Consider the following 72,089-nt stretch of genomic DNA (forward strand, 5'->3'; position numbering starts at 1 on the left):
GTGAGCTCTGTCAGTGGATGTATTGCCCCCTTGTTCTAGAATCTCTGGGCAATTTTCTTTGATTATATCTTGTATCACCATGTCCAGTTTGGTGTTTATTTCTGGCTTATCTGGGAGTCCAATTATTCTTAAATTATCCCTTCTCCCCCTATTTTCCAGATCTATCACCTTGTCGGTGAGATATTTTATGTTCTCTTCTAATTTCTTGGTATTTTGGCTTTGCTTTATTGATTCTTGCTCTTTTACACGATCATTGTCTTCCAGCTGCCTGATTCTGGCCTTTAAAGCCTGGTTTTCTTTTACAGTTTGGTCAAACTGGTTTTGTAGATGCGTGAATTTCTTTTGCATTATTTCCAACTTTTCCTCCCAGAAGGCTTCCATCTTTTTGGTCATTTCTGATTCAAATTCTTCATAGGTTTGTGGAGAGTTTCCATTTCCTTTGGAAGGTTTTGGAGCATTTTCTTTTATATTATCTTCTGTCTGCTCTGTATTTTGTATTTTGGCTCCATAGAATGTGTCCAAAGTCGCCCCTTTCTTCTTATTTTTCTTGGTATTTTGGGGCTTCTGTGGTTCTGTGGAGTTTGCCATTTCTGAATGTGGAGGATTAGTTTTTCTTGTCTCTTTCTGGTGTTCAGGGGCTTTAGTCCTGGGCAGATAGTTCTATGAGCTTTCCCTGGGTTAAACTGAATATGCCTCACTGGAACTGGAATGGGAGGGTCGGACCACGAGGCCACACTCTCCCCCTGGCTCGATTTCCGGAAGTTGCCTTCAGAATCGCTGGCCGTGAGGCTGTTTCCTCGGCCTGCGGGGGGATGGGCTGCCGCTTCCCCAAGCTCCGAGAGCACAGACTTTCACTGAGACTTGGATAGCAGGATCCAGCCCGTGAGGCTGTCTTGCCCGCCCTGAGGGTTGCTGTTGTTTTGACCAGCTCTCTGCAGCGGAGGCCCCAGGCAGTAACTTTCCCCCGGACCGACCAGCTCTTTGCAGCGGAGGCCCCAGGCAGTAACTTTCACCCGGACCAACGGGCTCTCTGCAGCGGAAGCCCCAGGCAGTAACTTTCACCCGGACTGGGACTTGGGTAGAAGACCCTGAGGGTTGTTGTTCCTCAGACCCTGCTCTCTGAGCCTGGCGCGGCTGCCGCTTCTGGGAGCCTTGGACTCTGCGCTCCTACCCCTGAGGTCCGAGGGATCTCGGGTTCTGGCTTTTAAGGGGAGCCGTACCTTTTGAACCGGGTCCAGGTCCAGGAGGAGGGTTCCCAGGGTCTGTGCTGTTGATCGTTTTGAATTTCGGCGCCTTAGGAGCTTCTAGTTTGAGATCGGTCGGGAAGGGTTTTCCGGAGATCTGAACTTCAGCTTTCTCTAAGCCGCCATCTTAACCGGAAGTCCACCTTTGTTCTTAATTTCCCACTATGACCTTTCCATATTGGATAACCATGCACGCTATAGCTCATGGCTTCATTAAGTCTTTTCTATATGACTAGTCAGTGATCCAAGAGGAGACTTCATACCTAGGAAACCCTTCATCTATACTCACATTATCAGTCAGTCAACAAGCATTAATTAAGGTCCTCCTGTGTCCTGGGCACTGCTGCTGGTGGAAAGTAAGGCAGGGGGACAACTCCTTCTCCCAGGGAGTTCCCAGTCTAATGAAGGGGACAACAAGCAAACATTTTTGTACACACAACTACAGACTCAATGAAGTAAGGAGAATCTCAAAGGCAAGGTACTGAGCACAACACATGCTTGTTGATTTATTGACTGAAATTAAATTGACATTAGCAACAGGTTATTAAAATCCTCTTCCAGAAAATCAATTGAAATAATTGTCCTCGGGGGCTTTGACCCTGAAGCGCTGCTACATAATCATTAATAAATCTATTACTCTGATCATTAATTGTGGCTTCCCACGGACCCTAGTTTTCTTTTGGGGGGGTTGCATTTTTTATTTATTTCTTTTTACCCCATTTATTATCAGTCTCCCTCCACATTCCCTTTCCCACAAATGAACAATTAAAAAATCAAATTAAACCAAAACCCTCACAATAAATATACATAGTTCCATCACACAACTTCCCACACTGGTCCCTTCCAAAAAAAAATGTCTCATTCTGCATCTTGAGTCCATTTCCTCCTCTGGAGAGGTGGGTATCCTGCTTCACCCTCAGGGCTTCTGGCACAGAGTTTTCACAGGACACTGATCACAGTTTTCAGTCTATAAGTCTTTCAGAGTTGTCACTCAGTCAATAAACATTTATTGAGCTCTTGTGATATGCCAGGCACTGGGCTAAGTCCTGGGGAGACCAAAAAAAGGCAAAAATAGACCCAGCTATTGAGGAGCTTCCCAGCCTACTAGGAGAGAAAACATGCAAACAATGTAAGAACTATATATAATTTGGGTAATTTGCAGATAATCAACAGAGGGAAGGATTCCCCTCCTTAATCATTAAAGGAGTAAGTAGGATTTCAGCTGGGACTTGAAGGAAGTCAGGGAAACAGAGACAGAGATGAGGAGGGAAAGAATGACAGCAGGCATAGGGAGAAACAGAGAAAAGGTCTAGAAATGAAAGAATATCAAGTCCAGTGTCACTGGATTGCAGGGTACATGGCAGGGAACAGGCTGGAAGGTCCTAGAAGACTAAAAAAAGTTTGTTTCACAGTTTATGTTTCACAATGTGAGGTTCTGACGTGCTTTGAAAGCCAAACAGGGCATTTCATATTGAATCAGGAAGATGATGGGAAGCCATGGCAGTTTGTTGAGTATAGGGGTGAAATAGTACACATTTCTCTTTAGGAATAACATCCTTTTGAAAGCTGAGTGGAATGGAGAGAGCCTTGAGGCAGTCAGACCTGTCACCCATAGACTATTGAAATAGTCGAGGAATGAAATGATGAGGGTTTGGATCTGGGGGTGAGAATGTGTCAGATCAGGAAAGAGGTCATTTGTGAAAGATGTCACCAAAGTAAAATGGACAAGCCTTGGGGAGAACCAGAGCATAGAAGGGTAAAAGAGAGTGAGGAGTCTATTAGGACACCTCAATTATGAGCCCCAGGGACACTAAAGTAATCTCAAGGATGACAGTGGGCCCCTGGACAATCAATCATGTGGATGAGGGTAGCAGAAAGGGTCTGCAGGGAAAGACGTCTTCCTATACATCATTCTTGTTTGTTTCTTCTTCACTGAGAACTTCTCCTATCCTTTGGCACTGTCCATTTTGTTATTTCTTATAGCATCATAACATTCATAAGCTAAAAGTAGTTTAGCCATTCCCCAGGAAGGAGACAGTCCTTTAGTTTCCAAGATCTTTTCTACTATAGAAAGAGCAGCTACGAATTCTTTTCTCTCTATAAGACCCTAAATCTCTGGAAGCCTTCAGTTGATTCTGACCATGGACTGTGTGACCCCAACCCCAAGCCACAGTGATCGCTCCTCCACTCAGAGATCCTAGAGCATCTATGGAGCTTTGATTCATTCCCTTGCAATCTGATTTCTCTCAACTAATAAAAAGAGTTTGCTTTGAGAGAGCACTTTAAGTTTTATAAATCACTGAAATGTTCTCTCTGAGGCATGTGTTATTCTTATTTTCATCTTATAGATGGTGAAACTGAGGCAAACAGAGGTCAAGCGTTGTACTTGTCCATGGTCACAAAGGAAGAATCTGAGATAGGATGTGAACTCACATCTTCCTAAGCTGAACTTCAATGATTCAGTGAAATTCATTGTACCATTGACTCTGATTCTACAATTCTAATGATTCCAACCACACTCTCAGCTTCTTAAAGACTGAAGTTTCCCTACAGTATCAGAGATATAGTAGTTGCTGATGAGTCTTTCTTGCATTAGTTCTGAAGGCTCACTTCAAGATTCTTCCTAACACAGTCAGGGCAAAACTTAGAAGTGATGTATCAGGCCCCTGGACTGTAGTTTACTTAACTGGTGCCAATATTGGACACTTCTGGAGATTTCAGCCAGGAAGTGTCAGCTCCCTCCTCTTCACCATTTTAGTAACTTCCCAGGATAACAAAAATAATCAGCGAAAAAGCCAAGAATGGATTCAAGGTCTACCAATTTCTAGAGTTCATCGTTTTTTTCTTCTAGATAATGTGACTTCAACGAGGGGAAGGTCACAAAATGGAAGAAACTGGGTCTCTTCTCAAGAAGAACCAAGACTCCCTGATGCTAATTCAGTTTACTTCAGTTTTGAGAACATCTAGTTAGTGACCACTGAATATATAATGCAGAGTCTCCCCCTACAAGAGACTCCAAGGTTTCCTTTGGGGACTTCCTTTTCTCTGGATCGTTCCTTCTCCCAGAATAGGAGCAAGTCTTGTCTCCCACCACCTCATATGCTGACCATGTCCCTTGCAGACCTGGATCACAAGACTCAAAGAAAGAACAAGTTTATTTCTTATATTTCATTAACTCCGTCTCTCACTCCCCACAAAAACTATTCCATACTTTCATTCATCTTCTCCATCCTCCCACAAAGGAGAATGATGGAGACAGCTTGTACCAACTCCCTAAGGACAGTTGCTAAATTCTCAGTGTGAACCCGTACAGCTCAGAAATGAGGGAATACTAAAAATCAGGCAACAATGTATTGTTTTAGTGATTTTTAGACTTAACCGTCATTGATAAAAATATTAATCATGCAAATTAAACTCATACTTTTTTCTTTCAGAAAACTGGTTGTTAAACATTTACCAGCAGACCCTTACTTCTCTTCTATCAACTAAGGACTTTGCCTCTCACTTCAGTAAAAAAGTTGAAACCACTTACTTTGAACTCTCTTTTCTGTCTTTCTTTTCATCTCAAGACTTCTTGGGGGTGGGGGGGGGGCAGCTGGGTGGCTCAGTGGATTGAAAGCCAGGCCTAGAGATGGGAAGTCCTGGGTTCAAATCTGGCCTCAGACACTTCCCAGCTGTGTGACCCTGGGCAAGTCACTTGAACCCCATTGCCTAGCCCTTACCACTCTTCTGCCTTGGAGTCAATACACAGTATTGTATTGTATTACCTTCCAAGACGGAAGGTAAGGGTTTAAAAAAAAAAGACTTCTTGGGTATCCTTCCCTACTCTCAGCTTCATTCTCCCAGCATGTGATAAGGAGGTAGTCTTTTTCCTTGCCAAGGTCAACCCCTTCATATGTGCCCTTCATCTCATGCATTTCCTTTTCCCAACGCATTGCCCATCCTTGATCTCTCTATAAAACCCTTTCTCTCTAGGCTTTCCTTATATATTAATGTCTTCCCTACTGCCTTCAAACATACCCAAGCATCTCTCATTTTTAAAGACCCTAAAGAATAGGGTCTAACAGCCCCTCAAGCTTATATCCTGCATTTTTCACCCTTCATTTCCAAGAGAAACTTGGGGAGGAAAGATTGCCTCCTCTTCTTATCTCTGCATTCTCTCTTCTCCCTTAAGTCCTTTACTTGATACCATCTACTTTATAGCCTCACCCAACTGAAAATGTTCCATTTTTCCTTTGACTGATCCAATAGTCTTTTCTCAGTTCCTATTCTTCTTGTTCTGTTTGCTGCAAAGAAAACTTTGGACTACCCTCTCCTCCTGGAAACTCTCTGACTTTTAATGACCCTACTCTGTCTTAGTTCTCCTGTCTGCCTCAACACTTTTCAGTCTTTCTTAGATCAATTGTATCATACCCTCAAAAAATATTTTCCCTAGGCTTCCCTCCCTCCATCCCTCTTCCCCCCAACTCTCTCTTTGTCTCGTTCTGTCTCTCTCTCTCCCTCCCTCTCTCTCCCTTTTTCCTCTCGTTTCTCTGTCTCTCTGTGTCTGTCTGTCTGTCTGTCTGTCTCTCTCTCTCTCTGTGTTTCTCTCTCTCTCTCTTATCCTTCCTGTATCTCTGACTCCATGGGTACAACTATCATTTCTCTTCAGATGACTCCAGATCTCTATCCCTATTCCCAGTCTCTCTAATGACCTTCAGGTCTACTTCAATAACTGTCTATTTAGATATTTCAGACTGCGATGTCCCAGAGACATCATGATATCAATAAGATATTTAACGTCCTTGGGCATGAAAATTCAACTTCAAACATAATATGAAGGAGATATAGATAAACAGATTTTTCCAAAAAAATCTGGGGGGTTTAGTACATTATGAGCCCCTGTGAGTTAGCAGAGGTGAAGGGCAGACAATAAACCCTATTCCATCTTTCACTACATTAATTGGCACCCCGCTCCCATGAATGAGTAAATGGGGGCATTGTCCCACTTTTGCTTGCCCTTCTCATAGTTCATCTTGAATATTTTGTTCAGTTGGAGGAGTTATGATTAACTAAGGATATAGATAAGCTGGAGAAAGTCTGAAGAAGAGCACCCAGGATGGGGAAGGGTCATCATGATGCTCCTGATGCATATGGATCCATTAGGAGCTGAGGATGTTCTGTCTGAAGTAAGAAAGCATCAAGGAGACATTAGAATAGCACTTAAGTGTGAGTAGGTATGTCACAGGGAAAGGGAATTACATTTGTTCTGTTTGTCCCCAAAAGACAGAACCAGAAGGATGAGGTTGAAGTTCTGAAAAAACAAGTCTATATCACTTAAAACAGTCTAACTTCCTGGCAATGAGAGCTGTCCAGAAAGCCCCAGAGTCAATAGGCTGACTAGAGAGGAGGAAGGGGCTGAGCCACCACCTTGGAGATCTTCAACAAGAGCTTGGATGACCACTCATTAAACATGTTATAGTACATGAATTGGACTAGAAGCCGCTGAGATCCCGACAAACTTTTAAATTCTTTCATACTTTGAGATCCAAAACAGAACTCTTTCCCATTAATCCCATCAATCTCCCAAAGTTCCCTTTTCCTATCAGTCCCCCAAGTTCATAACCTTGGTATTATCCTCCATTCCTCACACTCTCTCACTCCACATGTCCAATCATTGCCAAATCTTGCCATATAGATCTCCACCATATCTCTTGTATCTAACCCCAACTCTTCACTCACAGAGCCTCCACCTTGGGTCATGAACTCATCGCCTCTCACTTTCATCATTTCAGTGGTCTCCTAACTGTTTGTCCCTGACTCCAGAGCACCCTCAATCCAGCAGCTGCCAAAGCGATTGTCCTTAAGATCATGTCTGGCCTGGTCATTCTCCTATTCAGTAACACCCAGGGACTCCCTATTGCCTTTACAATAATATATTAACTTCTCCAATTAGCTTTTCAGGTCCAGTACAATCTGGTCTAAATCTATCTTCTCCAACTCAAAGGATATTAATCCCCACCTTGAATGCTCCAAAATAAACTTTCCTTCTCTCTCTTCCTCACAACGTTTCATTTCCTATCTCTGCATTTCTACTGGTCATTCCCCACACTGAGAATGCACTCCTCCCTTCTGCCTCATAGAACTAACTCTTCCTTTCCTTTAAGACTCAACTCAAGTGCCATTTCTCCCTGATAGCTTCCTTTCTTGACTTCACACCTGCCGATGCCCTCCCTCCCTACCTCCTTCCCAACCTCCCTTATATTTTACTCTTTCATATTTGTTCTCTTTATGCCTTTTTCAATGTCTACGGAAGGATGGGGAGCCAATGTCTAAGTTAGTATGAATCATGTTCAAGTCTTTCTTCTCCTGGGAATGTCCCCTAACCTCTGAGCTCTAAGCATAACTCCTAGACTATAAATTGGAGAGAAGGTGTCTAAAGACAGCATCATTGGGGGGGTCACCTAGGGGCTCCCCATTTCAATGAAATCACAGGTCCAGTTGAGAATGTACCTATTCATTTTCATTTAGGTTTTCACACACCCACAAATACAAATATGAATACATATGTAGGTGCCTGGGTGTGTGTTTGTCCAAATATTTGCAGAAATACATATATATTTATATATACTGTATTCCTGTACATATTTGAATCCTGTGGGCCTAGCAGGGAGCAGTAAGCATGGGGGTTTCAATAAATGTTGCCATCTTATTTGTTTTCCTTGACAAGCCAATAAAATCCAAACCTGTCTCAGAACCCAAAGTTAAAACAACAACCCATCTCTGCTGGTCTGTATAATGAGCCATTTACCCAGTCTCTGGCAAAAGTTACTGCAGTATGTTTCTGGATTCTGATTGGCTAAAGTTTCTATAAACCCGCTCCAATGTTACCTAGCAACACTTTTCTTTCTTCCAACTCAAAGGGGGACCAGAGTGTGGGGGTAGAATGGACAATCATGGAGATTCATTGTTTATTCCAGGCCCCTGGTGTCCCCTACCCCAGCTGTAGAAGCACAGAATCAACCAAAGACGCTCACAGAGATTTCTCCTTTGTTCTATGATTCTGCCATCTTTATTCCTCACAGGTACAAGCCTAGCCTTTCAGAATTCTCCTTCAGGAGCACAGGCCCCAGACCCCATCAACCTCATCCACAAATTATGAACAACAACCTCATCTTGTTACTCAAAGATCCTGCCACATGTATACAATATATTTACACAGGGGAGTCTTAACCTGTCACCAAGAGATACATTTCAAGATGATGGCCTGTAAAATTAGATGAGGAAAAATTATGTCTTTATTTTCCCTAACCTCTAACTCTAATGGAGCATTTCCTCCAATTATCTAAATGCATTCTTCCGAGAATGGGTCCATAAGCTTCCCTCGATGGCCAAGGGATCCATGACACAAAAGAGGTTAAGAAATCCTTTATGGCACTTGATGATAGTAAGGTGAAATAATACATAGTCCCTATGGGGAAGGATATAGAAAGAATCAACACGAAATAAGTATGACTCTAGGGGATTTTGTTCAGCAAAAAGAAAATATTCAAGCAAAGTGCGGGGAGAAATCTGGGGAGGAATGGGCAACTTTTCTAGGATGAATAGCCAAAAGAGGATGGGAACTCAGTGTGGTGAGGGCAAAGCAAGTACATTAAGCATCTAGTCTCCATAGGGAGATTTAGCTGGGGTCTCCATAAACTTGGGATCTGGCTCTTTTGTTTTCTATCTTTGTCACTCTATCATCAAGCACAATTCTTAATAAATAGTAAGCCTTGAATAAATGTTGGGGGAAAGGACAGTTCCTTCTCACAAGGAGCTCCCAGTCTAATTGGGGAGGCAACAATCAAATAACTGTAAAAACAAGATTCAGATAGGATAAATTGGAGAGACTAAGCATTTAATAAATGCCTGTCAATTGATTGACTGAAATCAAATGAGATTAGCACCAAATTATGACTAAAATCCCCTTCTCCAAAGCATATTTTTGATATATGTTATTAGGAATATTGCCCCCCAAAAACCATGCTGCCTAATTATCAATAAAACTATTATTTATTCTAATTCTTCATGAGACTTGGAGAAGACTCTTCTTTTCTTTTTATGCATTTATTTATTCATCCATTTGCTTGTTTATTTTTCCACATTTCATATCAGTCCCCATTCACTTCCTTTTCCCCCTGAACAATTAAAAAATAAAATAAAAATCCTCACTTTAAATATACGTTGATCAGCAAAACAAATCCCCACATTGGCCACTTCCATTGTGCATTGTGCATTGTGCATCATGAGTCCATTTCTTCCTCCAGAGAGGTGAGCATCCTACTTCACCCTCAAGGCCCCTGGAGTCACGGTTTCACAGGACAATGATCAGAGTCCTAGCTCCTTAAGTCATTCAGAATTGTCATTCAGTCAGCTTATATTTACTAAGTTCCTACTATGTGCCAGGCACTGGACTCAATCCTAGGAATAGAATGATTTTTAAAATCCCTGCATGTGAGGAGATCACAGTCTGATGAGAGAGAAAATATGCAAACAAATATGTACAAAGAACATATGTGTGTATGTATAAAGGACAGCGTGGAGATAATCAACAGAGGGAAGGATTTCCCTTCTTAATCATTAAGGGAGATCTGGACAGGCTTCCTGGAGAAGGTGGGAGGTTATCTGGGACTTGTAGGAAGCTAACATGAGGAAGGAGATCATTTCTGTAGACATCTGGCTGGGGACAGCCAGAGAAAATTCCTAGAACTGACAGATGAGGTGTCCAATTTGAGGAACAACAAGGCCAATGTTGTTGGATTGTTGGGTATATGGGAAGAGTAGGCTGTAAGGTCAAGAAAGCAGGAAAGGTTGTTATTGGGTGAAAGGGCAAGGGAGGCAAGGCAAGGTTTTGAAGGGCTTTGAAGGCCAAGCAAAGGATTGCATATCGGACCCTGGAAGTGATAGGGAGCCAGTGAGGTTTGTTGAGTATGGGGATAACACAGTCAGAATTTTACTTTAGGAATACACATTTGACAGATGAGTGAAAGATAGAGTGGAGTGGGGAAAGACTTGAGGCAAGCAAAGCCATCCCAAACAGGCTAGTATATTAGTCAAGGCACCAGGGGAGAGCCAGAGAAAATTCCTAGAATTGACAGATGAGTCTCTGCTTTGAGGAAAAGAGAGACCCCTGTCACTGGATTATAGGGTTTATGGGGAGGGTAGAGTGTAAGATGGAAGAAGGCAGGAAAGACATTGGGGGGGGGGGAGTCAAGACTGGGTTATGGAAGGTCTTTGAAAGCCAAGCAAAGGACTTCATATTGGATCCTGGACGTGATAGGGAGCCACTGAAGTTTACAGAGTATGAGAACAGTCAGAATTTTGCTTTAGGAAGATCCCTTTGACAGATGAGTGGAAAAGGGAGAGACTTGAGGCAAGCAGAGCCATGTCAAGCAGACTTTTGTGATATTCAAGGCCTGAGGTGAGGAGGGTCTGAGCCTTGGTGGGGTTGAGGGGCTGTCAGAGGAGGGAAAGGAGTCATATATGAAAGAAGTTACAAAAGTACAATGGACTAGCCTTGAGGGGAGACAGAATAGAGAGATATGAGGAGTCCAGAATGATGCCTTGCTTGTGAGTACCAGGGACTCTGATGATGGAGACCTAAGTGACTTAGAAGATGAGTATGCTCTCTTCCACAATAATAAAGAAGATGGTGGTAGGGATGGTCTAGGAGGAAAGATGAGTTGTGTTTCTTTACAATGTTGTTGTCAATGTTTTGCTCTGTATCACTGAGGTCTTCCCATATTCTGACAACATCCATTTTGTCATTTCTGTAGGCACCATTATATTGTATTACATTCATATGCCATAAACTGTTAGGCATTCCCCAAGAGGGAGGCAGTCCTGTAGGGTCCAGGTTTTCTCCTACTAGGAAAAGAGCTGCTACAAAGAAATACTTTTGTCCATAGAAGACCCTAGACACCTCAGAGTTTTCTGTTCCTCTTGGTAAAGGACTGGGTCTCTCCAGTGTTATAAAGAAGAGTTTAATGGATGGAGACCAAAAACAAGGATCATTGGATCAAAGATTTCCATCTGGAAGCAATATTAACACCTACCTAGTCCAAACCTCCTCATTTCAACCCTGAGGAAGCCGAGACCCAGACAAAGGCAGGGTCAGTACATGGAGCATGGACCAGGAGGCAGGAAGACCTGATTTGACATCCCACCTCAGACCCTTTCTCTAGTGCTGGATCTTAGCCAAGTCACTTCACTTCTATAAGGCTCAGTTTCCCCATCTGTAATGTGAAGGAAATGGACGTGTGGAGCCCAAGTTCCCCAGCTCCAAATTTCTATTCCTATTATCTATGATTCTGAGATTTAGAACTTCCTCTTTCTCTCTCTGTCCCCCTGTGTCTAAACCAACTCTTCCACCTCATTAGATTAAGTCCTGCTCTTCAGGAATCCTCTAATAAGTCAGGCTCATTTCTACTTCCACTTTCCTCTGTGACTTCCCATGACACCCATTTCCTCCACTTCCAGCCCACAGTGGCCTCTCCTCTCCTCTGACGTCCTGAGGATCCAGAGGGCCTTGAATTCTTCTTCTTCCCACTTCCATGTCTCATCCCCTTCCAACAAATAATAAGAGCATTCAGAGATCACGCTAAGATTTGCAAAGCCCTTTATGGATATTTCCTTCTTTATTCTCCAAACAGCCCCCGACCTCTGTGCTCTCAGCATCTCTCCTAGACTGATTGGGGAGAGGGTGCGAATGCAGCATCTATTGATGGAGGGTAAAGCTAAGCATTCCCTATGTTGATGAAATCAATGGTGGCAGTGAGAATGCACCTATTAACTTGTCTTTCTTTAAGACAGATATATGGACATACTGACATGCAGGTGAATATATACACGCCCAAAGGCATACAGAGACACACATCCCTCTATGTGGATAGCTCTACCTCCACACACGTGTGTATGTATGTTTGTATGTATGTATGCATGTATGTGTGTGTGCAAACATGTATATGGTGTTGGGCGGGGCACCGAGCACCTTCCCCAGAAGCTTGGCCCTTTGCCCCAACAAGGCAACGAGAGCCAAACCCGCTTCAGAACCCACAGAGTTAACGACAAAAGCCCTTCTCTCCTGTTGTGGATAATGAGCCACTTACTCAGGCTCTGCAGAGAGCCGCTGCAGATCTTTCCTGGCCTCTCATTGGCCACTTCCCTCAACCTGCGCCAATGTTACCTAGCAACCCACTTGTTCCAACTCAAAGGGCACCCGCAGTGCGGGGGTGGAATGGACAAGCGCGGAGCTTCTTTGTCTGCTCGGGCCCCGGTCACCCCCGCCCCCGCCATGGCGGCTCAGAATGCGCCAAAGCCTCCCAGGCACGTTTCTCCTTTGTTCTGAAGTCCTGCCACCTTCTCACCTGGCAGGTACCAGGCGGGCCTTTCACAGCCGACCCCCCCCCATCCAGCAATTAGGGCTAAAGCCCACCTGCCTTTTACCCTTCCACAAATCCCCAGCAGCATCCCTGGGATGCGGGAAGTCGGGGGATGGGGAGGGGAGCCTGTTTTGGACACTAAAGAACCTGGCCATATATATATATATATATATGTATGCAATGCACTAGACCAGGAAGTCTTAACCTGTGGCCCATGGAAACAGTAGGGGTTTGGAGAGGTTGTAAAATTAGATGGAAAAGAATCACATCTTTATTTTCCATGACTTCTAAGTGAAATGTAGCATTTCCTGCTATTGTTTTAAATGCATTATTCTGTTAAGGGGCCCAGAGACTTCTCTGAGTGGCCAGGGGGTCCATGACACAAAACAGGTTAAGAATCCCAGCACTAGACTAAGTCTCGATGATACAAAACTGAAACAAGACATCGTCCCTGCTCTCAAAGGCTTCCTGGATAATTGAGAAAGGGTATCAAAAGCATGAACACAAATAACTTTGCTATAAGGGGAAATGTGTTCATTGTAAAGAAAAGGTCTAGGCCAGGTGCCATGAGAATTCTATGTGAGGAGGGACAGAGAAAAGGATAGGGCAACATTTGGGAGGAGGCAGAGATGCTCAAGAAGCAACTAGACAGGAGAGGTAAGATACATTTAGGGTCTTGCTCTTATATTCTGTCTTTGTAATTCCATCATCCAGTACATTTGTTGTTCAACTGTTCAATGGTGTCTGATTCTTCCTGATCCCATAGACCACAGCATGCCAGGAACTTGTTTCCTCCAGTACCTCCTGGAGTCTGTCCAATCTCATGTTCTTTATTTCCATGACACTCCCTACCCATCTCTCCACTCTCTGGCTTTCCCTTCCTTCCCAACATCAAGGTGGTTTCCAATGGGTCCTGCCTTCTCATTATGTGGCCACTAAATAGATTCATCTTCAGTGTTTCTCCTTCCAAAGAATAATCTGAATTCAGTTCTTTAAGTATTAACTGATTTGATCCCTTTGCTGACCAAGGCTTAAAAAGTCTTATGTAGTACTTCAGTTCAAAAGCATCAATTGGGAGGACCTCAACTTTCCTTATACTCCAACTTTGACAGCCCTTTTACTGCAGGAAAACCCCAAGTACCCAGTCCTTTGTCAGAAAGGTGATGTCTCTGCTTTTTACTAGGCTGCCCAGAATTGCCATCATTTTCCTTCCAAGTAGGAAGCATCTGTTTATTTCATGGTTGTAGTCAATGATCTTTTAGATTTAGCATATAAAATCTGATGGTTTCCATTCCTTCACCATCTATTTGCCAGGAAAAGATGGAACCAATTGCCATGATCTTAATTTTTTAATGTTAAGCTTCAAGCCAGCTTTTACTCTCTTGTCTTTCACCATTACCAAGAGGCTTCTTAATTCCTCTTCATTTGCTGCCATCAGGATGGCATTGTGTACATATTGTTGGTGGTGTTGATATTTCTCCCAGCAACCTTAATTCTGACTCTAGCTTGGTGCAGCCTGGCATTTCCCATGTCTCTGCATAAAAGTGAAATAAACAAAGTAATAATAAACAACTTTGTAGTATTATTTTCCTGATTTTAATTAATCAGTTGTTCCATGTTCAGTTCTAACTGTTGCTTCTGGACTCACATTCAGGTACTTCAGGAAACAAGTAAATTATCTCCTAATCCCATCTCTTTGAGAACTTGCTGAATTTTTTGTGATCCACACAGATAAAGGCTTTAATGTAGTCAAAGAAGCAAAAGTAAGTGTTTTCTGGAACTCCCTTGCTTTCTCCCTAATCCAGACAATGTTGGCAATTTGCCCTCTAGTTCCCCTGCCTCTTTGAAAACCAGCTGGACTTCTGGGAATTCTTGGTATACATACTGCTTGGTATACATACTGTTGGTAAACATACAAGTTTAGCTTGCAGAATCTTAAGCATAATCATGCTGGCTTATGAGATGAGGGCAATTGTTTGGTCATTTGAACATTCTTTGGCATTGCCCTTCCTTAGGATTGGGATGTAGACTGATCTTTTCCAATCTAGTGGCCACTGTTGAATTATACAAATTTGTTGGCATATTGAGTGTGGCACTTTCAGAGAATCATCTTTTAGGATTTTCAATAGCTCAGCTGGAATTCCATCATCTCCATTTGCCTTATTGTGACCAATGCTTCCTAAGCCCCACTTGACTTCCTTCATTCTCCAGGATGTCTGGCTCTAGATCATGCTTTTCACTGATGTTAAGATCTTTCTGGCCTAGTTCTGTATATTCTTGACACAATTCTTCTTAATCTCTTCTATTTATCTTTTTGTCATGCCCATTTTGGCCTGAAACTTACCATTGAAATCTCTACTTTTCTTAAAGACATCTCTTGTCTTTGACATTCTATTGTTTTCTTCTATTTCTTTACATTGCTCATTTAGGAAGACTTTCTTATCTCTCCTTGCCATTCACTAGAATTCTTCATTCAGAAGTTGGTTATATATTTCCCTATACTTTGACTATCATTTTCTTCATTTTTGAACCCATACCTTCCATCTTAGAATTGATACTGTGTATTGGTTTCAAGGCAGAAGAATGGTAAAGGTTAGGCAGGGTGTTAAATGACTTGCTCAGAGTCACACAGCTAGAGAGTATCTGAGGCCAGATATAAACCCAGCTCCTTCTGTCTTCAGGCCTGGCTCTCAATCCACTGAGACACCTAGATGCCACCTTTGCCTTTCATTTTCCTCCCTTCCTTACCTATTTGTAACACCACATCAAACAGCCATTTTAGTTTTTTCTTCCTCTTTTTCTTTGAAATGTTTTTTGTTGTTGCCTCTTATACAATACTCTAAACATCTCTCTTTAGTTATTCAGGCACTCTATCTGCCAAATCTAATTCTTTAAATCTACCCATTCCCTCTACTTTACATTCATAAGGAAAGTTTTTAGATCATACCTATATGGTCTGATGGTTTTCCCTACTTCTTCAATTTAAGTCAAAATTTTGCTAGAAGCAGCTCATGATCCAAACCATGGACAGCTCCAAGTCCTGCTTTAACTGACTGTAGAGAGCTTCTTCACCTTTAGTTGCAAAGTATAGGATCAATCTGGTTTCAATATTGACCATCTTGACATTGGTGGTGTCCAGATAGGAAACCCACTTGGAGGTTGTTGAAAACGAGTGTTTGCTCTGACCACCCAGCATCTTGGCAAAACTCTAATTGACTTTGCCCTGCTTCCTTTTAGCACTCCAAGACCAAACTTGCCTGTCATTCCAAGCATCTTTTGATTCCCTCCTTTTGCATTCCAGTACTCTATGATTGACATGGCATCATTTTTAATTTAGAAGATCTCATAGGTCTTCCTAAAATTTAGCAGTTTGGGATCTTTAGCATCAGTTGGAGCATAGATTTGAATTACTGTGATGTTGAAGGGTTTGCCTTGGATTTGAATGGATATTCTGGCATTTTTTAGATGATATTCCAGGACTGCTTTTCTCTCTCTTTTATTGATAATGAGGGCTACTCCATTTCTCCTAAAAGATTTTGACCCACATCAGAATATGTTGTGACCATCTGAATTCAAATCACCCTTTGGCATCCATTTAAGTTCACTGATACTCAAGATGTCAGTGTTTAAACTTCCCATGTCCTGTTTGACCATTGGATCATACATCTGACATTCCAGGTCAAAAACACTATATACTATTTTTAAACCCTTACCTTCAGTCTTAGAATCAACACTATGTATTAGTTCTAAGACAGAAGAGTGGTAAGGTCTAGGCAATGGGAGTCAAGTGACTTGCACAGGATCACACAGCTAGGAAGTGTCTGGGGCCAGATTTGAACCCAGGACCTCCCAACTCTGGACCTGGTTCTCAATCCACTGAGCCACCCAGCTTCCCCCTCAGGTTCCATATAGTATTGATCTTTGCAGTATCAGACTTTCTTTTTGTCATCAGGAAAATCTATCATTGATTGCTTCTCAGACTTTTGGCTAAGATCAAATGTAGTAGGATCTATCGTTGAGCTTCCTTTCTGGTATAGCCAAGCCATTTCATTCTTTCTGGAGCTACTAGTAGTGGTCCTCTGCTCTTCTTTAGTAATGTATTGGACACCTTCCCATCTGAGGGAAACTCATAGCTTCATTAAACTATACTGTACTATCACTAGATAGGCTGCATAGTTTCTTCTCTAGGACAAGTCCTTGATGCAAGAGAGGGCTTAGTACATAAATAATCACTTAATAGGTCACACAATCAATAAGTATTAATTAAGAGCCTACTATGTGCTTAGCCTTGCTACAGATAGAAAGAAAGACAAAAGGACAAGTTTCTTCCCTCAAGAGGATCCCAGTCTAATGGAGGAGACAAAAAGCAAATATCTCTTTACAAACAAGATGGAGGCTACATAGAGTAGGTAGAATCTCAAAGTGAAGAGAATAAGCACTTGTTGATGATGCCTGTTGATTTATTGACTGAAATTAAATTGACATTAGCAACAGGTTATCCCCTTTCAGAAAATCAATTAAAATAATTGTTCCTGTGGGATTTGACCCTTCTATCCTGATACACAACCATTAACGAAACTATGACACTAATCCCTCATCGTGGCTTAGAGAGTACCCTAGTTGAGTTTTTTGCATTCATTTATTTCTTTTACCATATCTAGTATCAGTCCTCCTGCACATCCCCTTTCCCAAAACAGACGGATTCAAAAATTAAACAAAATCAAAATCCTCAAAATATTCATAGATCTCCAACACAATTTCCCACCTGCGCCACTTCCAAAAACAGCTTCTGTCTATTCCGTTGACAATAATATGGAAGGTGGTAGCAGAGAAGGTCTAGGGGTAAAGATGAGTTCTCTTTATAATGTTGTCTTTGCTCTGTTCTCTATCACTGAGTTCTTCTCATGACTCCAAAAACTGTCCATTTTGTCATTTCTTGTGGCATCATATTGGCATCACATCACATTACCTTTGTATACCATAAGCTGTTTAGCCATTTCTCAGGAGAATGGCAACCCTCTAGTCTCTAGGACTTTTTCCTACTATAAAAAGAGCTGCTACAAATACTTTGTCCATGTAAGTCCCGAGATATCTGGAAGTTTTCAGGTTGTCTTAGTAAGGGACTATATATCTATCAGGTGTTGTCAAGGGCACTGGAATGGATGGAAGATAGGAGCAACAATTATAGGATCATAATTTCTATCTGGAAAGAATCTTAAATCCACTTCCTCCTCCAGAAAGGTGGGCATCCTGCTTTACCCCCAGCTCTGGCATCATAGTTTCATAGGACACTGATCACAATTCTAAGTCTTTCAGAGTTGTGACTCAGTCAATAAACATTTATTGAGCACCTACTATGTGCCAGGCACTGTGCTAAGTCTCAGAGAAACAAAGAAATAAGAAAAACAACCATATACTCTCAGCAATGCAAGGATTTGGGACAATTTGGAAAGACGTGATGGGGAAGGCTATCTACCTCTAGAGAAAGAACTGTTGGAATCATCTGTCCCATCAGGGTATCTTTGAGCACATGAGTGTGCTCTTACAGCCATGACCAATATGAAAGTGAGTTTTGCATAACAATAAAAAGGAGGATAAAAAAGAAAAGCAAGCATAGCTATTTAGACACTTTCAAGTCTAAGAGGAGAGAAAACATGCCAACAATTCTGTACAGATAAGAGAAAGAGGGAAAGTGAGGGACAGAGATAAATAGAGACAGAGATAAAGAAAGGAAGGGGGTGAGAGAAAGGATAACTTGGAGAGAATCAACAGAGGGAAGGATTTCCTTCTTGAATAGTTAGAGATTAGGAAAGTTTACCTGTGACTTGAAATCAGGGAGGCTAGGAGGCAGAGACAAGGAGGGAGAGAACTGGAATAAGCATGGGGGACAGCCAGAGAAAATTCCTAGAACTGAGAGATGAGGTGTCTTGTTTGAGGAACCAAAAAGCCAATGTTATTGGACTGAGTGTACATGGTCAGGAAAAAGGTAGAAGGTCTGAGAAGAATAAAGTTTGGTTTTTACAGGGGGAGTCAACATTATGTTATGTGTGAAGGGCTTTGAAAGCCAAGGAGGAGATTTCATATTTGATCCTGGAAACGATAGGGAGCCACTGCAGTTTATTGAGTATGGGGGAGACATAGTTATAATTTTGCTTTAAGGAATGTACTCTTGACAGCTAAGTGCAGGGTAGACTAGACGAGGGAGACTCTTGGGACTGGTAGAGCCCCACAGACTATGGCAATAGTCAAGGACTGAGATGATGAGGGCATACGCCTAGGAGTAGGAGGTGTCCGACTTGGGGAAAAGATGTTACAAAAGTAGAATGGACAAGCCTTGGTGAGAAACAGAATATAGGGAGAGTGAGGAGTCCAGGTTGATGCCTGGCTTGTAAGCCCCAGAGACAGTAAAGTTGGGAACCTGAATGAGCTGGAGGATGACAGGGGTTCCCTTGACAAAAAGAAAGAAGATGGCGGCAGGGAAGGTCATAGGGAAAGATGAACTCCCTTTCTGTACAATCTTATCATTGTTCTGCTCTGCCTCGATGTGGTCTTCCCACATCCTCTGACACTGTCCATTTTGTCATATCTTATGGCACCATAACACTCATAGACCATAAGCTGTTTAGCCATTCTCCATGCAGAGGGCAACCTGGTAGTTCCCAGGGGGGGTTTCCTACTATAAAAAGAGCTGCTACAAATACTTTTGTCCACATAAGACCTAAAATCCAGAAGCTTTCAGATTGTCCTGAGAATGGACTACTGCATGCCTCTCAAGTGTTGTCAAGGGGACTAGAATGGATGGAGGACAAGAGAAAAGATCATAGGATCATTATTCCCAACTGGTCCATCCCTGGCCCCCACCCCCACCCCCTGGTTTCAACCCTGAGGAAGCTGAAGCCTAGACAGAGGCAGCCAAGTGGGTCAATGCAAGAGTCAAAAAGCCATGCTCTGACATCTTACATCAGACACCTATAAATAAGTCACTTGAACTTCTCTGAGGCTCTGTTTCCCCAACTGTAAAAAGGAGTTTTTTAAAGTAAAAAATGGACTTGCTGACCTCTAAGCTTCCTGACAGCTCTGAATCCATGTCCATATTATCTGTGTTCCGAGGATTCAGAACTTCCTCCTTCTCTCTCTCCCCATAGAACTACAAACCAACTCTTCCAATGCATCAGAAGAAATCCTGCTCTTCAGGAATCTACAGATAAATCAGACTCATTCCTGTCCTCTGTTACTTTCCCAAGACCTAATTCAAGATGCATCTCCTCTATGAAGTGACCCCAGCCCACAGTGACTTAGGATGTCCTGATTGCCAAATAGGGAAAAAGTCAACTTTGAACCACATTTTTGGACTACACTATTGGGTTCAATACGACCCAAATTGGCACGTTGCTGTCCATACCTGTAGGTGAACTGGTTATAGTTTCACTTTTTCATAGGCACTAGTGTATTTTCTTTTTTAATAAAGGTGACTTCATTGTATGCAATTTGCAGAAGACCATTAGAATTTCTTGCTATTGTTTGCATTTTCATAACATAATTCATAGCAAGTTGATTTCAGAGTTCCTGTATAAGGGACATTATCATATTCTCTAACAAATGACAAATTGCTGACCCTAGCTTATCATTTCCTACATAAGTTCCCATGTTGGGTGCCTTTTAGATTTAACATGAACATGTAGAACTTTTCCTGGGGACTCTTGCCTTATGGGGTATAAACTTGGTCTAAATTGGCTGATTTGTTCCAGAAAAGAAAACTGTGTATTTTTCCAATATTATTTCATTTTATTACTCTTAAAGTTTACAAGGTTGCTGTGTGACCCTGGGCAAGTCCCTTTACCCCCATTGCTTGGCCCTTATCTCTCTTCTTCCTTGGAACTATTAATTCTAAGACAAAATGTAAGAGTTTAAAAAATTACAAGGCTGTAATAATGTATATATTGTTCTTATGCCTTTGCTTAATTTATTCTACAGCAGTTCATATCCTTCTTCTAAAGCTTTTATGAATTCTTCACATTTGTCTAATCTTTTAATTTAAATTAAACCTTTCATTTAACAGGTTATGGAACTCTTACCAAAGTTTATCCATATTTGTTGTCTGGGTGGGGGTTTCTTTCCAAAATATTTTATTTTTCCTCTATTGCAAAATACATGTTCCACTCTGAGGTCAAAGGATATGAACAAGCAGTTTTCAGATGAAGAAATCAAAGCCATCAATAATGATATGAAAAGATGTTCTATTCAAATCTGGTCTCAGACACTTCCCAGCTGTGTGACCCTGGGCAAGTCACTTGACCCCCATTGCCTAGCCCTTACCACTCTTCTGCCTTGGAGTCAATACACAGTATTGATTCCAAGACAGAAGGTAAGGGTTTTTAATTAAAAAAAAAAGATGTTCTAAATCCCTCTTGATTAGAGAATGCAAATTAAAACAAACGTACCACTTCACACTTATCAGGTTGGCCAATATGACAGTAAAGGAAAGTGATAAATATTGGAGGGGATATAGCAAAATTGGGACACATGCATGGTTGGTGGAGTTGTGAACTGATCCAAACACACTATAGGGCAATTTGGAACTATGACCAAAGGGCTATAAAATTGTGCATACCCTTTGATCCTGAAATACTACTAGTAGGTCTATATCCCAAGGAGAACAAAAAAGGGGGGAAAGGACCCACTTGTACAGAAGTATCTATAACAACCCTTTATGTGGTAACAAAGAATTGGAAATTGAGGGGATGTCCATCCTTTGGGGAATGGCTGAACAAATTGTGGACAATTCTGAAGGATCAATGACAGAGGATACTATCCACCTTCAGAGAAAGAACTGTTGAAGTTGAAATGCAGATCAAAGTAGACTATTTTTTACACTAGTTTATTTGTGCTTTTATTTGGGGGGTTTTGGTTTCATATGAGTATTCTCTTACAGCAATGGCCAATATCAAATGATGTTTTGCATAATAATACATGTGTAACCCAGATAAAATTACTTACCATCTCCAAGAGTAGAGAGTGAAGGAGATGATTTAGATCTTATAATTTTGGAACATGAATGTTGAAATTGTTATTACATGTAAATGGGGAAAATATTTTTAATTGCTACAAATAAAATTATTGTAAATTTTACAATTTTTGAAATATAGAAAAAATCATAAATCTTGTTAAATGCTTCTATTTCTTTATTCTTTTGTTCCAGTGTTCTTTCCAAAGCATCTGCCTTCAGCTACTTTTTATCTCTCCTTTACTCAGAAGTCCTAGAGCATCCATAAGATCTTGAATTGTTTTCTTGTTATCACTTGCTTGTCTTTTCTCCTCTCAACTAAAAATAAATTATTACTGACAGGTCATTTTAAGTTTTGCAAACAGCTTAATAAATATGTTAACATTTTCCCTCACACCAACTCTGGGAGGCAGGTGCTATTATCCTCATTTTATAGATGATGAAATTGAGGCAAACAGTAATTAAGTCATTTGGCTAAGATCATACAGATAGTAAATATCTAAGACAGGATTTGAACTCATGCCTTCCTGAACTCATATTCAGGGATCTATTCAATGTGTCACTGCCTCTGATTCTAAAATTCTAGTTATTCTAATGAGATTCTAAGTTAAGAAACAAAAATGACAAAAAATTTGCATCTTTCCTCTAGTTAGTGCCAGGTGTATAGTTGGTGCTGCCTGAATGGTTGTTGAATGAGTTCTCAGTGCTCAATTCCAATCTTTTCCAACAAAAGCCCCAAGTCATGACAAAATGTATTATTATTTGTGATTTATCAGGACCCTCATTACACAAGGGCCTCGATTGTGGTTTACTTAATTGGTACCCATAATGCACACTTTGGGAGATTTCCCCTAGCAAATGGCAGCCACAATCCTCCTCCCAATTTCAGTGACTTGCCCAAAGTCGAATAAATAGTCAGGGAAAAAGTCAACTGATTCCTTGAGTTCAGCACAGTTTAACCTCCTAGATCATGGGACTTCAGTGATGGGCAGAACAAACTGGAAAAAATGGGGATTCTCCTCCAGACTCCCTGATGAGAATTCAATTCACTTCAAATTTGAGGAAATGTATTTGGCAGTTATTGAGTACATAATGCAAGTGCTCCCCCTTAACAAGGAGGCCATGGTTTCCCTTGGGGACCTCTCATTTGCCTGGATCATTTTCTCCTTCCAGATAATCTAGAAAAGTCCTATCTGACCCCATCTCCTATGCTAACAGCAACTTCCCTTAATGGTACACAAGAGTCAAAGAAAGAACAAGTGTATTCATGTGTTTTATTGACTCTCTCTCTCATTCCCCAAAGAACCCACTCCATGCCTTCCCATATCTCCTGAATCCCCCACAATGGAGACTATTGGAGCCAGCTTGTACCAGCTCACTGGAAAGTTGTTAAGTGTTCAGTGTGAGCATGTGCACCTCAGAAATGGGGGAATGCGACAAATCAAGGACTTTTTTGCAATTGCTAAGCACCTACCCACACACCTCCCTCTCATCTCATTCTATCAGCTAAAGATTTTGACTCTTATTTTCGTTAGAAAAGTGAAGCTACTCACTATGAACTCCCTCTTCAGCCTTTCATTTCATCTCAAAACTCTTTGGCATCATCCCCTACTCTCTTCCCCCAACATCTGATGAGGAGGTAGTCTCTCTTTGCCAAAGCAGCCAACTCTTTCACCTCTGTCCTTCCTCCCATGTTTCTTTTTTTTTTCCAATTGATTGCCCATCACTTATCCTTTATCTCTCTACAAAATCCTTTCCCTCTATGCTCTCCTGATAGATTGATACCTTCCCTATTACTTTCAAACATGCCCAAGGACCCCTCATCTTTAAAGAAACTTCAGTAGGCCCTAATAGCCCCTCAAACTAACATCCTGTATCTCTCCTCCTTTTCTCAGGGAAACTCTTGGGGGGGGGGGAAGTTTGTCTCCTCTTCTTGTCTCTGCATCCTCTCTTCTCCCTTAGTCCTTCATCTGATGTCATCTCCTTTATAGCCTTACCCATCAACTGAAAATGTTTTATCCAAAAGCTACCAATGACTTTTTTGTTGACCAATCCAACAGTCTCTCCTTGGTCCTAATGCTTCTTGCCCTCTCTGTGGTATTTGACACTTTGGACTTCCCCTTCCTCCTAGAGATTCTCTCTGGGTTCAAATGACAATGCTCTCTCCTGGTTCTCCTGCCTACTCAGTCTTCTTAGCTACATCTTAGACTATATCATACTCTCTAAACACAAATGTTTCCTAGGTTCCTCTCTCTCCCTCTCTCTGTCTGTCTCTGTCTGTCTCTCTGTCTGTCTCTCTGTCTCTCTTTCTCTCTCTGTCTCTGTCTCTCTCTCTCTGTCTCTCTCTCTCTCTCTTCCTCTCTCTCTCTCTCCCTCTCTCTGTCTGTCTCTCTCTGTCTCTCTCTCTGTCTCTCTGTCTCTCTTTCTCTCTCTCTCTCTCTGTCTCTCTCTCTGTCTCTCTCTCTCTCTCTCCCTTCTCTTCTCTCCCCTATCTTCTCTCTCGAACTCTCTGTCTCTCTGTCTCTCTATTTCTCTCTGTGTATTTCTCTATTCCTTACCAGCTCCATGAATCCAACAATCATCTCTCTGAAGATGATTCCCAGATCTGTATCTCTAGTTCCAGTGTCTTCTTGCATCAGACCTACCTCAACAACTGCCTATTTAGATATTTCAAATTGCAATGCACCAGAGATACTTCAAAATGAATAATATGACATTCAACAAGGATAAATGTTAAATCTTTAACTTGGTGGGGGCAGCTGGGTGGCTTGGTGGATTGAGAGCCAAGCCTCCAGATGGGAGGTCCTGGGTTCAAATCTGGCCTCAGACACTTCCCAGCTAGGTGACTCTGGGCAAATCACTTCACCCCCATTGCCTAGCCTCTACCACTCTTCTGCACAGTATTGATTCTAAGATGGAAGGTAAGGATTTTGAAAAAATAAAAATAAATCTTTAACTTGGGTATGAAAATATAACCCTGACAAGTATAAGATTGGGGTACCATGGATCAATAGGTTTTTTTTCAATTCAGCAGTTTTAGTAGATGCTAAGCTCCAGATAAGTGAACAAGAGGATATAGTAGCCATTAAACCTTATTCCATGTTGCACTGCTTTGATAGGGGCACACCTATGAATCAATGAGGGGATAGTCTCTCTTTTCTCTGACTTTCTCATAGTTCATCTTGATTATTGCGTTCAGCTGGGGACATTATAGTTAACCAAGGACTTTGATCAGCTGGAGAATATCCGGAGAAGAGCACCAAGGATGGGGAAGGCTCATCAGTTCTTGGTATATAGCAATCCATTGAAGGAGCTGAGGATGTTCTGTCTAAAGTAAGGAAGCATCAGGAGAGACATGAGAGCAGAAGGGTAGGTAGGGATGTCACAGGGGAAAGGGATTACATTTGTTCTGTTTGGCCCCAGAAGACAGAACCAGAGGGAAGGGTTGAAGTTCCCCCCCAAAAAAATCAAGGCTCAACATCAGTAAAAACTGCCTGAATTCCTGATAACAAGTTCTATTCAAAAAGTGCCAACATGGAAGGAGTTGCCTAAAAGGAGGAGGGTAGAAGAGGAGGTCTTCCAACAGAGCTTGGATGACCACTTATTAAGACCCCAACTAATTGTAGAATTATTTGATACTGGGGGGGGGGGTTCAAAGCAGAATTCACTCTCTTTCCTACAATTCTCATCTATCTCCCAAAGTTCCCCATTTCTCTTGAAAGCTCCACCATTCCTCCAGTCTCCCAAATTCATAACCTCAATATTATCAATTCCTCACACCCTCACTCTAAATGTTCAATCAGTTGCCAAATCTTGCCAATATATGTCCAGGATATCTCTTGCATATGGCCCCTCACTAACCTGCTAATAGATGTCCCTTCCCACTCTGGGTCATTCTCAATCCAGCAGCTACCTAAGTGATTGTCCTTGAGCTCATGTCTGACATGGTCACTCTCCTACTCAATAATGTCCAAGGGATCCCTATGGCCTCTGGGATAAAAAAAGAACTTTCTCCAGTTAGCTTTTAAAGCTCATTACAACCTGACCCCAACCAAACCTCCCACCTCACTGGACATTACTCCCCATCTTGAACTCTCCAACACAAACTAGCCTTCTTCCTGTTCCTCACAAACAGCTTTTCATCTTTTATTTAACTGGTCATTCCTTATGCCTAAAATGCATTCCTCGCCTCTAACCCATAGAACTCTTCTTTCCCTTCAAGACTCAACTGAAGCACCATTTCCCCCTGAAGTCTTCCTTTCCTCACCCCCATCTGCCATCTTCCCTACCTCTTTGTGCCTTAATCACCAGCCTATGGGTGGATGGGGAGCCATTCTCAAAGTCAGTTTGGCTCAGGTTCAAGTCCCTCTTCTCCTGGGAAAGTCTCAACTTTGGGCACTGAGCATCTCCCCCAGAGAGAACTGGAGACAATGTGCCCAAATCCAGTATTGGTGGAGCGAGGCTCCTTACCTACACCTACGGGTGACCAGTAGCAAGGAAATCATAGGTGAACTGGACTATATGCCCATTCCCTTTTCATTTAAGTTTACACATACATTATACACGTTTACATATGCATATAAATATATATAGAAAAGGCAGATATAGCTATATATACACATCTGTATCTATGAGGGGGGTGTTGGGGCTGGGGGTCTATACCTAGAAGTTTCCATAAAAACTTGCTTTCTTACTGACTTTCCCTGACAACCCAATGAAAATCAAACCTGTTTCAGAACCCAGAGAGTTAACAAAAACAACCCTCTCTGCTGGTCTGTATAATGAACCACTTACCCAGTCTCTGGCGAAATATCTGCAGTTCATTCCTGGGTTCTCATTGGCTGGAGTTTCTATAGACCTTCTCCAATGTTACCTAGCAACACTCTCTCCAACTCAAGGGGGGACCAGGAGTGTGGGGGTGGGGTGGACCATCATGGAGCTTCATTGTCTATTCTAGCCCCCTAATCACCCCTACCCCTGCTAAGGCTGCACAGAATCAACCAAAGACTGTCACAAACATTTCTCCTTTGTTCTATAATTCTGCCATCTTCTCAGCTCACAGGTACAAGTCTAACCTTTTAGAAATCAGCTTTAGGAGCACAAGTCCAATCAACCCAGTCCACAAATTATGTCCAATAATCCACCTGTCTTTCATCCTTCTAGACACAGTCCCAGGTATATAACTGGGCCTTAGGAGGGCAGGGGATGGGTAGGGGAAAAAATAACCTGGTCTTGCTATACAAAAATCTTGGCACATATATGTAATTCATTAGACCAGGAGATCTGAACCAATGGTCCATGGATAGATTTTAGTGGGGGGAAGCAGGGTAGATAGAGGGTTTCTGTAAAATTAGATCTTTAATTCCCTATGGAGCATATGCATATAAAATTTCTATTCCTATAATCCCATGTATAATTTTTATTTCCAGAATTCTATTTATAATTTCCTTCTATTCTTTGAATATATATCTAAATATAAATACAAATTTCCTTCTTATTTTTAAATAAAGGAACTCAATTTCTCTCCAAATGATTGCTATACAGTTACATTTTCTGATCCCAGTACATGCTGCACTTTCCAGGAACGCTTTGCATAAGTTTATGGTTCAAAATAAAATTTAAAATATTTGGAACATTCTGTTCCCATTTCAAAGCTGCATCCTCATTCATTTCTCATCTCAGCATTGATGACATTTGTTTGGGAGAGATTGCATGTAATTTACAGGTTAAATATTGACATTCCTTTAAGGTTGACAAATTGATTAACAAATTGTGTAAAGTGAATTCAGAACCACGAATTATGATTTGGGTTTTTTGTTGATGTTTTTGGAGGAAGGGTGTGAGAGTTTAAATAAATCTGGACCTCAAAAAAAGGGAAAAAATTAAGCATTCTTCTGAGAAGAGGTCCATAGGCTTCCCTGCATGGCCAAGAGGCTCTTGCCCCCAAATCAGTTCAGAATCTCTGCACTGCACTAAACTTTGAGGATACAAAGTTGAACCAAGACACAGTTCCTGCTCTCCAAGTACTTCTGATCTAATGGGGGAACGGTTTGGAAAGCATGTATACAAAGAACTGCTGTGATACAAGGAGGGTCTGTTTAGTGTGAAGGAAAAAGTCCAAGCCAAGTACTGTGAGAAATCTGAGGAGAGACAGATGACTCTTCTGGGGTGAACAGCCAAAAGAGAATGGGGACTCATTGTGGGGGGGAGGGTAAAGGATACACCCCAAGCATCTAGCACATCTAGCCTCCATAGTTAGATTTCATTAAGACCCTCCATAGTTTTAAGGTCTGACTCGTTTAGTTTTTGTCTTTGTCATTCCCTCATCCAGCATGGTTTTTAATAAATGCTCACTCTTTTACTCTGTCACCTAACAGTTATTAATTAAGGGCCCGCTATGGGCCAGGCATTGTTTATGATAGACACCCAAGGCAAAAGGCCAGTTCCTTCTCCCAAGGGAGCTCCCAGGACAATGGAAGAGACAACAAGCACATCTCTGTACAATCAAGATTCAGAGAGGATAAATTGGAGAGCATCTCAAAGGGAAGGCACTAAGCACTTAATATTAACAGTTGTGGATGTATTGATGCTAATTAAATTGATCTGAGCATCATGTTATTATTAAAATCCCCTTCCCCAAAATCAATTCTGATGCTTGTTTTCAGGTGTATTAACCCCTAAAACTCGGCTGCATAATCATTAACAGAACTATTTCTCTAATTTCTCATTGTGACTTGGAGAGGACCCTAGTTTTCTCTTTTTACATTTTTTATTCATTCATTTATTTATTTTTGCCTTATTGTCAGTCCCCCTTAACCTCCCCTTTCTCCAAAGGAACATTTAAAAAGCAAAATTAAAATCCTCACAATAAATATGCATAGGTTAGGAAAACAAATTCCCACACTGGCCACTTAAAAAATATATCTTATTCTGCATCTTGTGTTCATTTCCTCCTCCTGAAAGGTGGGCATCCTGCTTCACCCTTGGGTGTCTCACATCATGGAGTCACAGGGCACCAATAAAGCTTTTAAATTTTTAAGTCTTTCAGTGATGTCCCTTGGCCATTAAATCTTTGTTTCATTCCTACTATGCACCAGGCACAGTGCTGAGTCCTGGGTAAAAGAAGGTAAAAATAAACCTATTCTTAAGGAACTCACAATCCAGAGAGAAAACACACAAACAATTATGAGCACAGAATATAGACATATAAAGGACAGCTCCGAGATAATCAGCAGAAGGAAGGAATCATTAAGATCAGGAAAGACTTCTTGTAGAAGAAGGGATTTTAGCTGGGATTTGAAGGAAGCCAGAAGGCAGAGATGACGAGGGAGAGAATTGCAGTAGGCATGGAGAAAGCCAAAAAAGTCTATAGAATAGAGGAAGGATATTTTGTTTGATGAACAGCAAGGAAGGTGTCACTGGATTATAGGGTACAGAGGTAGAGTAGATCGTAAATTATAAGAAGACAGGAAAACTTTTTGGAGGAGGAGCAGAGGGTTGGGAGTGAGTGGGAGCAAAGCTGGGTTCTGAAAGTTTTTGAAAACCGAGAAGAAGATTTCCTATTTCCTCCTGGAGATCATAGGGAGTCACTGAGGTTTATTGAGTATGGAGGTAACCTACTCTCAGAAGATCTCTTTGAAAGATGAATGGGAAATGGAGTGGAGTAGAGAGGAACTTGAGGCAAAGAGAGCCATCCCAAGCAGGCTAGGGTAATAATGAAGTCATGAGGCAATGAGAGTCTGTCTGAGCCTTTGCAGGAAAGGGGACTGTCTGAGTAGATAAAGGAGTCATATATGAACGATGTTAGAAAAGTACAATGGACAAGCCTTTGTTGATGAAGGCCAGAATATGGAGGGGTGAGGAGTCTAGGAACAACTGGCTTGTGAGCCTGAGTGATCTGGAGAAAGACAGTGGTCCCCTCAAAAATAATAAGGAAGATGGTGGCAAAGGAGATCTAGGGGTAAAGATGAAACATGAGTTCTCTTTCTTTGCAATGTTGCTGTCTTTGTTCTGTTCTGCATCACTGAGATCTCCTCACATCCTCTGACAATGTCCATTTTGTCATTTCTATGGCACCATGACATTGTATTACATTCATACGCCATGCTGTTAAACCATTCTCCAGGAGGGAGGGAGCCCTTTAGTTCTTGGGGTTTTTTTCCTATTATGAAAAAAGCTGCTACAAATGCTTTGTCCATGTAAGATCCCAGATCTCTGGAATCTTTCCATTTGTCCTCATAATTGATTGTATTTCTATTAGGTGTTGGACTGGATGGAGGACAGGAGCAAGAATCATAGGACCAAAGATTTCCATCTGGAAAGGATATTAGCATCTGCTTGATATAACCTCATCATTTCAACCATGAGGAAACTGAGGCTTAGCCACAGGCAGTCAGGTGGGTCAGTGCACAGAACATGGACCAAGAGGAAGGAAGATCTCATTTGACTTCCCACCTCAGACTCTTCTCGGCTGCTCATCTTAACTTCTCTGAAGCTCAGTTTCCCCATCTGTAAAATGAAGCTAATGGACTCATTGACCTCTAAATTCCCTGCCAGCTCTAAATCTCTGTCCCTATGATCTATGAACCTGGGATTCAGAACTTTCTCTTTATCTCTCTCTCCCCCTAAGACTGAAAACCAACTCTCCCAGTGCATTAGAAGAAATGTTGCTCTTCAATAATCACCATATAAATCAGACTCATTCCTACTTTCAAAACTTCCCCTTTCCTCTGTTCCTGCCCTTGACACCTAATCCAAGAAGTAAGCCCAGCTCACAATGGGCTCTCCTTTTCTCAGAAGTCCCATACCATATATATGGCTCTGAAGTTTTCTCTTGCTCTCATTGGAATATCTTGTCCCCTCTCGCCTAATAATAAGAGTTAGCATTGAGAAAGCACTTTGTAAATATTTTCTCATTTATCCTCCAAACACCCCCTAACCTCTGTGCTCTAAGCATCTCCCTCAAACTAGAAATGGGAGAGAAGGTGCCTAATGCAGCAGCAGTTAAGGGAGAATCCTCACCCAGGGCTTCCCTTTGTCAATGAAATCAGTGGGGGGAGTTGCCAATATGCCTATTAACTTTTCTTTTTAACATATACACACACATATATGCACAAGTATAGACCTCTCTATGCATAGAACTACTTCTGTACACATATATTTATCTGCTTTGGCATGCACACACCTTTATTTTGATATATGTCTGTAGATATTCATATCCCCGGGGTCTAGCACAGGACACTGACCATAACAGTGTCCATAAATGCTTGCTTTCTTGTTGGCTTTCTTGGACAAGCCAAAGGGAACCAAACTTGTCTCAGACCCCAGAGAGTTAACAAAAACAAGCCTTCTCTGCTGGGCTGTATAATGAGCCACTTACCCAGTCTGTGGGGAAAGTTACTGCAGTACATTCCTGAGTTCTCATTGGCTGAAGTTTCTATAGACCTGCTCCGATGTTGCCTAGCAACGTTCTTCCTCCAACTCAAAGGGGGACCAGAGTGTGGGGGTTGGGTGGACAATCCTGGGGCTTCATTGTCTAATTCCTGGCCTTAGTGTCCCCGACCCCAGCTATGGCAGCACAGAATTAACCAAAGACTCTAATACAGATTTCTCCTTTGTACTATTATCCTGCCATTTTCCCACCTCACAGGAACAAGCCTAGTCCTTCAAGATCATGTCCCATCTACCTAATCTAGCACTTAGATCTAAAAATCTGCCTCTCTTTTACCCTTCCACACACAATCTCAGGTACAATCCTGGAATTTATGAGATCACTGGATGAGGGGGGAAACCAACCTAGTTGGGCCATTAAAAGATCCTACTCTATGCAATGGGCTAGACCAGGGAGTCTTCATTGGCCCCGGGATTAATTTCAGGGGGGTGAGTTTTCTGTAAAATTAGATATTAAAAATTACAGATTTATTTTCCCATCCCTGTAACTGAGGCATAACATTTCCTTTATTATTTAGCAGCATTTGTCTGAGAAGGGGTCCAAAAGCTTCCGGGGATGGCCAAGGGAGCCATGACACAAAACGAGTTGAGAATCCCTGCACTACCCTGAGCCTTGATGGCACAAATTTGAAACAAGGCATAGTCCTTGCCCTCAAAAAGTGCTTCCAAACTGTGGGGGAAGGGTGTAGAAAGCACATACACAAAGAGCTGTGATACAAGGGAGGAATATGCTCAATACAAAGAAAAGACCCAGGCAAGGGGCTAGGAGAAATCTGAGGAGGGACAGATAACTATTCCAGGGTGAGTAACCAAAAGAAGATAGAGACCCGTTGTGGAGAAGGCAAAGGATACATGCCTCCAAGCCAGCCTCCATAGTTGAAATATACTTAGGGTTTTGTTCTTTTGAATTCTTTCTTCGTAATTCCCTCCTCTAATACATTTATTATTATTGCTCAATGGTTCATTTTTTATCTTTTCTCCACTACTTCCTGAAGTTTGTCCAAGCTCATGTTCCTTGCCTCCATGACACTCTTTACCCACCTCATTCTGTGCTTTTCTCTTCTTCTTTTGCCTTCAAACTTTGCCAGTATCAGGGCTCTGTCTTCTCATTCTGTGGCCAAAGTACTCAAATTTCACCTTCAGTACTTCACCATCCAATGAATAGTCTGAATTCTTTTCTTTAACTACTAAATTACGATTGGATCTTTTTGCTGTGCAAGAGGCTCTAAAAAGTCTTCTGCAGTACCTCCATCAAAAGCATCAATTGTAGGGCCCTCAACTTTCCATATACTCCAACTCTCACAGCCATATATTACCAGTGGAAAAACCACAGCTTTGCCTATAGAAGACCATTACAAGAAAGGTGATGGCTCTGCTTTTTCCTAGGCTGTCCAGAACTGCCATAACTTTCCTCCCAATTGGCAAGCATCTTTCAAGTTCGTGACTGAGGTCCATGATCTTTTAGACTTAGCCTATAAAATCTGACATGATTTCCATTTCTTCACCCTCTATTTACTATTATTATCTATTATATCTATATACTATTATTATATATAGTATATATTACTATATACTATTATTATATATAGTATATATTACTATATACTATTATTATAATCTATTATTAGAAAAATTGGGTCCAGGGGCCAAGAGCTTTGATTATTTTTCCTGTTAAGCTCCAAACTAACTTTTACACTCTCCTCTTTCACCATCAGGAAGAGGTTTCTTAATTTCTCTTCACCTTCTGCCATTAGAATGGCATTATCTGCATTTTGTTGACATTATTGGTATTTCTCTCAGCAATCTCAATTCTGGCTTTTGATGGATCCGTCCTAGCATTTCCCATGATAGACTTTGCATATAAGTTAAATAAATAGGGTGACAACAAACAGCCTGGTAGTATTACTTTCCTGATGTTAACCAATCAGTTAGTTGTTCCCTGTTCAGTTTTACCCAAATGCAGGTCCCACCAGAGACACGTAGGATGATCCTCTACTCTCATTTCCTTGAGGGGAAGACAAGTAAAGTGAAATCCCACTCTCATCTCTTTGAAGACTTGCGAAATGTTTTTGTGATCCACAGTCACAGGTTTTAATATAGTCAATGACGCAGAAGTAGATGGGTTTTTTCTGAAATTCCCTTTCTTCCTCTTTAATTCAGACAATGGCAGGATTTGGTCTCTAGTTCCTCTACCGGTATTTCTTCGGACCCAAACTGCTGAAGCCTAGTTTCCACGGTGTTAAGCAGAAGCTTGCTGGCTGATGTGATGAGGGAAGTTGTTTGGAAATTTGAACATTCTTTGGAATTTCCCTTCTTTAGGTCTTGGCTGTAGACTGGCCTCTCCCAATCCAGTGGCCACTGTTGAGTCGTCCAACTTTGGTGGCATACTGAGTGCAGCACTGTAACAGCAACATCTTTTAGGGTTTTCAATAGTTCAGTTGCACTTCCATCCCTTCCACCGATCTTACTGTTAGCAATGCTTCCTAGGCTCCCCTGGACTTCATTCTCCAGGATGTCTGAGTCTGGAGCACTAACCGCACCACTGAGGCAGTCTTTCTTGTGTAGTTCATCCGTACAGTTCTGCCTTGAGGAAAGACAGAATAAAGAGGAGTGAAAGCGAGTGAGGACAAGATGGCACCTTGTTTCTGAGCCCCCAGAACACTGTAGTTGAGTGGTCTGAGTGATGTGGAGGATGACAGCCATCTCTTTAATAAGAGTCTGGGGGTAAAGATGAGTTGTCCTTCTTGATAATGTTGACATTGTTCTGCTCCGCATCCTTGAGGTCTGCAATCCTCTGAAATGATCCGCTTTCTCTTTTCCTATGGCATCATAATGCAACCCTAAGGACAGAATCAGTAGTTGGGTTGATAAATGGAATACTGGGTCAGGAGTGAGGAAGACTTGGTTTGACATTCCTTCTCAGACAAGTCATTTCATTTCTCCAAGGCTCAGTTGCCCCATCTGTAAAGTGGAGGCAATGGACCTGTTGACCTCTAAGTTCCCTCCCAGCTCTAAATCCAGGTCTCTATTATGTATAATCCTGGAATTCAGAACTTTCTCTTTCTCTCTCTGCCCCTCTGGCTGAAAACTCTTCTGATTCATTAGAATAAATTCTGCTGTTGATTTCAGAAAAACACATAAAATTCACATGAACTGATGCAAAGGAAGTGAGCAGAATCAGAGGAACATCGTACATAGTAACAGCAATGTTGGATGATGAACAACTGTGAATAGACTAACTATTCTCAGCAACACAGAGATCCAAGGCAATCCCAGACTCCTGAGGAAAAATAACACCCACCTCCACAGGAAGAACCAATGGAGTCTGAATGCAGACCAAAACATACTCTATTTCACTTTCTGTCTCCATTTTCCTTTTTCAAGAACTCTTCCACAAAATGACTAATATGGGAAAATGTTTTCCATGATTGTACGTACATATAAAATCTATATCAGTGTGCTTACCCTCTGAGGGAGGAGAAAAGGGAGAAAGGAGGGAGAGAATTTGGGAATCGAACCCAAATATTTAAAAAAAAAAAAGAATTAATCCAGTAATCTTCATACAAAATAGAATCATTCGTATTTCCAAATTTCTCATTTCCTCTGTTTCTTTCCCTAATTCAAGATGCATCTCCTCCAAGAAGTAAGTCCAGCCCACAGTCTTCTCCTTTACTCGGGAGTCCTGGAGCATCTATATGGTCTTGTATTGTTCTCTTGAAATCGTGTTTCTTCTCAGCGAATAGGAGTTAACATTCATTCATAGGGCATTTTAAGGTTTGCAAAAGACTTCATAAATATTTTCATGCTTATCCTCACAACCCTGTGATGCAAGTAATATTATTGTCCCCATTTTATAGATGATGAAACTGAGGCAAACAGAGATTGGAACTTTTCCAAGGTCACTAATAAAGGTCAGCTAATAAATATCTGAGACAGGTTGTAAATTCTTGAATTTACTGTCTCTGATTCTAAAATTCTAATGATTCTGCTGAGATTCAAAGCTTCTTAATGACAGAAACTTTTATATCTTCCATACAGAGCCAGGGGTATAAGTAGGAGATTTGTGAAGGATTGTTGAATTAGTTTTCGGTGCTCAATTCAGTATCCTTCCTAACAGGCCCTAACCAAGGATAAAACTGAAAAGCCCATATCATTAGTTCTGGTGTCATCAAGACTCTCATTACCAGAGGCAGCTGAGTAGCACAGTGGATGGAGAACCAGGCCTAGAGACCCAAGGTCCTGGGTTCAAATCTGGCCTCAGACACTTCCCAGCTGGGTGACCCTGGGCAAGTCACTTAACCCCCATTGCCTAGCCCTTCCCACTCTTCTGCCTTGGGAACTGATACACAGTATTGATTCCAAGATGGAAGGTGAGGGTTTAAAAAAAGGCTCTCATTGCATAAGGACCTAGACTCTAGTTTACTTAATTGGTGACTATATTGGACATTATTGGAGATTTCCCCAAGGAAATGGAAGCCCCTCTCCTTGTCCCTATTCCAATGACTTGCCCAGGGTCACACAAATAGTTAGTGAAAGAGCCAGTACTGGACCTAAAGTCTATTGACTTCTAGAGTTCAGTACTTCTTCTCCTTGTGGACCAAGTGACTTCAATGATGGGCAGATCACAAAATGGAAGAACCTGGGCTCATCGCCAAAGTTCTCAAAGGCTAATTCAGTTTGCTTCAATTGTAAGAAACTTTACTTGGCAACAATTGAAGGCATGACTTAAGGGCTACTCCTTAACAAAGAGGCCATGGTTCCTATTGGACATTCCTGTGAATCGTTCCTCCTGCCAGATAATCTGGGAAATTCTTGTTGGACCCAAGCTAGTATGTTGACAGCAACTTGCCTGGGTCACAAAATGCAAAGAAAGGTGGAGCACCCAGGATGGGGAAGGCTTAGCAGTTCCTGACACATAGGGATCCATTGAATGAACTGGGGATGTTCAGCCTGGAGTAAGGAAATATCAGGACTTGAGAGCAGTGTTCAAGTGCTAGGAGGGATGTCTTGGGAGAAAGGGTTCCTCTTGATTCCAGAAGGCAGAACTGGGAGGGGATAGGATTAAAGTTGCAAAGAAGTAAATCAAGGCTCATGGTCAGTAAAAACTGCCTAACTTCCTAATAAAGAGAACTTTCTAGAAAGTACCAAAATGGAATGGACTGCCTACAAAGGGGGAGGAAAGGAGGAGCTACCACCTTAAGGGTCTTGCAGCAGACGATAAATAACCACCTACTAGTTATGTTATAGTGGAGATTCCTTTGGCTCATGAATTGGACTGAGATCCTGACTAACTTTAAATTACTTTGATATGGAGTGGTGCATAACAGAACTCATTCTTTTTCCCAAGATTCCCTCATGCCTCCCAAATTTCCCTTTTTCTGTTGGAAGCACCACCATTTTTCCAGCCTCTAAAATTCAAAACCTTCATGTTATCCTCAATTCCTCACATTCTCTCACTCCACATGTCCAATAATTGCCACATCTTGTCATGTATTTCTTGAACCCTGCTCTTTGAGACTCCCATAGTCTTCTTCTTAGTTCATAAACTCTTCATTGATCACTTTGACCATGATGATAGTCCCCCAACTGCTGTCTCTGCTTCCAGTCTTTCCCCACTCCAGGCCATCCTCAAACTAGCAACTGCCAAAGTAATTGTCCTTAAATTCAGATCTGACCTTGTCATTCTCCTACTCAACAATGTCTAGGGGCTCCCTATTGCCTCTAGAATAACATACAGACCTTTAGCCTAATACACGCTGACCCCAATCTATCTTCCCCACCTCACTGGACATTATTACTCCCCCTCTTGGACTCCCCAAGACAAACTTTCCTTCTCTCTGGTCCTCACAAACAACCACTCATCTCCTGTCTCCCTGCATCTGTCTTGGTCATTCCCCATGCCTAGAACGCCCTCCCTCCTCACTGGGTCTCATAGAACCCTTCTTTTCCTTCAAGACTCAGCTCAAGCACCACGTCTCCCTGATGCCTTCCTTTCCTGATCCCACACCTGCTCATGCCCTCTTTCTCTAACACCTTCTTTAACTCCCTTCTATTTAACCACTTGCATTTGTTTTCTTTCTGCCTTTATCGATCATCTGTGGAAGGATGTGCAGCCATTCTCAAAGTGGTTTTGGCTCAGGATAACCTCTGGGCTCAAAGTGTGTCCCCCAGAATATAAATTGGAGGAAAGGTGCCCAAATACAGCATTAATAGAGGGAGGGGTTGAGAACATATCCATTCACTGTTCCTTTTGTTGTTTTCCATATATATACCTATATAAGTACAGCTCTATATAGACCTGTGTGTTTATGTTTGTACATATATGCAGGTAGATGAGGGTCTAGCACAAGGCAGTGAACATGGCAGCTTCCATAAAGGCTTGTTTACCTTAACAAGCCAACAAAAACCAAATCTGTCTCAGAACCCAGAGAGTTAACAACAAAAACCCTTCTCTGCTGGGCTGTCTAATGAGCCACTTACTCAATCTCTGCAAAGTGTCTGCAGATCATTCCTGGCTTCTCATTGGCTGAAGTTTCTATAGACCTGCGACAATGTTACCTAGCAACACTCTTCCCCCAAGTCAAAGAGGGGACCAGGACTATGGGGGTGGGGTGGACAATCATGGAACTTTATTGTCTTTTCCAGGACCTTAGTGTGCCCTACCCTAGCTATGGCAGCACAGAATCAACCAAAGACTCTCATCCAGGTTTCTCCTTAGTTCTAGAATTCTGCCATCATCTCTCCTCACATGAACAAGCCTAACTTTCCAGAGTCCTCTTCCAGGATCATAATCTCCATGCCCCAGCCTCCCAACCCACTATATTGCCACTAAAAGACTAGACAAGAGGGTCTTAAACTGTGCACTAGGGTTAGATTTAAGGGCAGAGGGTTCTGTTGAATTAAATGGGAAAAACTACATCTGTATTCCCCTAACCTCTAACTGAAATGGAACATTTTCTTCAATGATCTAAAAGCATTCTTCTGAGAAGGGGTCCACAGGCTTTGGTGGATGGCCAAGGGCACCATGACACAAAATAGGTTAAAAATCCCTACACTGAACTGAGCCTTGGTGATACAAATTTGAAACAAGAAATAGTCCTTGCCCCCGAAGTGCTTCCAATCTCATGGGGAAGGATACAGAAAGTATGTCCACAAAGAACTGTGATCCAAAGGAGGATATGTTCAATGTTAGGATGCAGGCAAAGTGCTATAAGAAATCTGGGAAGGGGCAAATGACTCTTCTGTGGTGAATAGCCAAAAAAGGATGAGGACTCTTTGTGGGGAGGACAAAGGATGCTCCCCAAGCAGCTCATCTCAATAGGTTTAGGTATGGTTGTGATATTTTGAGATTCTTGCTCTTTTGTTTTCTGCATTTGTCATTCCCTCATCCAGCACAGTCCTTGGGACAAAGGAAGTCTTTAATATATGTTCATTCTATTGGTCAGTCAGTCTTTCAACAAGCATTGATTAAGGGCCAACCAGGCACTGATGGTGGTGGAAATTAAGGCAAAAGAACAGTTCCTGCTCTCAAGGAGCTCCCAGTCTGATGGGGGAAGTCAACAAGCAAACTCTATACAAACAAGATACAGACAGAATAAATTGTAAAGAATCTCCAAGAAAAGGCCCCAATCACTTAATAAATGCTTATGGATTGAGTGATTCTAAATGAGTTGAAACTAGCACCCAATCATTATTAAAATCCCCTTCCCAAAGGCCATTCTGATACTTGATTTCAGAGGTACTGACCACTAAAACATTGCTGCATAATCATTAATGAAGCTATCACTCAAATCTTCACTGTAACTTGGAGAGGACTCTAGTTTTCACTTTTGCATTTATTTATTCATTTGCTTATATTTACTAAATTCAGTATTATTCCCCCCTCAGCTTCTCCCTTTCACAATTGAACAAGTAAAATTAAATTAAAATCCTCATAATGAATATACATACATCAGTAACACGATTTCCCACATTGGCCACCTCCAAAAATCATCTCATTCTGCATCTTGAGTCCATTTTCTCCTCCAGAGAGATGGGCACCCTGCTTCACTCTTAGGGTCTCTGGTATCCCTGGATTCACAGGGCACTGATCAAAGTCCTAGGTCTTTAAGTTCTTCAGAGTTGTCAGTCACCTAGTCAATAAACATTTATTGAGCATCTCCTATGTTCCAGGCACTGGACTAAGTCCCAAGAGATAAAGAAAGGGAACACCAGTCCCTATTCTTGAGGAGATCACAGTCTAATTGAGATAGAAAACATACAAAGAATTATGTACAAACAATATCAACAGGATAGCTTGAAAATAATCCAAAAAGGGAAGGGTTTCTCTCCTGAATCATTAAGGGAGGTCAGGAAAGCTTCCTGTAGAAGGTGGGATTTTTACTTGGACTTGAGGTAACCAGGGAAACCAGGAGACAGACATGGAAAGGAAGAGGATTGCAAAGTTAGAGAAAATTATGCCTAGAATTTTGAGATGGGGTGTCTTGTTTGAGGAACAACAAAGCCAGTGTCACTGGAGTGTAGGGTACATGGGAGGAGGTAGGGTGTAAAGTCTGAGGAGCTAGGTTCTGAAGGACTTTGACAGCCAAGCAAAGAATCCTGGAGGTGAGAGGGAGGCATTGCAGTTTGTTGAGTATGGGAGTAACAGCTGTTTGTTTTAGGAAAATCCCTTTGGTAGTTGAATGGAGGCAGAACTGCAATAGGGAGTCTTGAAGCAGGCAAAAATTCTCTTCCTCCATCCAAGAAGGCTATTGCATTAGTCAAGGCATGAGGTGAGGAGTGTCTGGATGTGGCAAAGGGGTGCGGCGTGCCCATAGTAGGGAAAGGGGCCATATATCAAAGATGTTACTTACAAAAGTACAATGGACAAGTCTTGGCAAGAGACAGAATATAGAGGAATAAGAAGGAGTCTAAAATGGCACAAGGCTTGTGTAATGACTTTGAGGACCTAAGAGATCTGGAGAATGACAGCGATTCCCTGGACAATAATAGGGATGACCATGGCAGAGAAGGTCTGGGGATAAAGAAGAGTTGTCTCTCTTTTTCATGTTGTCATTGTTCTGCTCTGTGTCACTGGGGTCTTCTCACATCTTCTGACACTGTCCATGTTGTCATGTCTTATTACCTCATAACACTGCATTACATTCATATGCCATAAGCTGTTTGGCCATTCCCTAGGAGGGAGGCACCCATTTCATTGCCAGGGATTTTTCCTAATACAAAAAGAGCTGCTCCAAATACTTTTGTCCACATAAGGTCCTAAATATCTCAGAGCTTTCTGGTAATGGACTGTGTGTCTATCAGGTATTATCAGGGAGACCTGGATTAGATGGAGGACAGAAGCAAGGATCACAGGATCAAAGATTTCCACCTGGAAGGGCCATTAGCATGTACCCAGTCCAAATCCCTCATTTCAACCCTAAGGAAACTGAGGCCTAGACAGAGACGGTCAGGTGGAACAGTGCATGGACCATGGACCAGGACTCAGGAAGATCTGATTTGACATCCCACCTCAAATATTCCTCTGCTGTTGAATCTTAGGGAAGCCACCTAACTTCTCTGAAACTCAGTTTCTCCGTCTGTAAAATGAGGGAAATAGACTTGTGAACCTCTAAGATCCCTGCCAGCTCTTATTCTCTGTCCCTATTATGTATGATCCTAGGATTCCAACCTTTCTCTTTCTCTCTTCCTCTCCCTACAACTACAAACTAACTCTTCTAAAGCACTGGAAGAAATTCTGCTCTTCAGGGCTCCTCAGATAATTCAGACCCATTCCTACTTCCAAAATTTCCTCTTTTCTCTGCGACTTCCCCTGACACCTAATTCAAAAATGCTTCTCCTCCATAATAAAGTCCAACCCACAGTGCTCTCTTCTTTATTCAGAAGTCCTAACTGTTCTCTTCTTATTACATGCCTATCATTACTCCACTCAGCTAATGGTAATAGTATTGATAGAGCATGTTAAGCCTTACAAAGTACTTAAATATTTTCATATTCATCTTCACATCCCTTGGAGGCAGGTACTATTATTATACCCATTTTATAAATGATGAAACTGGGACAAAAAAAATGTTGTTGTTGTCCAAGATCACAAAGCCCAGGGTGGCATTTTGTTCCTCTTAGAGTAAGAAATGTCTGAGATAGGATTTGAACTCATGTCTTCCTGACCTCAAATTCAGTGATCTAGTCATTGTGTCACTCCTGATTCTAAAATTCTAATGATTCTAACAAGATTCTAAGCTTCTTAATGATAGATATTTTTGCATCTTCCCCAATGCCAGAGATATAGTAGGTGTTGACTAAATGTTTGTTGGGATCTCTGGGATGTTCAGAGAAGACTAGTACCTCAGGGTGGTGTGGGCTGCCAAGCAAGAATTGCTTTCCAACTTTGGTACCCATCTGCCCCCCAGTTCTCACTTCTGGCTCCAAGAAGCTGTAGCCTGTGAGGCAGCTACATCCCAGTAAACCCATATCTACTTAGGAGAGTTAAACCAGTTTGATCATCACGGGCAGGCTTAAAACTCTTAGCTGAGTTAGGAAGGTGTCCACTCCAAGCATGTGAAGACATCCCCAGACAGAATGGGTGGATGAAAACAATTTGTTCCAATGGCCTTAAAGGCAACTGAAGAGGCTATGAAGTGCTTAGAGCTTGATCAGACACAGAAGATGCCAAGACCATCCCTTCCATTGCATCCAGAGCCATCCCCAGTCATCTTGACTTTTAGCTGGACTTTTCAGTGCACTGTCAGATGCCTTCAATGAATCTGAGGTCAACTATCTCAATAAGTAAATGATTTCTTTTGAAAGGGCTACACGTCAAGACCCAAGTGAAGGGAGAGTTGGTGCTCAACATTCTGTTCACAAATGAATGTACACCCAATGCACACTCTGAGACTGAGCTGCAACAAAGTATGGATTGATTCCTTGCCAATAGTGCTAATTTTGGCCTGCCAATTACCACCCAAAAACAGAGGATCTCCTCCAGCCAGCACTATACCATTCATACCTGGAACCATTAGCAAATGGAGAAATTTTGAATGCTGTGGATAAGTTCAGTTACCTTGGCATGATACTTTCCAAGGATATCTGCATCGATGACGCAGTTGACTCAGGTATTAAAAGAACTAGACCAGTGTTTGGGAGACTCCAAAGGAAAAGTACAAGAGAAAAGTATGAGAGAAATAGGTATTAGGCTGCCTACCAAACTGAAGGACGATAGAACCATTGTGCTGACCTCACTGTTGAACACCTGTGGACCCCAGTGTACCAGCTCCATGACAGGAATCACTTCCATTTGAATTGTCTTTCAAGGATTCAGAAGATCACCTGGCAAGATAAGGGACCAAGTACTGAAGTCTTCTTGAGCTGAACTGCCAAACATTCAGACTCTATTGCTGAGAGAGCACAACTCCAATGGACTAGCCACATCATTTGAATGCCAAATATGTTTGCCAAAAAAAAAAAAAAACTCATGCAAGGAAAACACTCACATGGAGGGCAGAGCAAAACAAAATGGCACTCTAAAAGTCTCTGAAGAATCTTAATATCAATTGTGGGACATGGAAGACATCAACACAAGACCATCCAACATGGCATGCTTGCACCAAACAAGGCACGGTGTTGTATGAGCCAAGCAGAATTGCAGTCACCCAGAAGAAACGTGAGCTGCACAAATTTAGACAATTCCATCGAAGATGTCCATACAACCTATTAATGTCCAACCTAGAGTACAGCCTTCAAAGTTCATGTTGATTTGATCAGCCACAGTCAAGTGCTTTATATTTATCCTAACATCGTGATGGCATTTTAGTCCTTTTAGAGTAAGAAGCGCTGAATGGTTGTTGAACTAGTTCTCAGGACTCAGTTCAATATTTTAACCCAGGCCCTAAGCCACGGCAAAATTGAGAAGCCCATATTATTATTCCTGATGTATCAGGACCCCCATGACATAAGGATCTAGACTACAGTTTATTTACTTGGTGCCCATATGGGAGAGTTGGAGATTTCCCCTAGCAAATGACAGCCCCTCTCCTCCTCCCAATTTCAATAACCTGCCCAGGGTCACACAAATAGTGAGAGAGCAAGGATTGGGCCCAAGACCTAATGGCTTCTAGAGTTGAGCTCTTCTCCTCCTACACAAATTGACTTCAGTAATGGGTAGGTAACAAAATGAAATTAATAGATTCTCTTCTGGATACCCTGATGCCAACTGAACTCACTCCAATTTTGAGAAAATCTACTTGGCAAATTTATTTTGTGTATAATTCAGGAGGTCCCCTTTCACAAGGAGGTCAGGGTTTTGCCTTGAGGACTTCTATTTTCTCTCCATCATTGCTCCTCCCAAATAATCTAGAAAAGTCTTGTCTGACACTATCTGCTTTGCTGACAACTTCCCTTGCAGGAACCTGGGTCACAAAATTCAAAGAAAGAAAAAGCTGATTTCCTGTATTTTAGGGACTCCTCCCAGAAGTTATTTCAAACTTTTACTCATTTCCTGAACCCTCCCACAAAGGAGAATGCTAGAGCCAAGTTGTATCAGCTCACTAAAGACAGTTATTACATTTTCAGTGTGACCATGTACACCTCAGAAATGAGGGAATGCTGCAAACCCAGGCCAAATGTATTGTTTTGTTGATTGTCTAGACTTAAGAAAGTCAACAACAAAATATTCATCATAAGAGTATGTGGTGCATACTTTTTTCTTTCAGAGAACTAGTTGTTAAACAGTTAGCAGCACCTCCCATCTTATACACTTCCCTCTAATCTCATTCTATCAACTAAGGACTCTGCCTCTCACTTCAGTAAGAAAATCAGTCACTTACTATGAACTCCTTCTTCAGCCTTTCTTTTCATCTCAAAACCCCTTGGCATCATTCTCTACTCTCTGCTTCTTTCCCCCAATATCTGATTAGGAAGTAGCCTTTCTCCTTCCCAAAACCAACCCCCATTCATGTGCCCTTCATCTCATGCTTCTTGTTTCCCAACAGACTGACCACAACCACATCATATAAAACTATTATATATATATATAGAAATATATATATATATATATACACACACACACACACACATATATAGGTACCTTCCTTACTGCCTTCAAACATGTCCAAGAATCTTCCATCTTTAAAGAACCCTCAGTAGGCTCTAACAGCCCTCAAACTAACATTCTATATTCTTCCTCCATTCCCAGGAAAAGCTCTAGGAAAAGAAATCTGTCTCCTTTTCTGGTCTCTGCATCCTCTCCTCTCCCTTAGTCCTTCACCTGATGTCATCGACTTTATGGCTTCATCCCTCAAGTGAAATTGTCCTCTTCAAAAACTACCAATGGTCTCGTAATCTACCAATCCAATAGTTTTCTCGGTTCTCATTCTTTTGGCTCTCTGTGTAGCATTGGACACATCAGACTGTCCTCCTGGAGAGATTCTTTCTGGGTTCTCATGAGTATGGTCTCTTCTGGTTCTACTCCTACCTGTCTGGATACTTCTCAGTCTTTCCTAGATCATTGACTATATCATGAATGATAATGTTCCCTTGGCTTCCCTCCTTCATCCTCCCGTCTCTGTCTCTCTCTTTCTCAGTGTATATCTTCCTTTATCTCTCTGCCTTTTCCTTTCTGTTTCTTTCTCTCTTAGTCTCTCTCTATTTTTCTGTGTCACTTTGATTCTGTCTCTGTCTCTCTATCTCCAGTCTGTCTCTCTGATATAGGTCTACATATGTATGTCTTTCTCTTCCTCCTTTCTCTCTGACTTCATCAGCTCCCTTGGTCTAGCTATAATCTCTCTACTCAGATCTCAGATTTCTATCTTGAACCCCAGTCTATCTCCTGAGTTTCTAAGCCACATCACCAATTGCCTATTGAAATAATTCAAATTGTAATACTCAAGAGTCATTGCAAAATCAAAAAGATGAAATGCTAGGAGGATGAATTTAAAATTGTGTCCTTGAGTACCCAAAAAGCCCCAACCTCACAAGTATGAGGGAAGCATGGATCAACAGTTTTTCTGAAAAGATGTGGGGATTTTAGTGGACTGTGAGATCCATATGAGAAAGCAGGGGCATATGGTAGGTAATGAGTTATATCAGTATACGGCACAGCTTCCATGATAGTCCCACATATCTCTGCCCTTCTCATAGATTGTCTTGAGTATTATGTTCAGTTATGGGCATTATTGGTTAACTAATGACATGGACAAGTTGAGAAATGTTCAAAGAGCACCCACAATGGTGAAGAATCAAAAGTTCCTGACACATGGATGCTGAAAGAGCTAGGAATAGGAAAGCAGTCCTCAGCAGGAAGTAGGGATGTCACAGGGGAAAGGAATTTGATTTGTTTGGTTTGGTTCCAGAGGCAGAAACAGGAGGATGGGGTTAAAGTTTCAAAGAGGCAAGTTGAGGTTCAGTGTCATTAACAACTTGCCTGACTTCCTGACAATGAGAGCTATCCAGAAAGGGCCAAAATGGAAAGGGCTGCCTAGAGAGGAGAGAGAATAAGGAGGAGCCACCCCACTTACAGGTCTTCCAGCAGAGCTTGGATGACCTCTTATTAGATATCTTATAGTGGAGATTCTTTTGGTACAGTAGTTGGGTTAAATGGCTACTGAGGTCCCTACATACTTTAAAATTCTTACATACTTTGAGGTCCAAAAAGGAACTCATTCTCTTTCCCACTAATCCCACCTGTCAACCATTTTTCCTGTTTCTCCTAAAAGCATCACTCTTTCAAATTCATAGTCTTGGGATCATTCTCACTTCCTCATATTATCTCACCCCACATATCCAAGCAGTTACCAAATCTTCCCATCATATCTGTGGCATCCGACTCCTGTTCTCTACTTACATGCCCATCACTTGAGTTCATGTCTTCATCTTCCCTCAATTAAATAATTTCAGTGGCCTCCTAACTGGTGTTCCCATTTCCAGTCTTTTCCCACTCCAGGCCACCCTGGACCCAGTAGCTGATATCTTGACCTGATTACTTTCCTGCTCAGTAATGTCCAGGAGCTCCCTATTGCCTGTAGGATAAAATAAAGCCTTCTCCGATTTGCTTTTAAATTTTTATTTGGTCTTGCCCAAAACCATCTTCCTTACCACAATGGACATTATTACCAACCATGAACTCTCCAATATAAACTTCCCTTCTCTCTGCTCCTCACAAACAACCCTACATCTCCTGTCTCCCTGCACTTCTTCTGGTCATTCTCCGTGCCCAGATTCCACTCCTTCCTCTCCTCTGCCTCAGAGAACCCTTTTCCCTTCAAGACTCAACTCAAGCACTGCTTCTTCCTGAAGCCTTCCTTTCCTGACCCTACACCTGCTCATGCCCTCCTTTCCTACCTCCTTCCCTAACTCCCTTGTCTTTAACTCTATTTATTCTCTTTATGCCTTTATCAGTGGCCTATGGAAAATAGGGAGTCAGTCTCAAAACTGGTTTGAAAATCTTTTAACCCCTGGACTTTGAGTAGCTACCCTGGACTATAAATTAGAGAGAAGGTGCCCAAATGTAGCATTGATAGAAGGAGGCTCCTCACTTAGGTGTTCTCTATATCAATGAAATAGAAAGGTGAGCTGAGAATATGCCTATTTACATTTAATTTTGGTTTCCTATAAATCTAAATGCAAATTGATATATACATATATGATATTTACATGCACATATGCTTCGAGGTCTATATAGATATAGATACCTGAATAGATTTGTTTCTTAAGTGCCTAGCACAGAGTAGGGAACATAGTAGTGTCCGTAAATGCTTACTTTCATACTTGTCTTTCTTGACAAACCAATGAAAACCAAACCTATCGCAGAAGCCATGGAGTTAACAATAACAACCCTTCTCTTCTGGACTGTATAATGAGCCACTTTGTCTGTAGAGAAAGTATCTGCAGTTTGTTCCTGGGTTCTCATTGGCTCGAGTTTCTATAGACCTTCTCCAATGTTGCCTAGGAACACTCTTCCTCCAAGTCAAAGGGGGACCAGAGTGTGGGGATGGGGTGGACAATCATGGAGATGCATTTTCTATTCCAGGCCCTTAGTCTCCCCTGCCTCAGCTATGGCAGCACAGAATCAACCAAGGACCTCCTAGAGATTTCTCCTTAGTTCTACAAGTCTGTCATCTTCCCATCCCACAGATACAAGCCTAGCTTTCCAGACTGCTTTGGGAACACAAGTCCCATGCCCCATCCACCCAAGTCACCAGTTAGGTCTAAAAATCCACCTATCTTTGATTCTTTCACACCCAACTGTAGTTTATGAAGAATGGCTGAGGGGGGGGAAATGACTTGGGTTTTCTACTTAAGATCTTGCTATACACATGCAATTCACTTGGCCAAGAGGAAACCCAGAGAGTGGGAGGTTGAGGGAGAATATATTCAACGTAAAGAAAAGATCCAGTCAAAGTTCTATGAGAAATCTGGGGAGGGGCAAATGACTTTTCTGGAATGAATAGCCAAAAGATGGTAGGGACCCATTGTGGGGAGGGCAAAACACATACACTAAATAGCTAGTATATATTGTGTTTTCCATCTCTTCAATTTCCTCATCCAGTCTATTTGTTGTCGTTCAGTTATTCAATCAAGTCCAACTCTTCATGACCCCATGGGCCATAACTCTATCTATCCATCCCATCCTCTGCTTTCTTCTCCTTTTGCCTTTGTTCTTTCCCAACATCAGGGATTTTTCCAATGCATCTTGTTTTCTCATTATAAGACCAAAGTATTTTAGCTTCCATTTCAGTATTTCTCTTTCAATGAATCATCTGACTTAATTTCTTTAAGTATTGTCTGAATGACCTAGAGGTTCTCAAAAGTCTTCTCCAGCACCATTATTCAAAAGTGCCAGTTCTGTGCTCAGCTTTTCTTGTAGTCAAACTCTCATAAACCAATTTTAATCCAAATCTCAAAACCAAACATTACTACTAGAAAAACCATAGCTTTGACTCTACAGACCTTTGTATGCAAAGTGACATCTCCACTTTTTAGTATGCTCTACAGATTTAACATAGCTTTCCTTCCAAGGAGTTAAGATCTTTTAATTTCATGGCTGTAGTCACTGTGTGCAGTGATCTCTGAGCCAAAGAATATAAAACCTGACAGTGCTTCAATTTCTTATCCCTCTGTTGGCCAGGAAGTGATGGAACCAGTTGCCATGATTTTAATTTTTTTAATGCTAAGCTTTGAGCCAGCTTTTTTAATCTCCTCTTTCACTTTTATCAAGAGGGCTTCTTAATCCATCTTCATATTCTGCCATCAGAGGCATAGCTGAGACTGTTGATGTATTTCCCAGCAGCCTTAATTCCAGCTTTCGACTCACCCAGACCAGCATTTTCCACGATGCACTCTGCATATAAGTTAAATAAAATGACATTGAACAACCTTATAGCTTTCCTTTCCTAATCAAAACCAGTCGGTTGTTCTCTGCTCAGTTCTACCTGTTGCTTCTTGACCCACCTAGAGGTTCTTCAAGAGACATTTAAGATGACCTGATGCTTCCATCTCTTGAAGGATTTACCATATTTTGTTATGATCCACACAGTCAAAGACTTTAGTCCAGTTAATGAAATATATATTTTCCTGGAATTCCCTTGTTTTATTCCCTAATCCAAAAATGTTGGCCATTTGGCCTCTAGTTTTGCCTCTTTGAAAGTGATCCCTCACTGAGTGGGCAGGCAGGCTACATCCTGTCCTGCCCCGCCCAGTAGACTATTGCAATAGTCAAAGCATGAGGCAATGAGGGCTTTGTCTTGGAGCTGGTTGGGTATCAGAGCAGGGAAAGGGATCACATGTGAAAGACATTACAAAAGTATAACAGACAAGCCTTGGTGAGAGATAGACTAGAAAGGGATGAGAGGGAGTGAGGAGTCCAGGATGACACATAGCTTCTGAATCCTAGAGGCAATGAAGATGGGAGCTCGAGCAATCTGTAGGATGACAATAATCTCAAAAAAGGGGGGGGGGAGATGGTGACAGGGACATTGGAAGGTTAAAGATGAGTTGTCTTTCTTCATGATATTGTTTTCATTGTTTTGTTCTCTATCACTTCACATCCTCTGGTACCGTCCATTTTCTCATTTCTTATGGCACAATGATATGCCATTTCACCATTCCTCAGCAGGAAGGCAGCCCTTTCATTTCCAGGGTTTTTTGCTACTATGAAAAGAGCTGCTATGAACATTTTTGTTCATACAGGACCCTAGCTTCCCCTGGTGATGTACCTTGAATTGATCTGGTATTGTCAGGGAAACTGGAATGGGTGGAGGAGGAATGGTCATAGCATTAGAGATTTCCATTTGGAAGAAACATTAGCATCTCTCCAGTCCAATGCCCTCATATGAAACCTGAGGAAACTAAGACCTAGTCAGAGGCAACCAGGAGGGTCAATGCATGGAACATGGACCAGAAGTCAGGAAGAACTGGTTTGACATCCCACCCCAGACACTTCTCAACTGCTGTTTCTTAGGGAAGTCAATTAACTTCTCTGATGCTCAGTTTTCCCATCTGTAAAATGTAGGAAATGGACTTGCTGACCACCAAGTTCCCTTCCAGCTCTGAATCAATGTCTCTATCCCATAATTCATAATATCTTCTTTCTCTCTCGCCCCCTCAAGTCTTCCAATGCATTAGAATAAATCCAACTTTTCAGTTATCATCCTATAAATCAGACCCTTTCTTACTTCCAAAACTTCCCCTTTTCTCTGTTACTTCACCTGAAACCAAATACAAGATGAAATTACTCCACCCACCGTGATCCTTCCTTTACTCAGAATCCCTGTATTATTTATATGGACTTGAATTGTCCTCTTGGAAGGTAGAAAAGTGGAGAGATGATAAAACCTAGAGTTGGGAAGATGAGTTCAAATATGATCTCAGACACATACTATATGTATGACCTTGGGTAAGTCACAACTGAAGTTTGCTTCAATTTTCTCATCTGTCAAATAATTTGGAGAAGGAAATGTCAAACCACTAATATCTTTGCCAAGAAAACCCCAAATGGGATCAGGAAAAGTCAGACATGACTGAGAAATGACAAAACAAAAACAACAAATATCATTTGAATGTCTTGTCTCCTCTGACTTAAGACTGTAGTTTACTTCATTGGATACTTCTGGAGATTTCCTCCTCTCAAATGACATCCCCTTTCCTCCTACCAATTTCAGGGCTTACCCAAGGTCACAGAAATGGTGAAAAATCCAGAACTGGACCCAAAGTCTACTGACTTCTAGAACCCAACACTTTTTCTTCTAAACCATATGACTTTAATAATGGAAAGGTCACAAAATGGAAGAAAATGGGACACTTCTTCAGATTCCCTGATGCTAATTCAATTTCATGAAAATCCATTTGCTAATTATTGAGTGTTTAACTAAGGAGCACCCCCTTCACAGAGAGAACATGGTTTCCCTTGGGAACTTCTCATTTTTCTTTATCATTCTTCCACAAAATCTAGGAAAGTTTTATCTGACAACATTTAGTATGTTGTATTTTGACAACAGCTTCCATTGTAGGCACTTCTCTTGGTCACAGAATTCAAAGAAAAAACAAATAAATTCCCTATATTTCACTGATGCCTTCTCTCATTCCCCAAAGAAACTATTCCAAACCTTTGTTCATTTCTTCAAACCTCATACTTAAGAAAATGCTGGAACCAGCTTGTATCAGCTCACTAAAGACAATTGTTAACATTTTCAGTGTGACCATGTACACCTCAGAAATGAGGGACTGCTGTAAACCCAGACCAAATTTATTGTTTTGTTGATTTTCAAGACTTAAGAAATCCATCAATAAAATATTAATAATGCAAATTAAAAGTGTATCACTTAAAAGTGTTCCCTGCATACATTTTTCTTTCAGAGAGCTAGCTGTTAAACATTTGCCAGCAGACCCCAACTCCTACACTTCCTTCTCATCCCATTCTATCAGCTAAGGACTTTACCTGTTGGATCAGGAAATTGATGCCACTAACTATGAATTCCCTCTTCTGCCTGAAACCGTTCTATCCAAAAGCTATCAATGACCTTTTCATTGACCAATCCAACAGTCTTTTCTTAGTTCTCATGATTCTTGTCCTCTCTGATACACTTTGGACTACCTTTTCCTCCTAAAGACTCTCTGGGTTTCTCCTTCTGTCTGCCTGATCATTGTTCCCATCCATCTCTCTCTCTCTCTCTCTCTCTCTCTCTCTCTCTCTCTCTCTCTCTCTCTCTCTCTCTCTCTCTCTCTCTCTCTCTCTCTTCACCTAAGAATAAAATCCATTTCTTTCAATGCTTTAGAAGAAATTCTGCACTTCAGAACTCCTCAGATGAATCAGACCTATTTGGGGATAGGGTTAGAGTTAAGGTTAGCATTTCTTTCTCTCTCTCTCTCTCTCTCTCTCTCTCTCTCTCTCTCTCTCTCTCTCTCTAATTCTCTGTCTCTCTCTCCCTCTATTTCTCTCTCTCTCTCTTTCTCTCTCTCTGTCTCTCTCTGTCTCTCTCTCTCTGTCTTTCTCTCTCTGTTTCTCTCTCTCTCTATCTCTCTCTCTCTCTCTCACTCTCTTTCTGTCTCTCTTTGTGTGTCTCTGTCTCTTTCTGTCTCTCTGTCTCTCTCTGTGTCTCTTTCTGTCTCTCTCTCACAGAGAGACAGACAGACAGACAGAAACAGAGATAGGGTAAGAGGCAGAGACAAAGAAGGAACAAGGGTTCAATAGGAATCCCTTTATTACATGGACTAGATGGCTGCTGGGAGTCCTGCACACTAAAATTCTTTGATACCATGAGACTCAAAACAGAATTCATTCTCTTTCCCACCTGCTTCCATGTTTCCCCATTTCTGTTGGAATCACCACCATCTTTCCAATCTCCCAAATTCACAACGTTGGCATTTTTCTCAAGTCCTCACACTGTCTCACTCTCCATGTCCAATCAGTTACCCAATCTTGCCAATTTATACCTACACCATGGCTATTGCATCTGCTCCCTGCTGTCTACTTATATAACCTTCCTAATCGGCTCATATTTAGGTAATTGCAATAGCCTCCTAACTGGTGTGCCTACCTCCAGGCTTTTCTCACTCCAGGCCATCTTCCACTCAGCAGCTGGCTAAGTAATTTTCCTTAAGCCCAGGACTGATCTTGTCACTTTCCTACTCTAATGGCTCCCAGTGGCCTCTAGGATAAAATATAAAGTTCTCCAGTTATCTTTCTAGGCTGTACAATCTGGCCCCAATATATCTTCCCCACCTCATTGAATATTATTCACCATCTTGAATTCTCCAAGACAAACTGGCCTTCTCTCTGTTCTCCATAACTGTCCTTGCATCTCCTGTCTTTCTGCATTTCTTCTGGTCATTCCCCATGTCTAAGATGAACTCTCTCCTCAGCTCTGCCTCAGAGCTTTTCCTTTCCTTCAAGATTCAACTCAAGCACTTCCCCCAAAGCCTTCCTTTTCTCACCCCACTCTTGCAAATGCCCTTCTTCCATACTTCCTTCCCTGACACCCTGGTATTTAACTCTCCTTTATTTGTTCTTTTTAAGTCTTTATCAACAAGCCTTTGAATGGATGGGGAGCCAGTCTCAAAGCCAGTTTGGCTCAAGTTCAATTCCCTCTTCTCTTGGGAAAGTCCCTAAACCTCTGGGCTCTAAGTGTTTCTCCCCGACTATAAATTGGAGAGAAGGTGCCCAAATACAGGATTTCATCTCAGGGTTCTCTATAGCAATGAAATTACAGGTGGAGTTGAGAATATGCTTATTTATATTTCACTTGGGTTTTTCACATATATACACAAAGATGTATATAAACATAAATATATACATACACACACTTCTGTGTGTATCTAAAAGCTTTATATAGGTGTATCCCCAGGGCTGAGCACAGGGCAGGGGAAATGGCCGCTTTCATAAATGCTTGCTTTCTTGATTCTTTTCCTTAACAAGTTATTGAAAATCAAACCTGTGTCAGAACCCATAGAGTTAAAAACAACAAGCCTTCTCTGCCGGTCTGTATAATGAGCCACTTAGTCTCTGGCGAAAGTATCTGCAGATCATTCTTGGATTCTCATTGGCTGAAGTTTCTCCCACTCCAGGGTTGCCTAGCAACACTTTTCCTCCAACTCAAAGGGGGACCAAGAGTGTGGGGGTGGGGTGGGCAATCATGGAGCTTCATTTTCTATTCCAGGGCCCCAGTCTCCCCTACCCCAACTATGGCAGCACAGAATTAACCAAGGACTCTCATAGATTTCTCCTTTGTTCTATAATTCTGCCATCTTCTCTTCTCACAGGTACAAGCCTAGCCTTTCAGAACTGTGCTGCAGAAACACAAGCCCCATGCCCCATCCACCCAATCCACCAGTTAGGTCTAAAATTCCACATATCCTTCATCCTTCCTCACAAACTCAGGAGCATAACTGGGATTTATGAGGTGATAGAATGGCTAGGGGAAAAAATTAGCTGAAAGATCTCATCACACTTATGCAATGCACTAGACTATGGGTCTTAATCTCTCTGACCCATGGATAGATTTCAGAGGGGTGGAGAGACCTTTAAAATTAGATGGGGAAAAAATTACCTTTTTATCATCCCTCAACTCTAACTGAAACGTAGCAATTCCTTCCATTATTTCAAAGCATTCTTCTGAGAAGTGGTCTATAGGCTTCCCTGGATGGTCAAGTAATTACATAAAAAAATTAAGAATCCCTGAACTTATATATAACCATATGAAAAAGTGCTCTACATCATTTTTAAACCATTATTTTCCATCTTAAAATCAATACTGTGTATTGGTTCCAAGGCAGAAGAGCAGTAAAGGCTAGGCAGTGGGGGCAAGTGACTTGCCCGGGGTCACACAGCTGGAAAGTGTCTGGGAAAAGATTTGAAACCAAGACCTCCCATCTCTGGGTCTGACTCTCATCACTAAGCCACCTCGCTGAGCCTTAAATCATTATTGATTAGAGAAATGGAAATCAAAACAACTCTCAGATATCATCTCACACTTATCAGATTAGCTAAAGAGATTAAAAAGACATAGTGACAAATGTTAGCTGGAAAAGTGGGATATTAATACACTGTTGGTAGAACTGTGAACTGATCCAACCATTTTGGAGAGCAATCTGGAATTATGCCCAAAGAATTATTAAACTATGATATATACCCTTTGACCCGGCAATACCACAATTAGGTCTGTTTCCTAAAGTGATCAAGGAAAAAAGAAAAGAACTGATATGTTCTAAAACCTTTATAGCAGCTCTCTTTGTAGTGCCCGAGAACTGGAAACTGAGGGAATGCCCATCAATATGGGAATGGCTGAACAAGTTGTACTGTAAGATTGTACTACAATGCAGTAAGAAATGGTGAATAGGTTAATTTTTTAAAGCATAGAAAAATATAAAATTATGAAGTGCAAAATAAGAAAACATTATGTGAAACAACAGAAATAATATTTCAAGAAGAATTCTGGATGATCAACTCCAGAAAAATACTGATAAATAAAAATAGGTCCTTCTTTAGGATTGGGCTATAGATTGATCTTTTCCAATCCAGTGGTCACTGTTGAGTTTTCCATATTAGTGGGCATATTGAGTGCAGCACTTTAACAGCAACATCTTTTAGGATTTTCAATAGCTCAGCTGGAATTCCATCACCTCCACTATTTTGATTCTTACCAGTGCTTCCCAAGTCCCACTTGACTTCATTATCCAGGATGTCTGACTCAAGAACAGCACCCAAGCCATCATGCTTTTCACTGATATTAAGATCTTTTTTATGTAATTTTTCTGTATATTCTTGACACAATTCCTCTTAATCTCTTCTACTTCTGTTAAGTGCCTATCATTTTGTCTTTTATCGTGCCCATTTTGGCATAAAACATTCCCTTGATATCTCTAATTTTCTTGACAATTACTCTTGTCTTTCCCATTCTATTGTTTTCTTCTATTTCTTTGCATTGTTCATTATGTCCCCTTGCTATTCTCTGGAATTCTGCATTCAGTTGGGCATATCTTTCCCTGTCTCCATTATCTTTACCTTTCTTTCTCTCCTCAGCAATTTGATAAGCCCCTCAGAGTTATTTTGCTTTCTTACTCTTTTGGGGGGGGGGGATTTTTTTATTGCTGCTTCCTGTACAATGTTGCAAACCTTTGTCCATACATCTTCAGGCACTCTATCACTAATCCCTTAAATCTATTCATCACTTCCACTGAATATTCCTAAGGGATGTTATTTAGGTCATACCTATATGGTTTGGTGACTTTGCCTACAATCTTCAACTTAAATCTAAATTGTTCAATAAGAAACTTTTGATCTGAGATACAGTCAGCTCGAGATCTTGAACTGTCTGTATAGAGCTTCTTCATCTTTGATTGCAAAGAATAGAATCAATATAATTCCAGTATTGACCATCTGATGATGTCCATGTGTAGAGTTGCCTTATGAATTGTTGAAAAAGCATTTTCTATGATCAGTGAGTTATCTTGACAAATTAATGAATTTCTATTTTAATTTCTATTTTCTATTTCTAATTTCTATTCATTTCTACCCTCCTTCATTTTGTACTCCCAGGCCAACCTCGACTGGTATTCCAATGATCTTTTGATTTCCTCCTTTAGCATTCTAATCCCCTATAATCAATGTGATATCTCTTTTTCGGTGTAATTTCTAGAAAATGTAGTTCTTTATAGAAATGAGCATCCTTAACCTCTTTGGTATCAGTGGTTGAAACATAGAATTGTATTACTTATTATGTTAAAAGGTTTGCATTGGATTATGATTTTTGAGATTATATTCCAGTACTGCTTTTCCATTTTTTTCTAAGAGATTCTCCTCCATGAGGGCATATATAATGATCTCCTTAATTAAATTCACGCATGCCCATTTATTTAAGTTCACTGATGTGCAAGATGTCAATCTTTAAATTTTCTATCTCCTGTTTGACCATATCCAGCTTACTTTGGTTCATAGATCTTACATTCCAGGTTCCTATACAGTATTACTCTTTGTAGCATTGGACATCCTTTCTTCACCAGACAAATCTAGACCAGAGCTTCCTTTCTGCTATGGTCCAGCAATTTCATTTTTTGGAAGCTATTAGTAGCTGTCCTCTTTTCTTCTCCAGCAGCATGTTGGACACCTACTCAGCTGAGGGACTCATCTTCCCAAGTCCATTTTTTTTATCATTTTGATACTGTCCATGGGGTTTTCCTGGAAAAAATATTGGAATGGTTTGGCATCTTCTTCTCTAGTGAATCCATCTTTTGTCTAAAATCTCCACTGTCACCTGTCCATCTTGGGTAACCCTGCATGGCATAGTCCATGTTATCTTAGGCTATGAAAATTCCTCCCCAAGGACAAAGAAGTGATCCAAACTGGGTAAGTACATAGTAGCTCTTTTAAAAATACTACCTCTATAGGTTAGTCAGTCAACAAACAATCATTAAGGGTCTATGATGTGCTGGGCACTATTGGTGAAGTAAATAAAAGAAAAAGGATAGTTTATTTCTTAAGTAGCTCCCAGTATAATGGTTGAGACAACAAGCAAACAACTATGTACAAACAAGAGAATCTCAAAGAGAAGTGATTAAGCATTTAATAAATGTTTGTTTTTTGATTGATTCCAATTAAATTGAGATTAGCAATGGGGGCAGTTATGTCAGAGTCAATAAAGGGGTAATATGTGAAAGATTTTACAAAAGCACAAGGGTCAAGCCTTGGTGAGAGATAAAACAAAGACAGGTGAGAGACAGAAATCTAGGATGGCACTTAGCTTGTGAGCCTCAGAGACATTAAAGTTGGGGGCTCAAGTGATCTGGTGGACAACGATGGTCCCTTGGACAATAAAAAGGAAGATGGTGGCAGGGAGGATCTGAGGGTAAAGATGAGTTGTCTAAAGATACTGTTGCTGCCATTGTTCTGCTCTGCACCCCTAAGGTCTCATATCCTCTGAAGTTGTCCATTTTTTCCTTTCTTAAGGCATCATAATTTTGTATTACATTTTATGCCGTAAGTTATTTAGCCATTCTCCAGAAGGGAGGCAGCCCTTTAGTTTCCAGGGGTTTTTCCTACTATGAAAAGAGTTCTCCAAATAATTTTGTCCATATGAGAGCTTAGATACCTGAAAGCTTTCAGTCTGTCCTGGCAATGGACTGTGTGTCTATCAGGTATTATCAGGAGGACTGGAATGGATGGAGGGCAGGAACAAAATAAGAGTATCAAAGATTTCCATCCATCATGAGCACTTACCTAGTCCAATTCCTTCATTTCAACCCAGGGGAAGCTGGAGCCTAGTCAAAGGAAACCAAGTGGAGCAATGCATGGAGCAATGCATAAAGCATGGACCAGGAGGCAGCAAGACCTGGTTTGACATCCCACCTGAGACTCTTCTCTGCTGCTGACTATTAGGCAAGGTTCTTTACTGCTCTGAGGCTCAGTTTCTTTATCAATAAAATGGAGGGAAAGGACTTATTGACTTCTAGTTTCCCTGCCGTCTCTGAATCTATGGCCCTATTAACTATGAGGAGCCACCAACTTGGAGGTCTTCCAGTAGAGGATGGAGGACAACTTATTATGTATGTTATAGTGGGGGTTCCTTTAGTACTAGAATTGGACAAAATAGCTCTTGAAATACCTATGAACATGAAAACTCTCTAATACTTTGAAATCCATAATAGAATTCCCTATTTTTCCCATGTAGCCATTTTCAAAACCAGTTTGGCTCAGTTTCAAGTTCTTCTCCTGAGAAAGTCCCTTAACCCCTGAGCTCTAAACAACTCCCCCAGAATATAAATAGGAGAGAAGGTGCCCAAATGCAATAATGATAGAGAGAGGTTCCTTACCTGTTGGATTCCCTAACACAAAGTAATTCCAGATCGATTTGAGAATATGTTTTTACATATATACAAATATCAACATATATGTGTGTGTATGTATGTATGTATGTATGTATATGTCTGTGTCTCTATATGTTTGGTTTCCATAATAATCCAATGAAAAACAAACCTGTCTCAGAACCCATAGAGGTAAAATTAACAACCTTTTTCTCTTGGTCTATATAATGAGCCACTTATCTCAGTCTCTGGCAAAAGTATCTGCAGATCATTCCATTGGCTAAAGTTTCTCTAAACCTGCTCCATTGTTACCTAGCAACACTCTTCCTCCAGCTCAAAGGGGGACCAAGAGTATGGGGGTGGGGTGGACCATCATGGAGATTCATTGTCTTTTTGAGGCCCCTATTGTCCCCTACCCCAGCTATGGTAGCACAAAATCAGCTAAAAACTCTCACAGAGGTTGCTCCCTTGTTCTATCATTCTGCCGTCTTCTCCCATCACATCTTACATCCCTCATCTCACAAATCCACCTTTTCATACCTCTCTTTCAGGAGCACAAATCCATGCCCCATTCACCCAATCCACCAGTTAAATTTAAAAATCCATATACCTTTCATCTTTACGCACACACAATCCCAGGTCCATCCCTGGGGTTTATGAGGTCAGGGAAGGGGTAGGAGAAACAAATACCTGGACTTGTTCCTGAAAGATTTCGCCACACATCTGCGATGCACTAGACCAAGGAGTCTGAGCCCATGGCCCATGATTAGATTTCAGGGAGATGGGGGATCTGCAAAATTAGATGGGAAAACATTAGATCTTCATTTTCCTTAACTTCTAACATAAATGGAGCATGTCTGTCAATTAATTAAAAAACATTCTTCTTAGATGGGCTCCACAGGTTTCCTGGGATGACCAAGGAAACCTTCACACAAAACAAGTTGAGGATTTGGGTACTACACCAAGTCTTGATCATCCAGAACTGCAATAAGACATAGGCTCTTGCTCTCAGAATGCTTCCAGTCCAATGGGAGAGAGTACAGAAAGCATGTACATAAAGAACTGGGTTATAAAATAGGAAATGTTTAATGTAAAGAAAAAGACCCAAAGTGCTATGAGAAATCTGAGGAGGGACAAACAATTGTTCTGGGTTGGAAAGCCAAAAGAGAATAGGAACCCCCATTGTGGAGAAGGCAAAGGCTACACCACAGACAGCTAGTCTCCTGTTTTTCCAATTCTTTTGTTTTCTTCTATTTCGTTGCATTGCTCATTTGAGAAAACTTTCTTAGCTCTTTGCTTTTCACTGGAATTCTGCATTCAGTTGGGTATATCTTTCTTCTCTCTTTTTCCTTTCACTTTCCTTCTTTCCTCAGCTATTTGTAAAGCCTTATCAGACAGCCATTTTGCTTTCTTGCTCTTCTTTTGGGGGAGGGAGGATGGTTTTTTGTTGTTGCCTCTTGTGCAATATTATGAGCCTCTGAAGACACTCTATCAGTCCTAATCTCTTTAATCTTTTCTTTACCTCCAATCTATTTCATATTCCTAAAGGTCATTCCTATATGGCCTTGTGATTTTCCCTACTTTCTTCAAATTAAATCCAAATTTGCACTAAGAAGCTCATGATCTCGGTCCCAGTCAACTCTAAGTCCTGTTTTAACTGACTGTATAGAGTTTCTTCATCTTTGGTTGCAAAGTATAGAATCGATCTGATTTCAGTATTGACCATCTGATGAGGTCCATGTGTAGAATTGCTTTATGGATATTGAAAAAATGTATTGGCTCTGACCAGTGAGCTATCTTGGCAAAGACCTTAGTCTCTGCCATGCTTCATTTTGTATTCCATGGTCAATCTTGCCTGATATTCCAATGATCTTTTGATTTCCTTTTGATGATAGTAGCATTCTTTTGTGTGTGTTATCTCTAGAAGATGTTCTTCATAGGATTGAGTTGATTTGACTTCCTGATCTTTTGAATTCATTCAGTCATTTTTATATAATATTCCAGTACTGGTTTTCTCACCTTTTAATTGACTATGAGGGCCACTGCATTTCCTCTAAGGGATTCTTACCCACAGTAATATGTATAATTAAATTCACCCATTTCCATCCATTAAGTTTACTGACTTAGGAAGTCAGCGCTGAAATGTCACATCACTGTTTGACCACGTCCAGTATACTAGGGTCCCGAAATCTTACATTTTAGGCTTCTATATAGCATTGATCTTTGCAGCATTGGGGCTTGCCTTTCCTCACCAGATGCATCCACAGCAGAGCTTCATTCATTCGGGAGCTACTTCCAGTTTTCCTTTGTTCTTCCCCAATGAACTTCAGCCTTGTGGGACTCATCTTCTGATGTCAAAGCTCTTGTCATTTTCATACTGTCCATAGAGTTTTCTTGGCAAAGATACTAGAGTTGGTTGCCATCATCTTTTGTCTGAACTCTCCACTATGACTTGTCCATCTTGGATAAACTTGCCTGGTATTACTCAGAATTTCATAGAGGTATGAATGACTCTCCACCAGGACAAGTCAGGGATTAATAAATAATAATTAACAGTCACTCTATATGTCATTCATCCAACAAGCATTAATTAAGCACTTACTTCCTATTGCTGCTGATGGAAAGAAAGAAGAACTATTCCTTCTCTCAGGGAGTTCCCAGTACCATTTAGGAGGCAACAAGCAAACAACTTTGTACAAACAAGATACAAAGAGGATATATAGATAAAGTGTCAAAGGGAAGGGACTAAGCACTCAATGATTTGTGGATTTTTTAAAGCCAATTAAACTGATATCGGTACCAGGTCATTATTATAATCCCCTTCCCAAAAATCTATCATAATTCTTGATTTCAGGGATATTGACCTTTATAATCCACCTGCAGAATCAGTCATAAAGCTACTTCTCTAATCCCTCATTATGGCTTGGAGAGGACCCTAGTTTTCTTTTCTTTTTTGGGCACTTATTCATTGATTTATTTATGCCACTTTTATTATCAATCCCTGACCACTTCCCTGTCCCTTAAGAATTCTTTTCATAAAATAAAAATCTTTACAATAAGTACATTGTCCAGGAAAACAAATTCTCACACTGGCCACTTCCAAAAATATGTTTCATTCTACATCATGGGTCTATCTCCTCTTCCAGAGAGGCAAGTATCCTGCATCATCTTCAGGTCATCTGGTGTCATGGTTTCACAGGATACTGGTCACATCTTAGGTTTTTAAATCTTTTAGAGTTGTCCTTCAGTTGGCCAATAAACATTTATTGACCTCCTACTATGTGCTACACATTATGCTTTATCCTGAGGAAAAAAGGATAGGAGGAATGTCTAGGACATTTTCATTGGATTGTAGGCTACATGGAGAAAGTAAGGGGTAAGGTGTCAAAAGACTGGAAAGGTGTGTGTGTGAGAGAGGAGAAAGGCAAGACTAGATTCTTAAGGGCTTTGAAAACCAAGCAAAAGATTTTGTATTCGATCTTGGAAGTGACGGGGAGCCACTGAGGTTTATTGAGTATGGGAATGGCATAGTCAGAATTTTACTTTAGGAAGATCCCTTCGAGAGCTGCATGGAAAATGGAGTGGAGCAGGGAAATCCTTGAGACAGATAGACCCTGCTCCCAGAAGACTATCTCAATAGTCAAGGCATAAGATGATGAGAGCCTGGACATGCAGGGAAGGGGCAGGGTAAGAGTGTCCAGAACAGGGGAAATGTTACAAATATACAATGGACCTGCCTTGGTGAGAAACAGAATATAAAGGGGTGAGAGAGAGAGTGAAGAGTCCCAGACAACACCTGGCTTGTGAGCCTCAGGAACACTGAAGTTGAGAACCAAAGTGATCTGGAGGCTCCCATTGACAATAATAGGGAAGATGGCGGCAAGCAGGTCATTGGAGTAAAGATGAATTGTCTTTCCTCAAAATGTTATCATAGTTCTGTTCTGCAGCACTGAGGTCTTCTCATATCCTATGAAAATGTCCATTTTGTCATTTCTCATACCATCGTAATCACTCTGTTTTATAGTCACATACCAGAAGATGCTTAGCCATTCCCCAAGAGAAAGGCAGCCTTTTAATTTCCTGGATTTATTCCTACAGTGGAAAGAGCTGCTACAAACACTTTTGTCCATGTAAGACCCCAGATCTCTTCCATCTTTCAGTTTCTCCTGGCAATGCATTGTGTGTCTATCTGGTATTGTCAGGAGGATTGGAATGAATAGAGGACAGGCGGAAGGATCGGAGCATCAAAGATTTCCATTTGGAAGAGAGGCATCAGCATCTATCCAGTCCAGCCCTCACATCAACCATGAGGAAGCTGCAGCCTAGACAGAGGCAACCAAGTAGATCATGTACCAGGAGCCAGGAAGATCTCGTTTGACATCCCACCTCAGACACTTCTCTGCTGTTGGATCTTAGAAAGGAATTGTGCGTTGGCTACGGGAAGGGTGGGTGGAGGGGAGGGAGGGAAAGAATATGATTCTTGTAACCAAAGAATAATGTTCTACATGGACAAAATAAAATTTAAAATTTTTTAAATAAAATAAAAATATATAAAAAGAAAGGGCTCATAACTTCCCTGAGGCTCAGTTTCCCCATCTGTAAAATGAAGGAAATGGACTTACTAACTTTGAACTTTCTTACCAGTTCTGAATCTCTGTCCCTATTATCTATGATCTTGGGATCCAGAACTCTCTCTCCCTCTCTCTCCCCCTATGACTACAAACCAACTCTCCCAGTGCATTAGTGCATGCTCTTTAGGAATCCTCAGAGAAATCAGACTCCTTCCTGCTTCCAAAACTTGCCCTTTCCTCTGTTACCTCCCCTGACACCTAATACAAGATGCATCTCCTCCATGAAGTGCCCCCAGCCCACAGTGGTGTCACCTTTGTTCAGAAGTCCTAGAGCATCTATAGTGCCTGGAATTGTTCTCTAGCCAGGGGGCCCAGTTCAAGTCAGTTCAACTCTGACACCGACTAGCTCTATGACCCTGACCAAGTCACTATACCTTGTTTGCCTCAGTTTCTGTATCTGTAAATGATCTGGAAAGGAAAATGGGAGGTCCCTCTAGCACCTTTGCTGAGAAAACCAAAAGGAGTCAGAACAAGAATTAGTATTCAAAGAGTTCTTCAAGGTTTGCAAAGGGACCACTGAACATTTCCATGTTCATCCTCACAACTCAGGAAGGCAAGTGCTAGTATTATCCCCACTTTATAGATGATAAAACTGTGACAGAGATTCAGTCACCTTTCCATGGTCACACAGGTAGTATCTGAGACAGAATTTGAATTCAGGGCTTCCTAACCCCAAATTCAATGCTCTATTCATTTTGTCACTGCCTCTGATTCTAAAAGGCTAAAGATTCTAAGCCTCTCAATGACAAAAACTTTTGCATCTTCCCAACAGTGCCAAGGATGTAGCAGGTGCCTACTGAATGTCTGTTGAAATTGTACTCAGTGCTCAGTTGAATATCCTTCCAAACAGGGGCTCTAAGCCACTGCAAAATTTAGAAGCCCATGTTAGGACCCTCATGACATCAGGACCTGGACTGTAGTTTACTTGGTGCCCATACTGTACACTTCTAGAGATTTACCCTAGGAAATGGCGGCCCCTCTCCTCCTGATTTCAGTGACTTATCCAGGGTCACACAAAGAGTGAAAAAGCTAGGATTGGACCCAAGGTCTCCTGACTGCTAGAGTCCAACACTTCTTCTCCTCCTAGATCAGGTGGCTTCAATGATGGGCAGGTAACAAAATGGAAGAAACACTTTATTCCCAAGGTTCCCTGATGCTAATTCTGTTCACTTCAATTTCAAGAAAATATATTTGGCTGCTATTGAGCAGGTAACTCAGGGGTTCCCCTTATCAGGGAGTATGTGGTTTTCTTAGGAGAACTTCTCATTTTTCTGGATCATTCCTCCTCCCAGAGAATCAAGGAAAGTCTTGTCTGACACCACCCACTATGTTGACAACAACTTCTCTACGGGCACCTGTTATACAAATTCAAATAAAAAGCACTTTTCTTTCCTACATTTCATTGATTCCATCTCTCAGTTCCCATAGAAGCTATTCTGTACCTTCACTCATCTTCTCAACCCTCCCCTAAAGGAAATGCTGGAGGCAGCTTGTATCAGCTCATCACTAAAGATAGCTGTTAAGTTTTCAGAGAGAGCACGTACACCTCTGAAACGAGGGAATGCTAAAATGGTGTTCGAAATTGTTAGACTTAACGTCTTTGATAAATATTAATAATGCAACTTACACTTTACTGTTACATACATGTTTTTCACTCAGAGAGCTGGTTGTTAAATATTTACCAATGGATCCTGTCTCATACACCTCCTCCTCATCCCATTCTTACAGCTAAGGACTTTGCCTCATACTTAAAAATAAAAACTCAAGCTACTCACTCTAAATTCCCTCTTCAGCTTTTCTTTTCAACTCAGAAACCCCTTAGCATCATCCCATTCTCTCTGTTTCTTTCTCACAGTATCTGGTTGGGAGATAGCTTTTCCCCTTGCCAAGGCCCATCCCTTCACATATGAATTCATCTCATACTTCTTTTTTCCATCCCATTGCCCATCACAAGTCCTTTTCTCTCTCTAAAACCATTTCTCTGTACACTCTCCCTATATAATGATAACTTCTCTACTTCCTTTAAAGAGCTCCGTGTGTTCCTGATCTTAAAGAACCTTCTGTAGATCCTAACAATCCCTCAAGCTAGTATCCTTCCTCCATTTCCCAGGAAAACCTCTAGGGGAAAAACTCCCCCCACTTCTTGTCTCTACATCATCTCCTCCCTTAATCTTTCACCTGGCATCATCTACTTTATAGTCTCATTCCTCAATTGAAATTGATCCATCCAAAAGCTACCAGTGGCCTTTTCATTGGCCAATCCAACAGTTTTCTCTCAGTTCTCATGCTTAATGCCCTCTCTCTGCAGTTTAAAGTACTCTCTCCTCCTAGATATTCTGCTTTGGAACTCCCAGTATCAAAGAATTTAAAGTGTATATTCATGATCTTGGTCTATCCTGGTTCTCCTCCTACATGACTGACCACTTCTTTGCTAGATTATTGACTATATCATGCCCTCTAAAACTGATTGTTCCTTAGGTCCCCCATTCCTCCACATTTCTCTCTCTTTCCCTTTGTGTCTGTCTCTTTATTTCTTTGTCTCTATCTTTCTCCCTCTCACTCTGTCTCTATCTGTGACTGTATTTCTCTGTGTCTCTGTATGTCTGTCTGTCTCTTTCTCTCTCTCTGTCTCTGTCTCTCTGTTGCTGTCTCTGTCTCTCTCTGCCCATGTGTCCATCCCTTCCTCCTTCCTCTGTGACATCACCAGCTCCCTGTGTTTAGGCATATCAAATGGTCATGTCCCAGAGACATCTCAAAATCAATGACACTGATTAGGGATAAATATTAAATCTTGAATTTGGGTACATAAAAAATCAACTTAAGTATAAGATGAGGGAAGCATGAAACAACAGTTTTTCTGAAAACATCTGGGGGGTTTTAGTGGACCATGAGTTCTAAATAAGGAGAGTATGGCAGCCAATAAATCTTATTCCATCTCCATTTGCATCAATGAGACACAACTTCCATAAACAGGGAGGTGGGGTAGTCCCACTTGTCTCTGCTTTTCTCGTAGCTCATCTTGAGTGTGATGTTCAGCTTGGGGCATTATGGTTTACTAAGGACATGGATATGGCAGAGTATCCAAAATAGAGCCAAGATGGTGAAGGATCATCAGTTACTGACTCATATGGGTCCTTTGAAGGATCTGGGGATATTCACCTAGATAAGAAAGAATCGAGGGGAACATAAGAGCACTCCTCAAGAGTAGGTAAAGATGTCACAGGAAAAGGGAGTAGATTTGTTTGACCACAAAAGACAGAAACAGAGACATGGGGTTGAACTTTCAAAGAAGCAAGTTAAGACTCTACATCAGTAAAACAGCTGCTTGACTTCCTAATAATGAGAGCTGTCCAAAAAGGGACAAAGTGGAATGGACTAACTAGAGAGGAGGAGGGAGCAGAGGAACCACCATCTTGGAGGTCTCCCAACAGATCTTGGATAACCATTATTAGTTATGGTATAGTAGGGGTTCTTTTAGTACAGTAATTGAACTAAATGGCTGCTGAGATCCCTAATCACTTTAAATTCTTTGATACTGGGAGTTCCAAAGCAGAATTACACTCTTTCCCACTAATCCCACCTGTCTCCCAATTTTCCCCATTTCTGTTGAAAGCATGACTCTTCCTCCAGTCTCCCAAAAATGTGGCTTTGATATTATCCTCCATTCCTCACTCTCTCACACTTCACAAGTCCAATCATTGCCTGATCTTGCCATGTAGATCTCTACCATTTCTCTTGTATATGATTCCTGCTCTCTGCTCACACAGTCTTCACCTTAATCATGACTTCATCACCTTTCTTTGAGATAATTGCAATGACAGACTATTGCTGTCTCTACCTCTAGTCTTTCCCCACTCCAGGCCATCCTTAACCCAGTAGCTGCATAAGAGATTGTCCTTCAGTTCTGATCTGACCTGGTCACCCTCCTAGTCAGTAATGTCCAGGGGCTCCCTATTGCATCTAGGATGAAATATAGCCTTCTCCAGTTAGCTTTTAAAGCCCTTATACTACCTGGCTCCAATCCATCTTCCCTACCTCATTGAACATTACTCCCTTTGTCGAACTCTCCAATACAAACTTTCCTTCTTTCTGCTCCTTGCAAACAACCTTTCAACTCCTAACTCCCTACATTTCTCCTGGTACCTTCCTCACCTCCGCCTCATAGAACCCTCCTTTTCCTTCAAGACTCAACTCAAGCACCACTTCTTCCTGAAGCCTTCCTTCCCTGACCCCATACTGATGGTGTCCTCCTTCCCTACCTCCTTTCCTAACTCCCTTGTATTTGTGCTCTTTATGCCTTTATCAACGGCTATGGGTGGATGGAGGTCAATCTGGAAGCCAGTTTGGCTCAGGTTCAAGTCCCTCTTCTGGGAAAGTCTTTTTCATCTCAGACTACAAGTTGGACAAAAGGTATCCCAGTGCAACACTGACAGAGAGATTTCATTTTGGGTTTTCCTATGCTATCACAAGTGGAGTTGAAAAGATACCTATTTACAGTTCATTTTGACTTTTTATGACATGCATATGTGTATTTATACATACATGCACATATTCATATATGAAATGTATACATCATGTAAACACACATGTCTATACCTCTATGTGTGTTTCTATATATGTATAATTGTTTAATCTCCAGGACCTAGCATAGGGCATTGAATATGATCATTTTCATAGATGTTTTCTTTCTTATTTGTTTTCCTTAACAAGTTAGTGAAAATCAAACCTTTGCCAGAACCCACAGAGTTAAAAACTGTTAACAAGCCTTCTCTGCTGGTCTGTATAATGAGCCACTTAGTCTCTGGCGAAAGTATCTGCAGATCATTCCTGGATCCTCATTGGCTGGAGTTCTATAAACCTGCTGCAAGGTTACCTAGCAACGCTCTTCCTCAAAGTCAAAGGGGGACCAGGAGTGTGGGGGTGGGGTGGACAATCATGGGGCTTCATTGTCTATTCCAGGCCCTTAGTCTCCCCTACCCCAGCTATGGCCTCACAAAATCAACCAAAAACCTTAGAAATATCCCTTTTGTATTATAATTCTACCATCTTTTCCCCTCACAAGTACAAGCTTAGCATTTCCAAATCATCCTTCAATAACACAACTCCCATTCAGCCAATTTACCAATTAGCTCTAAAAATCCACTTATCTTTGCTCTTCTCACACATAATCCTAGGCACATGCCTGTGATTTATGGAGTCAAGGCATGGATGGGACAAAAATTATCTTATCTTTCTACCAAAAGGTCTTGTCACATTTGTGCAATGCACCCATGCCAGGTTTCAGGGGGATGAGTGATCTGCAAAATTAGATGGGAAATTTTCCATCTTTATTTTCCCTGACTTCCAAATTAAATGGAGCAATTGTTGAAAATTATTTAAAATAAATCTTCTGAGAAGGGGTCCACAGACTTCCCTGGATGGCCAAGTGAGTCGTGCCATGAAGTTAAAAAACCCAGCACTGCCTTTGTGATACAAAACCAAAACAAGACAAAGTCTCTGCCCTCAAAGCCCTTCTAAAGTAATGGGGGAAGAGTATAGAAACCATGTTCCCAAAGAACTGTGATACAAGGATATATTCAGTATAAAGTAAAGATCAAGGCAAAGTGTTGGAGAAATCTGAGTAGGAGCAGATGACTTTTCTGGGGTGAATAACCAAAAGAGGAAAGGAACCATTGTGTAGACAGCAAAGTTTGCACACCAATGAGTTAATCAGCCTAATTAAGCTATGTTTAGGGTCTTGCCCTTTTGTTTTTCTTTTTTGCAGTTCTCTCATTCAATACATCTGTTGTTGTTGTCGTCGTCGTCGTCGTTTTCATTCATTCATTCATTCGTTCATCTGGGTCCAGCTCTTCTGATACCATTGACCAGAGCAGACCAGGTCCTTCTATCCTCCACTATTTCCAGAAGTCTATCCAAGCACTTGTTGGTTGCTTCCATGACCCTATCTACCCATCCTATTCTCTACTTTCTCTTTCTTCTTTTGCCTTCAATCTTTTCCAGCATCAGGGACTTTTCCAAATAGTCCTGTCTTGTCATCATATGACCAAAGTATTTTAGTTGCCACTTCAGTATTTCTCCTTCCAATAAATTATCTGAATTAATTTCTTTAAGTATTGACTGGTTTGATCTTTTTGCTGTCCAAGGGGAACTCAAAAGTCTTCTCCAACACCACAGTCCCAAAGTGTCAATTCTGAGCTCAGCTTTCTTTCTGGTTCAACTTTCACAGCCATACATTACTACTGGAAAAACTATAGCTTAGATTATAAAGACCTTTGTTGTCAAGGTGATGTGTCTGCTTTTTAGACTACTGTCCAAATTTACCTTAGTTTTCTTTCCAAGGAGCAAGAATCTTCATTTCATGGCTGCAGTTGCCATTTGCAGTGATCTTTTGGACCAAGAATATAAAATCTGACACTGCTTACATTTCTTCTCCCACTATTTACCAGGAGCCAATGGTATCATTTGCCATGATCTTAGTTTTGTTTTGTTTTTTAATGTTAAGCTTCCAGCCAGCTTTTTACACTATCCCCTTTCATCCTCATCAAAAAGCATCTTAATTCCTCTTCATACTCTGCCATCAGCGTGGCATCATCTGTATACCTAAAATTGCTGATATTTCTCCTGGCAACCACAATTCAGGTCTTTGATTCCTCTTGCCTATTATTTCATTTTATATATTCTATATAGAAGTTAAATAAATAAAGTGACAATATATAGTTTTGTCATACATTTTTCCCAATCTTAAAGCAATTAGTGGTTCCATTTTGAATTCTGGCACTTCTTCACCTGAATAAAGGTTCCTTAGGAGAAAAGATGATTTAATACTCCCATCCATCTTAGGTCTTACCACATTTGGGGGTGATCCTCACAATCAAAAGTTTCATTGTAGTCAGTGAAGAAGCAGGTTTTTTCTGGAACTCCCTGGCTTTCTCCCTAATCCAGCAAATGTAGACTATTTGGTCCCTGGTTCCTCTGACCCCTTGAAAACGAGCCTGCACTTCTGGTATTACTCTACCTACATATCATTGAAGCCGGGAAGCAGAATCTTCAGCATAAACCTACAGTGGTATGAGATGAGGGTAATTTGTACATTCTTTTGCAATGCCTTTCTTTAGGATTGGAATGTAGACTTATTTTCCAATTCAATGGCCACTGTTAAGTTTTCCATGGTAGCTGGCATATTGCATACAGCACTTTAACAACAACATCTTTTAGGATTTTCAATAGCTCAAATGGAATGCCATCACCTCCACTATCCTGATTCTTATCAGTACTTCTTAAGCCCACTTGCCTTCATTATCTAGGATTTCTGGCTCTAGATCAGTACCCACAGCATCATGCTTTTCACTGAAGTTAATCCAAATCCCTGATGCTGAAGAGGCCAAAGTTGCAAAATCCTATGAAGCTCTACATCTTCTTGAAAATACATCCCCCCAAGACACATTGATCATAGAGGACTGGAATGCTAAAGTAGAAAATCAGAACATTCTTGTATAGTTCTTTCTTGTATAGTTCTTCTATTTACTCTTAGCACCTCTTCCTAAATTAGTCTTCTTCTGTTAAGTCCATAACATTTTTGTCCTTTCTCATGTCCATTTTGACATGAAAATTCCCTTGATATCTCCAATTCTTTAAAAGACATCACTTATCTTTCCCACTCTATTGTTTTCTATTTCTTTGCATTGTTTAAGAAAACCTTCTCATCTCTGCTTGCTATTCTCTGGATTCTGCATTCAGTTGGGCATAACTTTTTCTCTCCCTTTTACCTTTTCCTTTCCTTCTCTCCTCAGCTATTCAATAAACCCCTCAGAGAGTTCTTTTGCTGTCTTACTCTTCTTTTTCTTTGGGATGGTTTTTATTGCTGCCTCTTGTGCAATATGGCAAACCTCTGTCCATAATTCAAACCTTGGCCCATAGTTCTTTATGCACTCTATCTACAAAATCTAAGTCCTTAAATCCATCCATCACTTCCACTTCTTATTCCTAAGGGTTGTTATTTAGGTCATAGCCATATGAGCTGATGGTTATCTCTACTTTCTTCAATTTAGGTATAACTTTTACAATAAGAAGTTCATGATCTAAGTGAGCTACAGTTAGCTCAAGGTCTTGTTTTAATTGACTATATAGAGCTTCTCCCCCTTTGGTTGCAAAGTAGAAAATAGATCTGATTTCAATATTGACTAGCTGGTGATGTCTATGTGTAGGATCGCCTTATGGTTTGTTGAAAAATAATTTTTGCTATGAACAGTGAGTTATCTCGACAAAACTCTATTAATCTCTACACTCCTTCATTTTGTTCCAAGGTCAAATTTGTCTGGTATCCCATTATGTTCTGATTTTCTACTTTAGCATTCCAGTCCTCTATGATCAATGTGTCTTGGGGGATGTATTTTCAAGAAGATGTAGATCTTCATAGGATTTTGCAACTTTGGCCTCTTCAGCATCAGGGATTTGGAGCACAGATTTGTATTATCAAGTTGTTAACCGGTTTGCCTTGGATTTAAACAGATATCACTCTGTCATTTTTGAGATTATACTCCAGCACTGCTCACTCTTTTATTAACAGTGAGGGCTCCTCCATTTTAAGGGATTCTGGTCCACAGTAGTATACGCAATGATCATATGAATTAAAGTCACCCATTTCCATTCATTTAAACTCATTGATACCCAAGATGTCAATCTCTAAACTTTCCATCTCCTGTTTGACCACATTCAGCTTACCTTGTCCATAGAGCTTACATTCTAGGTTTCTATGCAGTATTGATCTTTGCAGAATTGGGCATTCTTTCCTCACCAGACAAATCTATACCTGAGCTTCCTTTCTGCCATGGTCCCACCATTTCATTTTAGTAGTTGTCCTCTGCTCTTCTCCAGAAATGTATTGACCACCTCCTGAGGGGCTCATCTTCCCATGTCATATCTTATCACTTTAGCATTGTCTATGGGTGGAGTTTTCTTGGCAATGATCCTGGAGTGGTTTGGCATTTCCTTTTTCAGTGAATCGTGTTTTGTCTTAACTCTCTACTCTCACTTGTCCATCTTGGCTAACCGAGCATGGCATGGGCCATAGTTTCATTAAGCTACAAAAATCCTTCCTAGAGGACAAGAAGGTGATCCAGGATGGGCTTAAGACATAATAAGCCCTTAAAATGCTACTTCTATAGGTCAATGAGTCAACAAGTATTAATTAAGAGTTTACTGTGTGCCAAGCAATGCTGGTGATATAAAGAAAGGAAAAAGGACAATTCCTTCTCTCAAGGAACTCTCAGTCTAATGGGTGAGACAACAAGCAAGCAATTATGTACAAACAAAAGAATCTCAAAGGAAGGGGCTAAGCACTTAATAAATGCGTGTTGATTTATTGATTCCAGTTCAATTGAGATTAGCACCAGGTCATTATTAAAGCCCCTTTCCCCAAAATCAATTGAAATACTTGTCTTCAGGAGTATTGATCCTTAAAACCTGCTCTATAATCATTAATAGCTATTACTCTACTTTCCCCCATTATGACTTAGAAAAGACACTAGTTTTCCTCTTTCTCCTGTACTCGTTTATTTATTTTTGTCACGTTATT

General features: G+C 41.1%; 1 long non-coding RNA gene across 1 annotated transcript; it reads right to left on the bottom strand.

Moving 5' to 3' along the window:
• Window positions 1-21,089: 21,089 nt before the first annotated feature.
• On the bottom strand, window positions 21,090-53,527 carry LOC130455390 (uncharacterized). Its single transcript, XR_008913327.1, has 3 exons — window positions 53,021-53,527; window positions 39,051-39,232; window positions 21,090-21,968 (listed from the first exon to the last, which is right to left on the bottom strand). It is a non-coding gene; the product is annotated as an uncharacterized LOC130455390 (long non-coding RNA).
• Window positions 53,528-72,089: the final 18,562 nt, after the last annotated feature.

Source organism: Monodelphis domestica, chromosome 7 (assembly GCF_027887165.1).
Source record: "Monodelphis domestica isolate mMonDom1 chromosome 7, mMonDom1.pri, whole genome shotgun sequence".
NCBI classification, from domain to species: Eukaryota; Metazoa; Chordata; class Mammalia; order Didelphimorphia; family Didelphidae; genus Monodelphis; species Monodelphis domestica.